At 33.6% G+C, this 72,089-nt stretch overlaps 4 protein-coding genes across 4 annotated transcripts; all 4 read left to right on the top strand.

The window, feature by feature from the left end:
* Positions 1 to 10,092: 10,092 nt before the first annotated feature.
* On the top strand, positions 10,093 to 12,911 carry LOC132607826 (transcription factor MYB13-like). The gene is made up of 3 exons (XM_060321905.1): positions 10,093 to 10,346; positions 10,476 to 10,605; positions 11,679 to 12,911. The coding sequence occupies exons 1-3, from the start codon at positions 10,214 to 10,216 to the stop codon at positions 12,265 to 12,267; spliced, it is 852 nt and encodes a 283-aa protein (XP_060177888.1). The 5' UTR covers positions 10,093 to 10,213; the 3' UTR covers positions 12,268 to 12,911.
* A 35,752-nt stretch (positions 12,912 to 48,663) lies between these two features.
* Positions 48,664 to 50,151, top strand: LOC132618052 (uncharacterized). The gene has a single exon (XM_060333111.1). The coding sequence runs from the start codon at positions 48,664 to 48,666 to the stop codon at positions 50,149 to 50,151; it is 1,488 nt and encodes a 495-aa protein (XP_060189094.1).
* A 1,368-nt stretch (positions 50,152 to 51,519) lies between these two features.
* Positions 51,520 to 52,044, top strand: LOC132618044 (uncharacterized). Its single transcript, XM_060333105.1, has one exon. The coding sequence runs from the start codon at positions 51,520 to 51,522 to the stop codon at positions 52,042 to 52,044; it is 525 nt and encodes a 174-aa protein (XP_060189088.1).
* Positions 52,045 to 61,837: 9,793 nt separating this feature from the next.
* LOC132607821 (transcription factor MYB13-like) lies at positions 61,838 to 63,581 on the top strand. The gene is made up of 3 exons (XM_060321900.1): positions 61,838 to 62,041; positions 62,171 to 62,300; positions 62,841 to 63,581. The coding sequence occupies exons 1-3, from the start codon at positions 61,909 to 61,911 to the stop codon at positions 63,424 to 63,426; spliced, it is 849 nt and encodes a 282-aa protein (XP_060177883.1). The 5' UTR covers positions 61,838 to 61,908; the 3' UTR covers positions 63,427 to 63,581.
* The last annotated feature ends 8,508 nt before the right edge of the window (positions 63,582 to 72,089 follow it).

Here is a 72,089-nt window from a genome sequence, read left to right as displayed (position 1 = left end):
ACAAAAGGCCTTCAAGTGTCATTATATCTTTTCTCTCACATTTGCAAGAGCACATATTGCATTATAGCAATTTATTGCAGTGGAATTGAAATTTGATTTAGTTAAAATAATTGTAATTTTTCAAAGAAGAATAAAAAAAGTTCTAACGTGAAATCCTAAAATTGGTGATGTTCTGCACCTTCTACGACTTCGGTGGTGAATGGAAATACTATATCTGGGACCCACGCGTTAAAGAGAATAACAAATAGATGCGTAGCGAGGTCAGGAAATGACTGCCAAATGGGACCACCACAAGTGCACTTCTTTTGGCGGCAATAAAAGGAATTAAGGGCAAATTAGTCAATTCAGCTGAATGGGAAACTTCTCCATTAAAGGTAGTTTTACCCCTCCTTTTGCAATCTATATAGTAAACATCAATTATAGGCATGAATGTTTAAGCTTTCACATTCGGAAGCCGTTATCTTATGTGTGGTAAAAGGTCTCATTCACACACGAAATTCGTGCGTGAAAGACAAAACTTTTATTTTTACAGTTTGATCCTTTCACGCACTAAATTAGTGCATGAAATTTACTTATATATTTTTTTATGTTAGTTTGATTCAACTTTTTTTTTTATGTTAGTTTGATTCAACTTTTTTTTTTGTCCAAAGTCGCGGATTCTAATTACTACCATTGATTTGTGATGTAGACGCGTCATCTGTAATACAGACAATACTATTTTCTGGCTCCACCTTTAGAGTTATCAACATTTGGAGTTTTGGACCACCTTTTATCAAGGTTGTCTCCAAAGTAGTAGTAATACTTTAAAATTAGGGAGGATTGTTACATAATTTGTGTTTAATTTATAATATCCGTATAGTGGAATTATCCCACATTGGAAGGCAAAATAAATTTGAAGGCAATATATAAAAAACTCCATGCTTTTAATTCCATTTAAAATTAAATTAAAATAAAATATGAATTAGTCCAAGTCAAATCACAATGATTTGAAGCACTTGTTTTGCATTACTTCAAGGGTTCAATTGCATGAATATATACTTATTATGTTTTAATTTTAAGTAAAATGACAATTTAAAATAGTATGTTATCAACTTTATAATTGCCGGCTATTCTGAAGAAAGATACAAAGCTTGGAACCGAAACAGAACTAAGCCTTTCATGCACATGAGTGCTTGTCGTCAGCCCGGTTTTCGAAAAGTCTTATTCATATTTTCTAAAATAATATACGGACGATATCACGTGAAGAATGGTAACTTTTTAACGGTTCAAAATTGTGCTTCAACTTTGTCTTTTTATATTTATTTTTCCAACAGCCATTACCATTGATTTACGATCTGTGCGAATTCTTATTTATCTACTCTCCGCGTATGGCCAGAATATTTTGCACATGTTGAATTTGCTTGTGGAAGGTACTTCTTCCAACTCAATTAGTATGTGGCATTTGTGTTTTAATTCTTTTGATAATATAACACTATTCATAATAATGTGAACTTCAAAATTTTAAAAGTATATTGAACAAACTTTTATGTAACACTTTATGTTTATTAAATTAACTTTTCAAAATGAGGCAGAGAAAACATATTAGTGGACATTGAAGTCAGAACGCGTTTAATTTTTGAATTTATAAGCTAACAAAATTAGTTTACGATCATAGATCTGCCTATTTACAAATTTGGTAGACATTCGAAGAGCGTATAAGATAAAACTAACTAAAAATCATAAGTTGGTCATCTCCAACTTGAGCTTATATAAGTAATTTTAGTTTGACAAAAATTTACTATTTATTCTTAATTTTTTTTTTTGAATTCTCAAAATAGTTTTTCCAAAACAAAAACAACAACAACATACCTAGTAGAATTCCACAATGTGAGTTCCGGGGAGAGTAGAGTGTACGCAGACTTTACTCCCACCTTGAAAGATAGGGAGGTTGTTTCCGAAAGACCCTCAGCTCAAGAGATACTTCTAACCTAAAACAAAACCTAAACCTAAGTTAACCTAAAACTTCCTCTTCATTCCACATCAGTCTTTCATTCTTTACCTTTTAAAGATACTTTTAAATTTATAACTTTAGTTTAAAAAAAAAAGGATATTTCACTCATAATTTAAAAAAAAAACGACTTACCACCTTTTTTCTTTATCAAACACATTAAGTACTTATTATCATTTCCAATAGTGTATCAAAATATGTAATTATTCATAAAATTAATTTCACCACTTGGAAGTACTTATCAACACGTAATACTTATCAACTAATTCAAACAAACTCCTAAAACAAAAACAAATAAACTCTTTGTATTACGTGTAAATCTGGCAAGAAGAAATTGATATTGGATTCTGATCAATTCATGCAATAATCCTTTGTCGCACCACCAAAGGATGTGTGGTGAAGCGGATGGGGGTCCTCCCTTAAGTAGAAGTCTCGGGTTCGAGCTCTGGATATGAAAAAAAAAATTGATAGGGATCGCTTTTCCCTAAATGGGACTCTACGCAGCGCGAAGTAAAAAAAAAAATCCCTTGTCGCATCTATGGTCCACTATGATCCATCATCTTAATTATCCTGTCCAAGTTCAACTTTCATTATCTACGTAGCATTTCAAAATTAAGCAAAACATTTATCACTAATAAAAGTTTTAAGTATTATAGTAATTCTAGAGTAACAAACGAATATACTTTGGAATCCCAAACATTTTGTCAGAAAAAGTTACAGCAGGGGCAATTATTGACTAGTACTCCCTCCGTCCCATATACGAACGTGTTATTGCTAGTTGTGGGGAAGGATTAACTACACTATAAAACAATACACCTTGAGTCTTAAATTATTTATCATTTTTTTATTTTATATGCTCTTTAAAAATATTAATTAAAAAGGATATTTAACTAACTTTAATCATATTTATGTCTAAATTATAATCTCTCTTCCTTAAATATTTACTCTATTTATGTGTCATCTCCATTGATGACAAAGTTCTATTAAGGATAAAATGAAAAAAAAAAATTGTACCATGGACATCTAAAATGATAAATAATCTGAGATAACTATTTTTTGTGATCACGATAAATAATTTGAGATGAATAGAGTAATAAATGTGTTCGACGGAGATAATTAATTTAAGTTAACAAAAAAAGGAAACTATTGGGCGTGGCGAACGGAAGATTTTTGGGTGCAAATAGAGAAGTGGGGTTCCTCTATTAAGGACCATTTATTGATCTTAATAACTAGTCACGGCTTCCCATTACCTACATCCTTATCATTTCTTCTACCCAGTTTTCGTACCACTCATTTAATATTGTAAGTTACTATATGGTCTATATTTATCGTGTTAAATTGATCTATAACAATTTTATTTTTAGTATAATATGTAATTTAGCAGTTCAATTAAACGCAATGCTTCTTATATAGGCTGTAAAAATATATGCCAAATATAGAGATAAGGTCAGCGTATATTCTACCATCTTTAGACCCCACTTGTGGGATTACACCGAGCATATTGTTATTGTTGTTGTACCATATAATTTTAAAATCATAAAACCTAAAATTAAACGCATTAAATTTATATTTTAAATCCATCTCGAAGTAATTTTACATATCGAGCCTCATATAAAATGGGTAACCTATTATATGCACCTCGGTACAATTCAATGGTCAATTAAGTAGGTTGAGAGTCGTGAGGTTTCAGATTCAAATTCCCACGAAGAAAAAAAATATCAAACTTTTTAGTCCCATTTATCTTAGTCTTGACGGATAATTTGGACGCTATAGTCAATAAAAATAACTTGTATACAAATTAATTTACTTATCAACTATTACACAAATTAAATTACTTTTGATGATGGGTGTATGAGTTAAAATTAGGACCACAAACGTGCCAAATTGCGACCCTTTCGGTAAACTTTTGATGTACATATTTCATCGACAGGGCCCATTAACGTAGGACCACAAACATGCCAAATCTTTGTACAGTATAAATCACGTGTTACATACACATTCTAATTTATGTGATCTAAAGAGAATCTTAAATATTTATGTGGATATAAATTATTTTATTAGGGATAAAAGAGAAATTTTATATTTAATTGTTTTTAATTATAGAAATATGACTTTTTGGTTTTTGGAAAAACTAAAAAGTAAAGTTAGACACAAGTACTGCTACTACTGTTTGCTACATATTTCTAGTCGAGGTGCCAGCAGGGACGGACCTAGTAAGAAGCCAGGGGGTTCATCTGAACCCCCTTCGGCGAAAAATTGCACTGTATATACAAGGTGAAATTATTTTTTATGTATATATAGTAGACGTTGAACCCCCTTAGCTTCTTCATTTATGGCTTCTTTATATTTTTGAACCCCCTTGACATAAATTCTGGCTCCGCCACTGGGTGCCAGTATATAAAACTTCAACCAACAAAAAGATTGGGGAATTCAATAATATTTAATATATATATATATATAAGTAATTTTAATTTATAGCGTTGGGGAGATTCGCCCCTAGTGGAACCCAACAGAGCAAAGCCCGAGCCCAATCTTAATCGAGCTATGGACAGAGCTGTGACTAGTATGCTCGTCAACCGGTTTAACCGGAACCGGCCGGTTTCCGGTTTACCGGTTTGAAACCCCAAACCGGAACCGGTCCGGTTCAAAGTGTCCAAAACCTTTTTTTTTTGTATTATATATATATTATAGTATTTATTAGTATATTTACATATGCAATACAGAATATACGTGTATACATATATATATATATATATTAAGTTATATGCTTAAGTTATAGTGTTATACTACATATACCTAAAATATAGTAAGAATATACGTATATATATCAATATACTTAGGTTATATAACTTATATAACTTATAAGTATAACTTAATATATATATATATACCTAAAAAATAGTAAGAATATACTTATATATATCAATATATGTATCAATATAACTTAATATATATAAATATGTTTAAGTTATATATAACTTATATATATGTATAACTTAATATATATATATATATATATATAACTAAAATAATTAAAATATATTAAGAATATACTTATAATGTATATTTTAGTTATTTTTCAAGTATATAACTTTCTAGTTTTTAATTTAAGTAGATGTATATTATAAGTATATTCTTAGTATATTATAGGTATATTCCTAACTTAATAAAAGTAAAAATATGAACACAAGTAAATAGAAGAAAGCTCAATGAGCCATATATTTTATTCATTCTTGGATAACATTTATTTACAAATTGTATTTTTTTTAACTTGCAAATAATACATGAGTTGTACAGAAATAGTAGAATAATAAAATCACCAATTCTGAATCATTTCGTTAATTTCCCCCATATTATATTCTTCCATGGAAATATCTTCAAAGTCTTCCATTTGGTCCGGTCCACTAGCTATCAAATCTTCAATTTCTTCCTCTTCGCCTTCCTCCGCTTCTAAGTTTTGGTTGCATCGCTCCGATCTAATCCAATCGCGAATGCACACTAGTACTTGCAAGCTAAAGCCGGATAATGAATGTCTATGGTCTCCAATTTGCTGTATTCCTTGGCTAAATGCGCTCTCCGCAGCCACGGTTGATATTTGAACCGTAAGGATATCTCGAGCCATTCTTGAAAGTACCGGATAACTTGCCTTGTACTTCTTCCATCATGCTAAGACGTCCAAGTCATCCAGTTCCTTGATATCTACATTTAGCTACATCAAATAAAAGTTATATTCATCAAGTTTGTACTACAAGAAGAAGTTGGCTGTGAATGTAAAACTTTTAAATGCGACAAACCCGACAAGCCCTTTTTGGTACTTTGAGAAGTAGTAGGGCGTGGAGCAACGGGTGTAGCACGTTCTTCCAAATTAGAATAATGAGTAAAACCTTTTCTAAACTCGTCATCAATAGCGAGTTTGGCCTCAGCTAAAGATGGTTGAACTCCCTCTTCAATTTCTAAAAATGTATAAATTTGACTAACCAATGCTTTAGTATAAGACACTTTTAAACAAGGATTTAAAAGAGAACCCAATATAAATAAAGTTGGGATGGGAAAAAAATACTTCTTAAATTTGATTATCATTTCAAAAATAGCCACTTGATAATCGGATTTATATTTATACTCTTGTAAAACTCTAGCTATTTCCGCTAAGTAGACTAAAATTCCGGTTACCGTGGGATAGAATTGTCTAGAAAAAGCAAGAGTTGCATTATAAAAATTTTCTAAGAGTTGAACACATTCTTTAACATATTTCCAATGCGTAAAATTTAACTAATCATCACTATTAATATTATATTTGTTGTGAACTTGTTGTATGGGAATCCTATACTCATATGCTTGTTGTAGCATAATGTAAGTGTAGTTCCACCTAGTCTCAATTTCTACTTGAATTTTCCTAGGTCTAAGGTTATTTTCCACACAAACATTCTTAAAATCTCTAATTCTTCCCCTATTAGCATTACAAAAAAGAAACGCAACCGCATCTCTAATTTTTTGAACAGAATCTTCAAAATGCACAAGACCATCTTTAACAATTAAGTTTAAAATGTGACAACTACATCTTACATGCAAAATATTTCTTAGCGGAGGGTTTAGTTCTCTTTTTATAAGACCAATCGCCTTTGTATTATTAGAAGCATTATCTAAAGCAATACAAAGTGTTTTTCTATAAATGTTAAAAAATCTCATAATAGTAGACATTGAATCGGTTAAAAAATTTCCATTGTGACGACCTTTTCCTTCATCATATAAAAAAGCTATAATTATTTTTTGCATAACCCAGTTGTCATCAACCCAATGACATGTAATAGCAAAAAAAATCTAACTTGTTAAGACTAAGACCCAAATCAGCGGTAAGACAAACATTACAATTTAAAGAATTAAATACATGGCGCAAATAAAATCTATATTTTTTAAACAAATCTATAACATCGGCTCTACAAGTACTTCTAGGAATACCCTCAAATAACGGATTATAACAACGTTGAATGTAAGTAACAAACCCCAAACCCGAGGGAAAGGAAAATGGTAAACAATCATAAGCTACCATTTTAGCTATTTCTACACGCTCTTTTTTCTTGTCATACTTAAAATTTCTACTGGTTCGTGGGTTTATCGTCATTTGAATACCCCCCCCCCCCACACACACACATTTGAACCCGTTTGCTCTCTCCAAACATCCATATGTTTGCTTCTCATATGACCATTTAGTATACCCGTTCCACCATCCTTACCAGTTCCTTGCTTAAAACTAAATACTTGTCCACATAGGGTACATATAGCTGATTGGTTTTCCCTATTCTTAGTCATAAATTTCCAAACTTTAGCTGTTGGCTTACGAGTTCTAGGCGATTTGTCTTGTGTATGTGATTGTGCAGGACATGTATCTCCTATGGGATTTTCGGGGGGTTGTGTTTCATCATCATCATCATCTTCATTAATTTCATTAAAATAACATTAATTTCATTCATCTTCCTATGGATTAATTCAATTATTTCGATGTCTACAATAACATTGATGCTCATGTGTCTCTGTTTCATTTGATAGAGAGCCAAAGATAGCATTGTTGGCCACACTTCGCTTCATTCTTCTTCGACAGACTAAAAAAGAAAGTGTAAAAGGAATGGTAGGAGTATTATATAAGATTTAATTATGAAAACATACTCAACTCTTACAGGTTGATCTACTTGGTTCAACTGTTAGTCAAGCAGGTCATGTTTGGCGAATCATTTTAATGGTTCGGGCCCTTCCTACTCTTCTCACTTAATATTGGAGAACGAAGATGCCCGAAACTGCAGCTATGGAAAAAGTTATGCATGTTGACATTGAAACATAGCATAATGAAGACCCTAAAATTGGTAATAAGGATTTTGGTTTATTCTCTAAACAATTTGTTCATAGACATGGGCTTTTAGTTAATTGGCATAACAAGCACATGGTTTCTTCTTGATATTGCATTTTATAGCCAAACTTCGTTCCCAAAGGACTTTTTTAGTGTAATTGGATGGATCCCTAAAGCTAACACTATGAATGCAATTCAAGAAGTTTACAAAATAGCTAGAGCAGAAACAGTAATTCATGTTTGCTTTGGCGATTCCGTACAACCTTTAGACTCAACCCGACAATCGTAGAGTCAATTCCTCGAATGGTCACTCAACTTATGCAAATCACCTAGTAAAGTCATTTATCTTTTTTTTTTCTTCCACATATGGTCATTGAAGTTTATGCATTTGTCTTACAAAGTAACAAGAGCTAAAAGTCATTTTAAAAGTAAAAGAAAAAGGATCAAAGTAGTCCCTTAAGTTTGGACTTTCAGTTAAAATATCTCTTATTTTTAACACTTAACTATAATAGACCTCCAACTATTTTTCACTTACTTACTTAGTAAATTAGATTGTATTCGTCTTATGGGTAAGTTCATATTATAGATTTTTTTTAAAAAAGGAAACAAATCATAGTATTTAAAAGTAAAAGAAATAAAGTGTGTTAACGTAGAGGGTAAAAAAATAAGTTTTAAAAAAAATTATTTATAAATATCATTTGGATGACCAACTAATTTAAAAAATTATTTATACTATAATATACTAGCACTATATATAGTATCGGAAAAATCCTCAATGACAAGACCTTTCAACCATTCAGCGATTTTTAGCATATGGGACAAACTTGAGATTATACTCTGTTCATTAGAGTTTAGCTCAAGATCACATACAGATTACTTTTTTAATAGAAAGATTTGACCAAAAGTTAAACTTGTTTATTAATTAGGATGACTTGAGACATCACGATAAAAAGAGTACGAAGTTAATAGCTATTCTCGATCTTGAGACATATCCGATCCATTAAGAAAAATAGCATTCCTAAATATGCATCTAATCGTTATATGAGGAAGAAATAAATATCATATTATAATTCTGATTTAGTGGGAATGGGTAAAGGATGTCTTTTCTCTAGGCCTATCACAACATTAATTCCAAAAAGGTTCACATTTATATATATTTCGATCTACTTCAACAAAAGTTTGACCCAATTATTGCCCTACGTACCTCAAAATATGTTTACGTACTTTTTCTTTAATTTGATTTTTCGTCGATTCCGAATACCGATTTAGACGCTTGTGTTATAGTAGTAAATGTTAAAAACGAGTAAGATGAACCTGATCAGCTTATCAATAATAGAACAGTTTTGTTATAAACTTAATAGTATATGTCAAGCCATAATATAATTAAGAGGGTGTTTGGAAAAGTTTATAAGCTGGACAAACTTAATTATCAACACTTTTTGGCTTATTGACACGTTTGATAAATGTCAAAAGTGTTTATGATTTGATCAAATTTTTTACTCGATTTATTTCTAATATCTTTTGTAATATCCATTCTTCCTAAAATATAGATTTAATTATTTCTCTTTTATATTATGTCATTCGTAATTTTTTTTTGCAGAAAATACTTAAAAGTTATATCTTTTGGAAATAGCTTTAAGGATATTTCAATCATTTTAATAGAAAAAGTGTTTATCAATCACTTTTTAACAAACACCATTAACTGCTTATTATCAGTTTCTAACAAATTTATCCTAACACATAATTACTTATTTATAACTAAAAGTGTTTTTCACACTTGATGCTTATCACCTACTTTCAATTCGATAATATGAACGGGCTCTACGTAATTGAAAGTCTGCTTTCTCAATATAACTTGTGCTTTTAGGTAAGATGATCACACAATTTAATATGATATTAAAGTAAGGAAGAGGTCATGGGTTCAATGTGGCACAGACCTTTCCGTTAATTTAAGCTAAGAAAAGGAAACTATTGGGCGTGGTGAACAGAAGATTTTTGGGTGCAACTGGGTATAGTCTAGTGATTTAGGGATAAAAGAGAAATTTTACAATTAATTATTTCTATGAGATCTATTTGTTCGTCCAATAATACTAAACAATGGAGTAATAATAGTATCATCATATAGATATTGCTATACATAAATTAATACAAAGGCGGTCGAATCCAATATTTTAGAATTATAATCTATTTTCGAGACATAAATTGTCACATCGTAAACGCACGAAAAAATCATGCGTTTTTTTCCTACAAAAATTGAAATGGGAATTGTACTTCTACTGTACAGCTCCCTCCCACTGAGACCTGAGTAGTATTAATATCAGCTTCAAGTCCCCATTTTTTGAAAAGATAAACACAATAAAGAGAGAAAATTATTGAACAGAGAAAATATGGGCAGATCTCCATGCTGTGAGAGAGCGGGATTGAAAAGAGGTCCATGGAGCAAAGAAGAAGATGATTTACTTATCAATTACATTAATAAAAATGGCCATCCAAATTGGCGTGCACTTCCTAAACTTGCAGGTACTAATTTTACTTGTGGTCAGCATTATTGGCTTTCGTAAAGCCAATAATGTTGAAGATGTTCTGTTACTCATTACGTTCAAATCCTGAAAATGTTTGATATGAACGCTACAATGTCATTATTTTCAGGTCTATTAAGATGTGGAAAGAGTTGTAGACTCCGATGGACTAATTACTTGAGACCTGATATTAAGAGAGGGAATTTTACTCCTGAAGAAGAAGACACCATTATCAAGTTGCATAAAGTTCTTGGAAATAGGTACGTTTTTTTTTTCCTTCCTTTTTGCCCTTGTTTTTTTCCTTTGCCTTCCAAATGGAAGTACACAACAAATTAAATAATAGAGGATGTGGGTCATGAAGAACGTAGGAGGTGATTTCTAGCTTAGAATAATATCAAGGGCAACTATGCAAATCTATCCTTAACTTTGCGATTTAGAGCAGATATGTCACTCGTTAAAAAAGCGATACATATATACTCGTGCTGTTATATTACTTCTGTTATACAAATGGTGCAAATATACCCTTTTCGCTGTCAGAATTTTTTGAAAAATCATTTAGCTTATATCTTTTAATGAAGAAAATGTCACGCGGCTATAAAAAAAAATAAGCCTCCCATTTTTTTAATAGACTTGTTGTTTTTAAAGCCACGAGGCAATTTATTTTTCTAGTGGGTTGTCTCGTTCGTTTAGAAGAAAATATCTCCCTGGCTTTAAAAAAAAAAAAAAAAAGCCTGCCCATTTTTAAAAATGAACCAGAGCCGATCCACCAGAAAAAAAAATTATCATACAGCTTTAAAAAAAATAAGTCTACCAAAAATAAATAGGTTCACTTTTTTTTTTTTAAGTCACATGATATTTTTTTAATTAAAGAACAAACTAAATGATTTTTTTTAAAAAAAAATTATGTCAGCGAAAAGGGTTGCACCATTTGTGTAGCAACAGGGGTATATATGCACCACTTTTTTAACGAAGGTATATCTTCTCTAAATCACAAAATTGAGGGGTATATTTGCACCTTTTCCCTAATCTCCATAATGCTCGATCATAATCAGAGGCAAAGTTAGAATTAAATTATGATGAGTTCAACATTTAAAGTTCTTAGCATATTGAACTCATTACATTTCTTAGAAATAAATTTAATATTTATCAAAGTTTAGTATTTTTTTTTTCCACACGTCTATGTAAAAATTACTGATTACAGTTGAACCCATCGCACACACTTGATTCGTCTCTGGACAGGCTTAAAACCATAATAGTCCCAAACACAGTTTATGGAACATATTATGATAGAGTCAATAAAAATGTTTGGTTTTGACATGACAATTTTTTGCAGGTGGTCTGCGATTGCAGCAAGACTTCCAGGAAGAACAGACAACGAAATAAAAAACGTTTGGCATACTCGTCTGAAGAAGAAAATGAATGAATCTCAATCTGGAGCAACACCGGAGATACAAGAAGAAACAATGGAAACATCAAAATTCGAAGAAAACTTGAACATACATTCGAAGCCCGAAAATTCTAATTTGGACATACATTTGGAGCCCAAAAATTCTAAGGATAATTCTGAAATATCAAGTCCTAAAATGAATCCCGAAATTCAGCAACAACCAAGTTCTTCCTTATGTTCATCATCATCGATATCATTGAGTGATGATTCATGTTCAAACACAACTGATACGAGTTCACTTGTAAACGAGTCAAGAGATCAAATAATGTTGGATAATTTGCTTGAAGTTGATGACGATTTCTGGTCCGAGGTACTATGGGCACCGGTCAATGACTTTAATAATAATGACAATAATCTTGATTTGTCATTAGTGGAGGAAAATTACCAGATTAATTCAAGCTTGAACGATAACTGGCTTTGGGATGATCTTTTTTCAAGATCCAATGAGTTGATGTTAGAATTGCCTGAAATATGAATCTTGGATCCGCCTTTGTAATGAAGGGCAACTCTTTTTTGGATGGCTTAGTGACAATTGAGAAGGACAAAAGTGTATGGCATAACATATATGCTTATGTGTCTCTGTTTCATTTGACAAAGAACTAAACACAGCATTGTTGTCCACAATTCGCTTCATTCTTCTCCTACAGACTAAAAAAGAGAGTACCAGCATAAAAGGGATGGAAGGAGTATCATAGAAGATTTAATTAGGAAAACATACTCAGCTCTTACAGGTTGATCCACTTGGTTCAACTGTTCGTCAAGCAGGTCATGTTTGGCGAATCATTTTAATGGTTTGGGCCCTTCCTACTCTTCTGACATAATATTGGAGAACGAAGATGCCCGAAATTGCAGATATGGAAAAAGTTATGCATGTAGACATTGAAACATTGCATAATGAAGACCTAAAATAGCTGCTAGTAATAAGGATTTTGGTTTATTCTCTAAACAATTTGTTCGTAGACATGGGCTTCAGTTAATTGGGATAACAAGCACATGGTTGCTTCTTGATATTACTTTTTATAGCCAAACTTCGTTCCAAATTAAAAGGACTTTTTTAGTGTAATTGGATGGATCCCTAAAGCTAACACTATGAATGCAATTCAAGAAGTTTACAAAATAGCCACAGCACAAACAGTAGTTCATGTTTGCTTTGGCACTTTTGTCACGACCCAACCCCGTAGGCCGTGACTAGTGTCCGATCTGGGCACTCAAACGCATTTTAGTATATGGTAGAAGCCGACAAGGCTTTATTTCAAATTTAGATAATTTCCAGAAAAATTTCGGCAGAGTTTCCTTTATTTTACGGACTATCCCATATACCCTGCACGCAGAAAATACCAACAAAGGTCACACAGGGCCAACAAAGCAACATTTAAATATATGCGGACCGGCCGCCGCGACGAATGGGATCGCCCAAACACAACATAAGCACACATCTGTACAGAAAGACCCCAACCCACAAACATGTCTACAGACCTCTAAACAGACCGACAGAATCATATGACGGGACAGGGCCCCGCCGTACCCATGAACGAGAGTATACATATATAGAAATGACAGATTGTACCAAAAGATGGGCTCTGAAGAAGAGAGCGCCCCAAAATAGCAGAAATAGGATCCTAAGCGGGCGGATCAGCGAACCTGTCGTCGGTACCTGCGCGGCATGAAAACGCAGCCCCCGAAGAAAGGGGGTCAGTACGAAATATGTACCGAATATGTAAAGCTGAGTCACAGAAGTAAAATCATAACTAGTACAGAAAATGAGTATAAAATCCAAAGTGTCAAATGCATATTTTCAAAACATACAGAATGTGTACAGAAGCATATGTCATATCGTATCCGGCCCCTACCAAGGGACTCGGCAGACAGAACGTGGCCACCCTCCCGACGCTGGTGCCACAACACAGAGAAATCAGAATAGGGACATAGCCCCGTATCATAATATATCACAGTGTTTTAAAAGGCGGGGGCGTAAGGCGAGGCGTTTTATGTCTGCCTCAGCGAGGCGTAAGCCCCGAGGCACGAGGCGTAAGCCTCATGGGACTTTAATTTTTAGTATTTTATAAAATGATATAATTATAATAAATACTTTTAAATTGGTTAAATAACGTAAAAAATTGAAGAAAACAATAAATAAGTGATATATATATATATATATATATATATATACACACACACATATACATACTCCACCCCCACAAAAAAACTAATTAGAACAATCTATTATACGTACTTACAAGTATAAGTAACTGCTCGTTACTTTTTTGAGATAGTAGAAAACAAGATAAATAATTGGAAAAGAATATATATTAGGCATTCTAGCAATAAAAAAAGGTCTTGACTTTTAAATTTAATGTTTCAGTTCCTTTTTAAAATATTTGAGTAATTACATGTTGACTTTTGAAAATTTGGGCATTATACTAAGGACTTATTTAACAAATTTCGTTTTAGTTTGAAGAAGTTTTCTGGACTTACGCCCCAACAAAAAAAAACTCGCCCCAAACGCCTAGGCTTGCGCCCCAACAAAAAAAAAACTCGTCCCAAACGCCTGGGCGTACGCCCCAAATTGTTGGGCGTACGCCTTTGGGGACTTGCGCCCCGACCCATCGCCCCGAGGCATTTTTGGTACGCCCCGCCCCGGGGCCCGCCCCGAGGCTCGCCTCAAAAACGCCTTTTAAAACACTGATATATCATATCAAATGGCCATATCAAATCATATCAGAATAAGCGGACATGACACATCATACTCCGCAAACCCATGTACGCGTAAACCTGCCCCCCCACATCGAGGCACGGCGAACAATGCAGAAGATCACGCTTAACAACATATCCTGGCCCGGGCTCAGTGTGGGAAACATTGGGGCATCCACGAATGGAGTAGTGAGAGACTAATGCAATTAAAATACCATAATTATTTTCATAGACTCAATGAGGCATATTGAAGGCAAACCAATCCAATGAAGTCGGACGGGACCATAATAAACGCGTTTCGGATATCATAATAAATTACAGAAATATAACCTTTCTGAAATCGTTCCGAGTGTCAAAATAATTTATCGGACATAATGGAATATTTAAAACAATATTTGTTAGGTAATTAAAATAGTAGTCAAAACGTTTCTTTCAAAAATCGCTCGAAAAGAAGACTTAAGTACATTAAGGGCAAAACCGGGAATAGCGGGACCGCCTCGGGACAAATAAGGCGGCGGGCTCAAATTATGCCCTCTAAGCTTATGGGGTCACCTAAAAAGGTTCTACGGACATTCTATAGCTTTCCATGTAATTTAGAGCAAATTTGCATAATCTCAGGAAAAGCATACCAAGATGGTTCAATTCTACTGAAGGAAAAGATGAAATTTTCACTTGCGGATTCCGATGGCCAGAAAATCTTCCGAGGCCCGAATCCGGCCCTAACACACTTAAGGCATGCCAAGAGAAGAATCGGGGTAGCTTTACATACCTTTTGAGCTTTTTAAGTCTATCCAAGCTCACTTCCCGTTTCGTCAAAAATCTGCAAATGGTCATATTTACCAATTATGAGTTATGGATGCCATAAATTCAATTTAATGCATATTTGCCTACCGAAATTTCGGCAGCACTTCCCCTATATATATAGCACCCCCGAGAATTCGACTCGGCTAAAAACCATCAACAACAACCCAAACAACAACATCAACATCAACAACAACCATTAGAAACACAATATCCTTCAACTAGCCATCTTTTTAACAAAATGATATAACCTTCACCCCAACCTAAATCTTCAAACTAATATCGATGATTTCACATTCATTATCAATCAAGATCATCACAATATAGTTTTAGAAATATCTCATATCGTTTCCTCAAGTTATACACACGATATACATAATATAACACTTCCCGCCACAGTCATAACTTGTTCAAAACATCAAATCTTTGGCATACATATTAATAACATGTTTCCGACTTCCAAATTCATCAATGATCATCACAACTAACAACCAAATACTTCATTTTCCTAATGTCGGAAAATCATACTAAAACGACATAAGTTTCTACATTTCGTTTCAATGCAAACTTATATTATTCCATCTTCATTTACATTGAAAGCATCACAATAACACAAAGATAAGGGATAAATTCTCACCTTCTCCACTAGTCTTCTTCACTTGAATGAATGATCACTTTGAAGAATCAAGACCTCCTTCCTCCAAACCAACTATACCAAGTTACAAAGGGACCTTGAATTAGTGGAAATCCAACAAGGGAAAAATTTTTAGAACAAGATTTTTGATAGCTAATTTCTCTATGGCCAACCCGAGAGCTCCTCTCTTCTTGCTCTTGTTCTTGATTTCTATTCTAAGTCATCTAATGGATAAAGATGACTATATATATAATAATATCCCTTATGATAATTTAACACATGGAAATTTAATACACTTTGTGGGCTTGGGCCACACCATGGCCGGCCACACCATGCATTGGGCCTAAAATGTTCCTTCCAAATTTTTTGTGGCCCAATGACTTGTAGTCCACGTTTTGTAATTCCCGAAATTAATTTCCGAAATTCCAAAATTGCCCTTAGCCTTGTCCCACACTTCCATGACTCTATTCTTTCATGCACAACTCTTATGTTCAATAAAAATCAAATTTGACCTTATTTCTCAAGAATCCAATATATTTCAAATTTTTCCAATCGTGCGAAAACACGGAATATAACAATATATATATATATATATAATATAACATTGTAGTTTGTGCTCCGTATCTAAAATTTTATTATATTAATGTTTGCTATGAACACAAAGTCGGCAAATTTATTAATATTTTTTAAAAGAGAAGACTTGTTTAAAAGGAAACTATTTTCTTCTTTTTGAGATAAAACAATAGCAATATTTAAGCATCAATTGATACTTTCAATTTTAATTCAATTAATTTAAAGGTGTAAAATACTTATTATTTTTTATCAAATTTTGATTTGGACAATTCTAATTCTAATTATTAAATTAATTTTACATGTTTAAAACAAAACAAAGTAGAAATTGATTTTTTATTTAAACGAAGAAATACTATTTTTTAATTTTTAGTAAGTATTCTCGATTTAGCTCATTTTTCTTGCCATGTTGTCTTTTGCATGATTTTTTAAGAAAACGTCGATTAGAATTATAATTTGTCTAATTTTTCCTTATTCATTATTTGATCTGCACTTGATATATTTTTTTTACGACATTAATTTCTCTTCACATTTATTAGAGTAAGAATAAAAATAAAAAAATAATTAAATTCTATCTTATTTTAAAATATAAATATTTTAAGTATATATTTATTTTAGTAAACATAACAAATAAATGACATGGCGGAATAGCAAATACAACAGTTTAATATCTAGATTAGATCTCAGGCTAACTTTTTTTTTTTTAACATTATTAATTTGCACTATTTTTATGCATATATATATATATATATATACTATGTTCAAAACACGATTAATATAACATTATAGTTTGTACTCCGTATCTAAAACTTTATTATATTAGTGTTTACTACGAATACAAAGTCAGCACTTTTTTTTTGACATTATTTAATATGGGGTTCACTTTTTTTTTTTGATATTACTTGATTTTGTTAATATGAGGTCCATTTTTTTTTACCGTGAATTTGGAGATGGTGGGATTCACTTTTTTTTTTTTTGGACATAATTAGTTTGTACTAATTTTATGCATATAATATATATACATATACTATGTTCAAAACACGATTACTATAACATTGTAGTTTGTGCTCCGTATCTAAAACTTTATTATATTAGTGTTTGCTACAAATATAAAGTCTGCACTTTTTTTTTAACATTATATATTTTTTTAATATGGGGCTCACTTTTTTTTTTTTTTGATATTGCTTGATTTTGATAATATGGGGTCCACTTTTTTTTTTCCCATGAGTTTGGAGATGGTGAGTCCATTTTTTTTCTTCCTTTTTTTTATTGCTCGGTGTTATTTAGCATGGGGCCCAGCCCCCCTTTTTTTTAATGGGCCTTTTGGACATTATTAGTTTGCACTATTTTTATGCATATAATATATATATATATATATATATATATATATATATATATATATGTTGAAAACACGATTAATATAACATTATAGTTCTTGCTCCGTATCTAAAACTTTATTATATTAGTGTTTGCTATGAATACAAAGTCTGCACTTTTTTTTTTGACATTGTTTATTTTTTTAATATGAAATTCACTTTTTTTTTATATATTGTTTGATTTTGTCAATATGGGATATTATGTTCAAAACACAATTAATATAACATTGTAGTTTGTGCTTTGTATCTAAAACTTTATTATATTAGTGTTTGCTACAAATACAAAGTCTGCACTCTTTTTTTTGACATTGTTTGTTTTTTGTAATATGGGATTCACTCTTTTTTATATTGCTTGATTTTGTTAATTTGGAGTCAACCTTTTTTTATTCCCGTGAGTTTGGAGATGGTGGGTTCCACTTTATTTACTTCTTCTTCTTTTTTTTATTTTTTAAATATTGGTTGGTGTTTTTTTTATTTTTTAATATTGGTTGGAAATATGGGAATCACGCTTTTTTTTAAAATGCTTAATTGGTTGGTGTTTTTTTGAATTAATATTGGTTGGTGTTTAATATGGGAACCACACTTTTTTTTAAGTATTTTAAGTATGTTGTTGTACAATAATTTCATTTGCTTCCACTAATGGGTTGATACGCATGTGGCAATAAATCCATCATTATTGATTTAATTGTTTTATTTTCTAAGCACTTTTGTATTTTAAGTATGTTGCTGTACAATAATTGCATTTGTTCCCTCTAATGGGTTAATACGCATGTGACAATGAATCAATCAGGCTATATGGGCCCGTAATTTTTTTTTTTCAAAAATTGGAAAACGGATATATATATATAAGTATTTAAGTATGTTGCTGCACAATAATTTCATTTGCTCCCACTAATGGGTTGATACGCATGTGGCAATAAATCCATCATTATTGATTTAATTGTTTGATTTTCTAAGCATTTTTGTATTTTAAGTATGTTGCTGTACAATAATTTCATTTGCTCCGTCTAATGGGTTGATACGCATGTGTCAATGAATCCATCATTATTGATTTAATTGTTTGATTTTCTAAGCACTTTTTTTTAACATTATTTGTTTTTTTAATACGGGATTCACTTTTTTTTTTTAATATTGCTTGATTTTGTTAATATGGGATCCACTTTTTTTTTTCCCTTGAGTTTGGATATGGTGGGTTCCTCTTCTTATTATTTTTATTTTTATTATTGATTGGTGTTTAATATGGAGCCCACAATTTAAAAAAAAATATTAATAGTTGTTTAAAATATGTGGGCTACAATTTAAAAAAAAATATTTGTAGTTATTTTTAAATATTAGTTGTTATTTAAAATATATGGGCCCACAATTTTTTGTAAAAATATTAGTAATTGTTTAAAATATATGGGCCCACATTTTAAAAAAAAATATTAATAGTTGTTTGACGATGAAACATTGCCCAACCCACCTTCTATATAGTAGTAAAATATAAATATTTCGATCTATTTCAACAAAGTTTGTCCCAATTATTGCCCTACGGACCTCAAAATATGTTTACGTACTTTTTCTACAATTTTATTTTTTCGTCGATTTCAAAAAATTTATAAGATATGTTGAGCCATAATATAATTAAGAGGGTGTTTGGAAAAATTTATAAGCTGGACAAACTTAATTATCAACCCCTTTTGGCTTATTGATATGTTTGATAAACATCAGAAGTGTTTCTGATTTGACCAAATTTTTTACTCGATTTATTCCTAATATCTTTTGTAATATTCATTCTTCCTAAAATATAGATTTAATTATTTATTGTTTATATTTCTGTTATTTGTAATTTTTTAATGCAGAAAATACTTTAAAAGTTATATCTTTTGGAAATAGCTTGATATTTTAATCATTTTAATAGAAAAAGCGTTTATCAATCACTTTTTACCAAATACATTAATTGCTTATTATCAGTTTCTAATAAACTTATCCTAACACGTAATTGTTTATTTATACCTATAAGTGCTTTTCACACCTAATGCCTATCACCTACTTTTAATCAGCCAATATGAACGGGCTCTAAGTAATTTAAAATTTGCTCTCTCTATAATATAAGTTATGCTTTTAGGTAATATAATCACACAATTTAACATGATATCAAAGCGAGTAAGAGGTCATGGGTTCAGTTCAAATTTCACTTCCACCGAAAAACAATAAAGGTTATTTCACGTGTAAATGGTCACACATTCAACAGTATAATATTATAATATTATTTCTAAGGTGTATAACAACGTTACGTTAGAGAGTACACTATTTTATAATTCTTTTGGTGATATGTCTCGCAATAATCTAAAAAAAGATGCCTTACACAGTATTTTAATTATAGTACGGAAATGATTTAAAAATGGGTGAAATGAACCTAATCTTATAAATAATACGATGGTACTGTTGCTAGTATAACAACATAATAGTTTTGAAAGGGGAAAAGGGCCTGATTTACCCCTCTACTTTAAAAAAAAGTTCATATTTACCCCTCGTTATACTATCAGGTCATTTATATCCCTACCGTTACAATAGTTGAAATATTTGCCCCTATTTTTAACGGAGGGGTAAATATGAACCTTTTCCAAAGTAGAGGGGTAAATCAGGCCCTAAAAAATAAAACACCCTAAAGTTTTCAAACAAAACTTACTTTGGGTACCTTTTCAACCCCTAAAATGACTATCCGAACGTCTACATATTCTTGATGTATTGAGCCTACATTATTGTACGCAGAAAAAATATCAGGTTCTATATAAAATATTGACGTTTCGGAGTCTTGACACACCACTAATCATTGGTCAAAGTATGAAAAAAAAAATTAAATTTTTTCAACCAAAACTTACTTCGGGTACCTTTTCAACCCCTAAAATGACGGTCCGAACGTCTACGAATCCTTGATGTATTGAGCCTACATTATTGTACGCAGAAAAAAATATGAGGTTCTATATAAAATATTGACGTTTCGGAGTCTTGACACACCACTAATCATTGGTCAAAGTATGAAAAAAAAAAACTAAATTTTTTCAACCAAAACTTACTTCGGGTACCTTTTCAACCCCTAAAATGACGATCCGAACGTCTACGAATCCTTGATGTATTGAGCCTACATTACTGTACGCAGAAAAAAATATCAGGTTCTATATAAAATATTGACGTTTCGGAGCCTTGACACACGACTAATTATTAGTCAAAGTATGAAAAATAACACTAAGTGTTGCAAAAAATAAAGTTGACCAATTTTTGTTTACTGTTTATATAACGCAGTAAAATACTGTGTTATAGGAGCACCAATTTTTTTTTTCTATAACGCAGTAAAATACTGCGTTATAGCACTTAACGGGTCCGTCTCCGTTAGTGCTATAGCGCAGTAAAATACTGCGCTATAGGTACTTTAGTAACTTTTTTTTTGTTGGGGTATTTTGGTTCAAACTGTTTTTTTTTTAGGCATTTTGGTTCCGGACTCTCACCAGTTTCGTTTGAAAAAACTTAGTGTTATTTTTCATACTTTGACCAATGATTAGTCGTGTGTCAAGATTCCGAAACGTCAATATTTTATATAGAACCTGATATTTTTTTCTGCGTACAATAATGTAGGCTCAATACATCAAGGATTCGTAGACGTTCGGATCGTCATTTTAGGGGTTGAAAAGGTGCCCGAAGTAAGTTTTGTTTGAAAAAATTTAATGTTTTATTCATACTTTGACCAATGATTAGTGGTGTGTCAAGACTCCGAAACGTCAATATTTTATATAGAACCTGATATTTTTTCTGCGTACAATAATGTAGGCTCAATACATCAAGGATATGTAGACGTTCGGATAGTCATTTTAGGGGTTGAAAAGGTACCCGAAGTAAGTTTTGTTTGGAAACTTTAGGGTGTTTTATTTTTTAGGGCCTGATTTACCCCTCTACTTTGGAAAAGGTTCATATTTACCCCTCCGTTAAAAATAGGGGCAAATATTTCAACTATTGTAACGGTAGGGATATAAATGACCTGATAGTATAACGAGGGGTAAATATGAACTTTTTTTGAAAGTAGAGGGGTAAATCAGGCCTTCTCCCTTTTGAAAGAGATGAATAGCAACGTATAAGACACTTAATGAATGTTAAAAACAAGAGGAATGAATCTAGTATGTTCAACAATGTTATAAGGCCTGTTTGGATGGGCTTATGTCTATAAGTTGTTTGTAGTTTATAAGCTAAAAAAATAAGTTGGGTAGTCTAACTTATTTTTTTGGCTTATAAGCTGCTTTAAATAAGCTATGTCAAATAAGTTCAATTATTTTTTAAGCTTATTTTAAGCACAAAATAACTTTAAACTGATCAATCAAACACTCAAAAAAATTCAAAACAGTTTATAATGACCTTATAAGTCAATCCAAAACGCGCTCATAATAGTGTTGGAAGATTGTCAAAGACAAAAACTGTGCACAGTTGAGTGCTAATAAAGTAAAAGGTGGCTTTATTTGCTGTAAAGGTATGAAAAAGAATAGAATATATATTTCTACCCTTTAGTAGAGCCTGGGCGCTTTTTCATCGTCCGTTTGTCGGTCCAAAAAATAATAATTGTGGGCTCACATATTTTAAACAATATTAATATTTTTTTAAAATTGTGGGTTCACATATTTTAAATAACTATTAATATTTAAAAATAATTACTAATATTTTAAAAAAATTGTGACCCACATATTTTAAACAACAATTAATATATTTTTTTTAAATTGTGGGCCCCATATTAACCACCAACCAGTAGTAAAAAAAAAAAGAGAAGAAAAAAAAAGTAGAACCCACCACATCCAATCTCACGGGAAAAAAAAAGTGCTTAGAAAATCAAATAATTAAATCAATAATGATGGATTCATTGCCACATGCGTAATTGCGTATCAACCCATTAGGGGAGAAAATGAAATTATTGTACAATAACATATTTAAAATACAAAAATGTTTAGAAAATCAAACAATTAAATCAATAATGATGAATTTATTGCCACATGCGTATCAACACATTAATGGAAGCAAATGAAATTATTGTACAGCAACATACTTAAAATACTTATATATATATATATCCGTTTTCCAATTTTTGAAAAAAACAATTGTGGGCCCATATAGCCTAATGGATTCATTGCCACATGCGTATCAACTCATTAGAGGGAGCAAATAGAATTATTGTACAACAACATACTTAAAATACAAAAGTACTTAAAAAATCAAACAATTAAATCAATAATGATGAATTTATTGCCACATGCGTATCAACCCATTAGTGGGAGCAAATGAAATTATTGTACAGCAACATACTTAAAATACTTAAAAAAAAGTATGGTCCCCATATTAAACACCAATCAATATTAAAATATTCAAAAAAATACCAGCCAATTAAGCATTTAAAAAAAAAGTGTGTTCCCCGGATTATACACCAGCCAATATTAAAAAAAAAAAAAAAACACCAACCAATATTTAAAAAAAAAAGTAAATAAAGTGGAACCCACCATCTCTAAACTCACGAAAAAAAAAGGCGGACTCCATATTAACAATATCAAGCAATATTAAAATAGAGTGAATCCCATATTAAAAAAATAAATAATGTAAAAAAAAAAGAGTGCAGACTTTGTATTCGTAATAAACACTAATATAATAAAGTTTCAGATACGGAGCACAAACTACAATGTTATATTAATCGTGTTTTGAACATAGTATTCCATATTGACAAAATCAAGCAATATAAAAAAAAAAAAAAAGTGAATCCCATATTAAAAAAACAAACAATGTAAAAAAAAAAGTACAGATTTTGTATTCATAGCAAACACTAATATAATAAAGTTTTAAATACGGAGCACGAACTATAATGTTATATTAATCATGTTTTGAACATAGTATATATATATATATATATATATATTAATATAATGCATAAAAATAGTGCAAACTAATAATGTCCTAAAGGGTGGGCCCCATACTAAACAACACCAAGCAATATAAAAAAAACTATATAAAGCATGGGTTTAGACCCATGCTTTGTCGTCCGTTGTCCTTTAAAAAAGGGGGGGGGGGGGTGGGGGTGGGCCCCGTACTAAATAACACCGAGCAATAAAAAAAGGAAGAAAAAAATGGAACTCACCATCTCCAAACTCATGGGAAAAAAAAAAGTGGACATCATATTATCAAAATCAAGCAATATCAAAAAAAAAAAAGTTGAACCTCATATTAAAAAAAATATAATGTTAAAAAAAAAGTGCAGACTTTATATTCGTAGCAAACACTAATATAATAAAGTTTTAGATACGAGGCACAAACTACAATGTTATAGTAATCGTGTTTTGAACATAGTATATGTATATATATTATATGCATAAAAATAGTACAAACTAATAATGTCAAAAAAAAAAGTGCACCCCATAAAGGGTGGACCCATACTAAACGACATCAAACAATATAAAAAAAAAGTGGATCACACGATCTCCAAACTCATGGTAAAAAAAAGTGGACCCCATATTAACAAAATCAAGTAATATAAAAAAAAAATGAACCCCATATTAAAAAAAAAATAATGTCAAAAAAAAGTGCAGGCTTTGTATTCTTAGTAAACACTAATATAATAAAATTTTAGATACGGAGTACAAACTACAATGTTGTATTAATCATGTTTTGAACATAGTATATATATATATATATATATATATATATATATATATATATATATATATATATATATATATATATATATATATATATATATATGCATAAAAATAGTGCAAATTAATAATGTCCAAAAAAGAAAGTGCACCCCCTATTAAAAAATCAAACAATATTCATGTAATTTCCAATGTATCTCATTAAGTCAATAATGATGAATTCATTGCCACGTGCGTGTCAATCCATGAAATTGCTTTTCTTCAAAAGGTTAAGCAGTCAAACAATACAATTTTTAATTTTTTTTTATATTAGCCTGAGATCTAATCTAGATATTAAACTGTTGTATTTGCTATTCCGTCATGTCATTTATTTGTTATGTTTACTAAAATAAATATACTTAAAATATTTAAATTTTAAAATAAGATAGAATTTAATTATTTTTTATTTTTATTCTTACTCTAATAAATGTGAAAATAAATTAATGTCATAAAAAAATATATCAAATGCAAATCAAATAATGAATAAGGTAAATTAGTCAAATTATAATTCTAATCGACGTTTTCTTAAAAACCAGGCAAAAGACAACATGACAAGTAAAATGAGCTAAACCGAGAATATTTACTAAAAAATAAAAAATAGTATTTCTTCGTTTAATAAAAAATCAATTTCTACTTTGTTTCGTTTTAAACATGTAAAATTAATTTAATAATTTGAATTAGAATTGTCCAAATCAAAATTTGATAAAAAATAATAAGTATTTTACACCTTTAAATTAATCGAATTAAAATTGAAAGTATCAACTGATGCTTAAATATTGCTATTATTTTATCTCAAAGAGAAGAAAATAGTTTCATTTTAAACAAGTCTTCTCTTTTAAAAAATATTAATAAATTTGCCGATTTTGTGTTCATAGCAAACATTAATATAATAAAATTTTAGATACGGAGCAGAAACTACAATGTTATATTAATCGTGTTTTGAACATAATATATATATATATATTATCACTATTCAAAAACAACTACATACACATAAATGCAATATAATCTAAAGTGTTGGGCTCGTGCGCAGCACGGCGTAGGCCGTCTAGTTTCGTACTAATAATTGAGTTGCTTCATTAGAAAACGGCTTTGTTAGTTTGTTTTTTCAGCCAAGTTCACGTGAGTAATTTTTTTATTTAAATAATGCGTTAAAATAGAAAACTAATTTTTCGAATTCTTATGAACTGCAGGAGAAATGTAATTGCTCTCAAAATGTAAAAGCAATACACGTGGTCCGACATGGATGGTTATTTATCTTTATGATAAGTTAAAGGAATAGTTAAACGTTTGAAACGAAGAGCTAACTTTTTCAATCATATGATTTTAATTATTTTACTCGATCTATAAAAAGTTTCTTTTTCGGTCATGAACTATAAAAAGTTTCTACATCATCCATCACTAATTAAAACTAGTTACACAAGTGAAATTTTTAAGGAAAGTGGGGTTCCTATAAAATAGGGTAAGTCACACGTTATAAAAAAAAAAATTACAATAACATCTATAGTTACCTATAAATGCTTTCGAAGCAATTCGATAAATGTATAAACTAAAATTTTAAACAGAGAATTTATTTAAATTAAATTATATATACGCCAGAAGTTTACTTTTAAAAGGTGTACTGGTGTATTGTGTTGCCCCAGCCCCTAGTGTACTACCAATTTTCTAGGAACCGACCTTACTTAATTACTTTACGCACCTTCAATAGGTTTAATTTTGAATCAATAGTAGGGAGAAAATTACATTACCAGTATATAATATTACTCCAGGTTAATTCAAATAGGACATGATTTATATTGGAAATAGTGATAGCGTTTGGCTAAGTCAATCCTAATGTGATATTATATGCTTTGGATTAAGTTCGTAAACATTTTTTGAAAGGGCCTTATACCGTTAAAATATGTCCTACATCTTGTGTATACAAAATAATTTCAACTATTGATGTGAAGTTGTGGTCACATCCAATAAATAGTATAAAAAATCTTATGCTATACATAAGAGTGTATTTTAACTTACATGTAGTCAGAAGCGAAAAGTCAAGATTTCAATTTTATAGATTTGAATGCAAGTGATATATAATCACTGGATTGTAAATCAATATAACATAATAATTTTTTAACATAAATATATTGTTCGGGAAAAAATTACTGAATTCGGTCAAATTCTCTGTTTGGACTTTTAGCTCCGCCTACTAATTAGAGCTTTGGAAGTGGCAGTGGCTATTGCAAGTACTGATTCTTCCGAATATCCCTCTATATAATTCCAGTTATTAGTACTATGCGTCTCTGCCCATCGTTGGTTTTAAGACTGTCAAATACAAGTAGGACCTATAAAATCTTGGTCCTTTTCCTCCTGTAGAAAACAAATTCAATCCATACTATTAGTATATTTTAATATGTTATAAAATGCTAGTTACCATTTTTATTTGGTTATCAATTAATACTCATTATTTCAATTAATCTATATTTATTTTATAATTAACATGATTGCGTAAAAATCTTTTTTTCTGGCAGAGCATAAAATCTAAACTTTTTGGGTCATTTGGTTGGAAATAAGTTATCCCGAAATTACTTATCATGAGATTAGTTATCTCGGGATTAATTATTCCACCCTCCTGTAAACGAGCCCTCAAAGTATTATGCATGCCAAAGTTCCACGTTATCATTTTGTTGGAAATTTTGAATCTACATTTCGTGCATGCTGTTTAGTGGTTAATGTCGATAAAAATCCTCCCGTTAAGATGTTTAATTTAGTATGGAAACTAGAAAAGCTATTGAAAATTATGTACATAAAATCATATTTCTTTGTTACTAGATAAGTCATTTTTCTATAGTTATTTACCAAAAACTATTCTTACGGATTTTGTGAATTTTCCAGCACACAACTCTCAATTTGTCATTTATCAAAATCCACGTGACCTTCAAGGATCTGTTTGGCGATAATAATTATTCGTTCTTTTGGAATGAATTTTTACTTTCTTTGCAAATCAGTGGTAGGCCATAAAAATTCAAAATTCAATTCGAAGTTGTATTTCAGATTTGGAAAACAACTTATAATTCATTTTTCACTTTTTGAAGTTGTATTTAAGTACATTTAAACATGAACATTACTAAAAGATATTCTTTGCAAAAAGTTTAACCAAACACAACTCCATCTTGAACTCCAACTCCAGAAATGTACACCAAAACGCCAACAAAAAAATTCCAAAACAAAAGATTGCTTTCTCACCCACTGGTCTGTTTAGACACGTAAATTACACCAAAATCCATGCATACTATTTCTAGGCTGCAGGTTGAATCAGGGGCGGAGCCAGCCCATCGGATGTGGTTCGGCCGAACTCAATAGTTTTTATTTGAATCATATATTTGTATTAAATTTTTTTTCAAATATGTATAAATTATTAATTAAGAATTCAGTAAATTTAAAAAATTAGAACCCCAAATCCACAAGCTTTGAATCCTGAATCCGCCTCTGGGTTGAATATGGCCACAGACTAGCTTGCTTGTTTTCTTTTACATAATGGACAATTTTGTATGTGAAAGGCCACCAGACCCGTGATTATTACATCCGCAAAACAACATGAAAATAAGACAATTGTTATAAATATCCCAATATTAGTGGATATCCATTATTTGGAAATATCTCAAAATATCCCATAAATATCCCAAAATATCCCATGTCCTGTTGCTCCTATAAATAGGATGCACAGATGCAATGTTGAAAGAGCAGAAGTAAGATAATCTGATATCTCTCTACATATTCTCTCTACATATTTCTTCTGTGTATTTACTTCATAGTTTTTATTTTATAACACGTTATCAGCACGAGACTCTGTCATCTCGAGCAAATACTTTACAAGCCTCGAAGGTATTGATTTCTTTGTTTTCCATTACTAATGGAAAATCTTTCTAGACGTGAATTTGTAGCCTTAGATATATCCGGCAATACCTATATGTCTTGGATTCTTGATGGCGAGATTCACCTTAATGCGATGGGTCTGGAAGACACCATCAAAGATAAAAATGAGGCATCAAACCAAAACCGTGCTAAGGCAATGATATTCCTCCGCCATCATCTTGATGAGAATTTAAAAATGGAATATCTCACGGTTAAAAATCCTCTTACGCTGTGGAATGATCTGAAAGATAGATATGATCACCTGAAGATGGTCATACTTCCACAAGCACGTTTTGATTGGCTCCATTTAAGGTTCCAAGATTTTAAATCTGTTAAGGCATACAATTCTACTATGTTTAAAATTATTTCTCAATTGAAATTATGTGGTGAAAATATTACTGATCTTGATATGCTGGAGAAAATATTCTCCACTTTTCCTGCCTCGAGTATGCTCCTGCAGCAGCAATACCGAGAGATGAAGTTCAAAAAATATTCTGATTTAATCTCACATCTTCTAGTGGCTGAACAACATAATGAATTACTGATGAAAATCATGAAAGCCGACCCACTGGTACTGCCCCATTCCCTGAAGTGAATGAGGCAAATTTTCGCCATTCTAGGCGTGGAAGAGGTCGTGGCCCCAGTCGTGGTCATGGTCGTGGTCGAGGAAGGGATTTTAATCATGATTCTCGTTTTGCACCATATAATACCCTTGACCACCAGCAGTGTAAAAGGAAGGATGAAAATCATGAAGTTGTGCAAAAGAAAAATTCAGAAAATAATTGCTTCCGATGTGGAGGAAATGGGCACTGGTCACGTACCTGTCGTACGCCAAAGCACCTTGTTGAGTTATATCAAGCCTCCCTCAAAAGGGCAGAAAAGGATGCCGAAGCAAATTTTATTTCTGAAGATAATGTTGAGCCTATGCATCTAGATGTGGCAGATTTCTTTGAATTCCCTGAAGGAAAAATAGATCATCTGATCGGTGATGGATCTGTATTAACTTAGATATTTCATACATGTCGTTTGTATTAGCTATTGTGGTTATGTTTCCATATATATGTAATAAAGTGTGTGTAATACTTTGTCTAATCAAAATATCTACTTCGGTGTTTACTTTGCCTATTCTTTCATTTTGAAGAATATATGGAAAATCCTCAAATATTATTTGGATCAATGACCAATCATGAATATATTTGTGTAATTGATAGTGGAACAATGCATGCTATATTCAAAGATGAGAAATACTTTTCTTACTTGCGTAGAAAAAGGGGAAATATTAATACAATTTTTTGTAATAGAAATTAATGATCAAAGGCTCCAGAAGAGCTAATTATTTATTTACATGTATCATGACACTAGCAGTGTCCAAATAATATATGATTATGGTGAACAAATTAATGTCTCTCGAAGAGCTTATATATGATAGTACCATTCATCTCAGATCATAATTATTTCGATCGGAAAATAAATTATAGTAAACCTGAAGTTTACTAGCTAGAAAAATGGTCATCATATTGAGACTACAGATGATTGGAAGATTGAATATCTCCAACTTATTACGGGTAGGGTCGCGTGTGTAAAAGCGTTACCCGAGCATGATGAGATCGCATGTCACAATAAACCAGAAGTTTTGACATAAAATTTCATGCAACAGTAAACCAGAAGTTTATTAAAAGAAATAACACTCGTCATAGTAAACTTGAAGTTTACGGGTACAGATAATTTTATCAGTTGACAAGACCATTTTGATCGTCCTGATTTAAATCTGATGTGCTAATTGAGTATTAAAAACATATTGAAGAACTAGAAGATTCTTCAAGAATTTGTTTGTGTTGCTTGTTCTCATGATAAGTTGATTACACCAGCTAATGTTGGGACTGAATCCCCAAAATTCTGAAAAATATAAAAGGTGAGTGTGGGCCCCTTCACCTGCAATGTGATGTCTTAAATAGATGCATCTATGAGACGGTCACATGTATGTTTATTGTCAACTGGCAGTTTGACATTTACAAAGTTGCTTGCTCAAAATAATTGAGTTGGAAGCACAATTTTCAGAATATGTAATCAAGACAATCATCTTGATAATGCTGGTTTATATCTAAGTTGGTTTGGCATTGGATGCCTCCTGACTCAACTATTTCATATTTCATCTGCAAAATATGCTCTTAATGTCCCTGAAGGACAAAGTCTACAACGTGCATGGAGCATGGTAGACCAATCGGTTCCAAATATAATAATCCTTGAAAAAGGGAGGAACAAATGATCATAATAAGGAGGCAATGTGCTCTTGAAGAGCTACGACATAACACTTCATAAACCTTATGGGAGGTTCAGGTACCTGAAAATAATGAAGTGATGAGATCTCAGTAAGTTATGTCGAATTGCGAACCGATACAACATGATATCTTCTCGACAATATACAATATAGCGCGCAATATTGTATAAGGTTGTGAGGATTTGATTTCTACGTCTCTTAAAGCATGTTGACGTAGAATAATTACCAAGTAAAATGATGCATCTTGGTAGACGTAATGTTTATTGGGCCAGCAGTCCAAACAACAGAAGATGTCACATTATTTATACTAATGGATGCTGTCACGGCCTATGTGGCTTACTTGATGAAATTTATATGAAAATTCCTGAAGGATATAAAATGCCTGAAGCATTTGGTTTAAAGTCTCGGGAAATGTATTCAATCAGATTACAAAGATCATTATATGGTTTAAAACAATCAGGGCATATGTGGTATAATCGCCTAAGTGAGTACTTGATAAATGAAGGATATATAAATGATGCCATTTGTCCATGTGTTTTTATTAAGAAAACAAAATCAGGGTTCATAATACTTGATGTTTATGTTGATGACATAAACCTCATTGGAACTCCAGAAGAGCTCCAAAAGGCGATTGAATATTTGAAGAAAGAATTTGAGATGAAAGATCTCGGAAAGACAAAACTCTGTCTTGGTCTGCAAATTGAACATTTCGCAAAAGGGATCTTTATCCATCAATCTGCCTATACTGAGAAAGTTTTAAATCGGTTTTACATGGACAATTCGCATCCTTTAAGTACTCCTATGGTTGTTCGCTCACTTGAAGTGAGCAAAGATCCGTTCCGACCTCAGGAAGAAAACGAAGAGCTACTTGGTCCTGAAGTACCATATCTTAGCGCAATAGGTGCACTTATGTATCTTGCTAATGCTACAAGACCTGACATAGCATTTTCTGTTAATTTGCTAGCAAGATATAGCTCTTCTCCTACACGGAGGCATTGGAACGGGATTAAGCATATATTGCGATATCTGAAGGGAACTAGCGATATGGGTCTGTTTTATACTAACAAAGGTAGTACAGATCTTGTTGGTTATGCAGATGCAGGTTATTTATCTGATCCACATAAAGCTCGATCTCAAACGGGCTATCTGTTTACATGCGGAGGTACTGTTATATCATGGCGATCGACCAAGCAGTCCATTGTTGCTACTTCTTCAAATCATGCTGAGATAATCGCTATTCATGAAGCAAGTAGAGAATGTGTGTGGTTGAGATCAGTGATACATTTCATCAGAGATAGATGTGGCTTGAAGTGTGATACAAAAATACCCACAGTATTATATGAAGATAATGCTGCATGCATAGCTCAATTAAAAGGAGGTTTCATAAAAGGAGATAGAACAAAGCACATTTCACCAAAGTTATTTTTCACACATGATCTCCAGAAGAATGGTGATATTGATGTGCAACAAATCCGTTCAAGTGACAATCCTGCAGATTTGTTCACTAAATCTTTGCCAACTTCAACTCTTGAGAAGATGATATTCAAGATTGGAATGCGAAGACTCCGACATCTGAATCTTGGTCTTCGTCAGGGGGAGTGAAATACGCGTTGTACTCTTTTTTCCTTAACCAAGTTTTGTCCCATTGGGTTTTCTTGGTAAGGTTTTTAATGAGGCAGCTCTCAAAACGTATTTCTAGATATGTGCACTCTTTTTCCTTCATTAAGATTTTTTCCCACAGGGGTTTTTTTTTAATAAGGTTTTAACGAGGTACATCATCTATTAATGGACATCCAAGGGGGAGTGTTATAAATATCCCAATATTAGTGGATATCCATTATTTGGAAATATCTCAAAATATCCCATAAATATCCCAAAATATCCCATGTCCTGTTGCTCCTATAAATAGGATGCACAGATACAATGTTGAAAGAGCAGAAGTAAGATAATCTGATATCTCTCTACATATTCTCTCTACATATTTCTTCTGTGTATTTACTTCATAGTTTTTATTTTATAACAACAATCACGTTTCTTTTGTCAGCTACAAATATTGCAACAAAAAAATGTTTTTTGGTTAATTGGTTACCAATATTAAAGGAAATAGTATGGACAACTCACGTCCATATCAATATCAAATTATACAATTAGGTTTGCGATAAAATCATACACAGAGCATGATTGTAGTGGTCGGGTGCATGTCAAGTTGTCAATCAAAATCAAAATATACTGTAACTTCATTGATGGTCACTCTTACTTTATTGCACTAAAATTATTAAATTATTTTTTTACAACAAGTAAATCACTCAATTTTCCTTAGGTATTACTAAAGTTATAGTAATTATTTTCGTCACCAGGAAGTCAACAACCTTGTGACTTTCACTCAACCTTAGGATAAGCCAGTATGAAGAAACAAAAGGGACGTCTTACAATATACTTAGGCAGAATTAAATGACTTTTAGGTTAAATTTTTTTTTTTTTGTGACTTTGTGATATAGCAAATTTTAGTGATATTTCCACTATTATAGAAGAGCGGGTTGGGCATTAGATCGTCGTCCACTCACTCTTCTATAATAGTTAATTAAAAAAAATGAAGGTGGGTCCACGTGAAGAATTAGGAGACAATTGCAAAAAATAAAGGGAAAAGAACCTGATTTACCCCTCTACTATTGGAAATAGTCCACATTTACCCCCGTTATACTTTCGGCACAAATTTGGCCCTACCGTTACCTAAGTAGCAATATTTGCCCCTATTTTTAACACTAGTCTACTGTGACAATTGTAATATTTTTTTTAAGGGAAAAGGGCCTGATTTACCCCTCTACTATTGGAAATAGTCCACATTTACCCCCCGTTATACTTTCGGCATAAATTTGCCCCTACCATTACCAATAATAATTACCAACTAATGTAAACTTATCACAAACACAAATTCACGAGAATTCAATAGTTTTTTTTTTATCAAACTTATATTTTTAATTTAAAAAAATCATTGAATAACTATGATTTAGATACCAAATTTTTTACTCATTTTATCCCAAAAATTTGGTATGGAGCAGAAGATGTTTAATTGGCAGGAGTAAATTTTTTTTGGGAATGATACCAAATTTTTGGGATAAAACGAGTAAAAAATTTGGTATCTAAATCATAGTTATTCAATGATTTTTTTTAATTAAAAATATAAGTTTGATAAAAAAAAAACTATTGAATTCTCGTGAATTTGTGTTTGTGATAAGTTTACATTAGTTGGTAATTATTATTGGTAACAGTAGGGGCAAATTTGTGCCGAAAGTATAACGGGGGGTAAATGTGGACTATTTCCAATAGTAGAGGGGTAAATCAGGCCCTTTTCCCTTAAAAAAAATATTACAATGGCCACAGTGGACTGGTGTTAAAAATAGGGGCAAATATTGCTACTTAGGTAACGGTAGGGGCAAATTTGTGCCGAAAGTATAACGGGGGGTAAATGTGGACTATTTCCAATAGTAAAGTGGTAAATCAGGCCCTTTCAATAATAAGGTGGATCCACGTGAAGAAGTACGAGACAATTGCAAAAAAAAAAAAATAATAATAAAAAAAAAAAAAATAATAAATAAAAAAAAAAAAAAAAAAATAATAATAATAATAATAATAATAATAATAATAAGGTGAGGTCCACGTGAAGAAGTAAGAGATAATTGCAAAAATAATAATAATAATAATAATAATAATAATAATAATAATAATAAGGTGAGGTCCACGTGAAGAAGTAAGAGATAATTGCAATAATAATAATAATAATAATAATAAGGTGAGGTCCACGTGAAGAAGTAGGAGACAATTGCAAAAAAAAAAGAAAAAAAAAAGGCATTTAAATAAGGGAAAGGGGTCAAATATACTCCTCTACTTTAGTTTATTGGCTAACTTTGCCCTCCGTTAGCCAAAGTAGTCAAATATACCCTTCCCATTACAAGTTGGAGCCAAATATACCCCTACCGTTAGCAAAGTTTCAAAATGTCACGCCCCAGAACCCACCCTAGACGTGACCGGCATCCGACGTCGTGAACAACATCAGAAGAACATAATAACACAATAACAATACTTGAACCCGCCAGGTTCAACATTCGCCTACAACAGTTTGTAAAATAAATGTAACAAATCATGAACATATAAATTAAATCAGCGGAAGTCTTTAGTCACCAAATACTTAGTCAAACGTAATGACGTGCCCGAGAGTTAATCAATAACTCAACAACTACCCACAAGAACGTATACTATGGAACTTCTAAGATAATGAGCAACGTCTAAATCATCGGGACGCAGCCCGAAACTAAAAGACTAAAAGTAAAGATAGAATGGTGTCCCACGGACAATCATGTGGGCTCACCGAATAGTCTCGAAAGCAGCAAGTTCTCTTAAGTCGTAGACGTATCACGAACATGCTCCTCAATGACACCTAACATACCATCAAAAACAACAATGATATGCCTGAGTACTGGGTACTCAGTGAGTGTCTAAGGGGCAATAGTTAACAAAACAAGATATAGTGAATAAAATCAATAAAATGATATCAATGGAAATAACAGTTCAAACCCAGGAGTAAAGTGAGTAAGCAACATTAAAGAGTCGTCAAAGAATCCAACAACGAAAGACATATTAACTTAACTCCTTACCATTTACCATGCCAAGCATTTCATTTACGAATTCAATATCACCATAAGCCACTCACAGGCAACAAGATACGAAACAAGCCACTTATAGGCAAACTATTAAATCAATCGATACTCCGGATTAGGAAATCACGGAGGCTAATCGTCCTCTGGACTAGCACAACACTAGATACTTCGGGCTAGGAAGCAACGGAGGCTAATAGTCCTCTGGACTAGCACAACAATAGGTACTCCGGGCTAGGAAGCAACAGAGGCTAATCGTCCTCTGGACTAGCACAGCAATAGATACTCCGGTCTAGGAAGATACGGAGGCTAATCGTCCTCTGGACTAGCACAGCAATAGATACTCCGGGCTAAGAAGCAATGGAGGCTAATCGTCCTCTGGACTAGCACATCAATAGATACTCCGGTCTAGGAAGATACGGAGGCTAATCGTCCTCTGGACTAGCACAACAATAGATGCTCTGCGCTAGGAAGCAACGGAGGTCAATCGTCCTCTGGACTGATACAGCAATACTCGTATCGATACGTTAGGATCCATAACAGCTAATCATCCTCTGAATTAGCACAGCTTGCCCATACAGGCCCAAACACCAACGAAATACAAATCATGGCATATTACCGAATCATCAATCATGGCTTAGAGCCGGATCTCACTTCTCAAGTCATCATCTCAAAATGGAGGCATTTCAAGTCATAACCGATTTAGAAACTTATTCAAATCTCTTATTCAATTTCAAGTTCAAGAAACCCATTCAACAACAAAACAAGTTTAAGGTCCAACCTTTAGAAGATTAAGTTCAATCATCTAATAATGGGAAAAGCGAGTTTCACAAAGTAGTATGATTGTATAAGGTTCGATGCGGGCTTGACCCTACACACGCATGACCTTGTCTAAAATAAATCATCTTTAATCCCAGAATAAATTCCAACAAACAAGAGTTATAACTTATACAAACAATCAAGCAAGGATTCTCAATTACAATTTATGCTTTCACAATATAAGCGTACTTCACAAGTAGACATAGTTGAAGAGATAATTTTTGGAATATAGACATACGTCAAGGAAGATTTTTGGGAAAATCTTAACATACATGAAAAGACGAATCTTGAAGTATAGACATACAAAAACACCTTCATAGTCAAAAGGATTTCCTTAAAAGGAGACATACAAATTACCTTTATATTCAAAGAGGATTTTATTTTTAAAGAGACATACATTAGGGTTTTGTATGAGAAATTCACCCTTTTTATTCAATAAAGAACTCTCGAGAAAAAGACGTATATCCACAATAAGGTTTTTAAAAGAAAGACATACAAATCATCCTTATAGCCAAATATGAATTTTTAATGAGACATACAAACCACAACCAAAAAGTTCGTAAAAACCGATAGAAAGAGTATGTTCAAAAGAGACATACATCCAAAATAAAGTTTAAAAAAAAAGGAGACATACCTTAATTTGTTAAACAAGGTTTAACAAATCACTTTTCTAATGAAGAACACCCAAACCTTATCTTGAATCACTTTGGGAAGAATTATGTTGCAAACCCTAGGTTTTGGTCATAAAATCATGTTAGAAAGGGATTAGAAATTTGAATTCAACCTAGAATCATGACACTTACCTTGTATGTTCCTTGAGGCTTGGACTTGTTCTTCCTGACTCTAGGGTAATTTTTCGTGAATGGGGTGTTGGGGAAATAAACCCCAAACCTTAGATATAACTTAAAACGCGTAAACCGACTTTTTGACCCGAAACCGACCCTGTTATGCGATGGTCGTGCGACGCACAGGCAGTGCACGACCATACTCAGATCATTGGTCAGAGAAGGGGTTCTTGTGCGATCGGCGTGCGGCGCAGGGCCATCGCACGCGCCCTCACAAACGGCAGTATCGGTTCTGCACAGTGTTCGGTAAAATAGGCATAACTCTTTGTACGAAGCTTTGTTTGCGCTGGGCGACCTACCGTTGGAAATATATTTCAAAGATTTACAACTTTCATCAAGGAAGTTTTTCCAAATTCGCAACACATTTTTATAAAAATCGCCCAGAAGACAGACCTGCCAAAACTTAGGCGAATTTAAGAGCCCTTAAGAACTTCATTAGTTGGTTTGACTTCAAAACGACCATCCTCCACCCGAATTTATCAAGACTGGATTCATATAGATAAAATATCACATTAACACTAGATTTTTATACATTCACACCTAGTTCAAGTTTACGAGGCGTTACACAAAAATACCCTTCATTTCTAATATATTCCCGCATAAGAAAGTCTAGTCATTAGAATTGGTGACATGGACGCCACATGGCATTTAAGCTATTCTATATGGTGCTTACGTGGCAATATTTTAAGAACCAATCTAGAAAATTGATTTTTTTAAAACAAATCTGAACAAAAATGGCTTTTATTAAAAATTTGAAACTTTTTTGTTTTAATAAAACTCGTTTTTTTAAAAATATATTCTCGAAAATTGGGTATTTTAGTTTAAAAAACCTGGAAAATGATTATTTTTTTTTAAATCTGGAAAACGGTAAAGTTTTTTTTTTTTTATGTAAAAAGTGTCCTATTTTTTTTAAATCTGGATTAATTTTAAAATATCTAAAAAGTTGATTTAAAAAAAATCAATTTTTTTATAAAAGCCATTTTTAACAGATTTGTTTTCAGAAAAATTAATTTTTCATATTGTTTTTAAAAAAATTGCCACGTAGGCACCACATAGAATAATTTAAACGTCATATGGAGTCTATATCACCCAATTCCAATGACTAGACTTGTTTATGTGAAAATATGTTAGAAATGAGAGGCATTTTTGAAACTTTTCTAACGGTAGAGGTGTATTTGGCCCCAACTTATAACGGGAGGGGTATATATGACTACTTTGGCTAACAGAGGACAAATTTAACCAATAAACTAAAGTAGAGGGGTAGATTTGACCTTTTTCCCTTTAAATAATGATAATAAGTCCATAAAATAGTAAAGGTACGCTTAGAGAAAATTTAAAGAGGAGAAATTTGGGAAAAAAGAAATAACAATTTAAATTGAGCACAAATACCGCTAAAGAAGTCATAAAACCAAAAGATTTAAAACTTATACCTCGAGGTAAGGATAAAAATGCACTAATTTCAGATACATATGTCTCACACAAATAATGAGGAATAACATCAAGAAGACGAAATATAAACGGTCAAGAAACGTATACACATATTTTCTTAAAATGATGAAGTTGGTCTATACTTAAAAACTTAAGACTACAACAGATGCTAATGCATGAAAGCGTTTTTTAGTGTTGTTGAGTAGAAAGAGATGATAACATGAAACTTAGTAGGAGAAGGTGTATTTCAAATCTTGCAATTGGGTAACCAAACCAGAAAAGTCATATATGGAAGAAGCGGACTAAATAAAATAATTTATTGATATTTTCAATTAATTGAATTATAATACTTTCTATAAAAATAAAAATAAAATAGGACATTTAAATAATGATAATAAGTTCAGAAAATGATAAAAGTACGCTTAGAGAAAATTTAAAGAAGAGAAATTCAGGAAAAACAAATAACGATTTAAATTAAACACAAAAACCGCTAAAGAAGTCATAAAACCAAAAGATTTAAAATTTATACCTTTGAGTAAGGATAAAAATGCATTAATTTTAGACACATACGTCTTACACAAATAATGGGGAATAACATCAAGAAGACGAAATATAAACGGTCAAGACACGTATACACATATTTTCTTAAAATGATGAAGTTGGTCTATACTTAAAAATTTAAGACTACAACAGATGCTAACGCATGAAAGCATTTTTCAGTGTTGTTAAGTAGAAAGAGATGATGACATGAAACTTGGTAGGAGAAAGTGCATTTCAAATCTTTCAATTGGAGAACCAAACCAGGAAAGTCATATATGGAAGAACCAGACTAAGTAAAATAATTTATTGATATTTTCAATTAATTGAATTATAATATTTTCTATAATAAAAATTCTATAATTATATTACTAAAAGTTACTCTCTCTGTCCTAATTTATGTGACGTAGTTTGACTAGGTAAGTTTAAAAAAGAAAGGAAAGATCTTTGAAACTTGTGGTCTAAAACAAGTCATAAATATTTGTGTAGATTTAAATCATTTCATTAAAGGTAAAATGGAAAGTTTCAAGTTAAATGATTTCTAAAGATAAAAATATATCATTCTTTTTTAGATAGACTAAAAAGAAAAATGTGATACTATTTTTTGTGTTGAGCCCGTGCACATCATCTAGTTCTTGTTACAAAAAATAGTCTGTTGACATTTTGTGATACCTAAAAGTTGAGTAAATTTTTTTTTTTAACAAAAAATAATTTTTTAACTTGGTGCAATGATATTTAACTCGCTAGGATGGCTTTTTCAAATGTAATATATATTTCTTACATTAATATGTGATTATTTGATGACTAAATATTTTTAATAAAACAATACGACGAACCGTGAAAATTGCAACATAAATATGGAGTATATTATAATGTGTGGTGTTATTATTTTCCTTCAGCAACTTGGAGTAATAATATTTTCTTGAGACATGTGGCAAGTATCAACAGGAGTGGATTAGTGTATTTTAAATTCGCGTTTGCGTTAGTGATATTCCATTATTGAGGAATACTGAATACCGCTATTACATCCTGATGATGGTCCTCCATGGAGACAATTATTTGGAAAAAGATTGCCCACGTTCTAGAAAGTTGATTATACTGTGCATCCTTGGTTTTACAGTTTTTTTCGATTTCTTTTTCTACAAAAAGTAACCTTGCGACATAATATTTGTGGGTGCAAATCATTTTCATCCCTCACGTTTGATTTAGAAATCAAACACATCTTTCAAGTTTGAACAATTGATATTTTCATTCCCATCTCAACTTTTGACCATTAATAGGTCATAAAAAGAGCTAAAATATAATTTACTAATATTATAAATCCCCTTAATTAATCATATACATTTTTTTTTCATAATTATCATTTCTTCAAATTGGATTTTTCCAAAAATGAATTATTTTATAACCAAAAACTGATTTGACAAAAAATTGGAAAATATATTCTGAAAAAAAATATTATTCAGGACCAAAGGCAATAACATTAGTCAACGTGAGCTCTTTTTTTTTTTTTTTTTTTAACATGAGTAGTCAACGTGAGCTCACAAATGATAATTATGAAAAGAATGTATATGATTAATTAAGGGCATTTATTAAATTCAAATATTAGTAAATTACATTTTAGCCCTTTAATGACCGGTCAACTATCGGTTAACTTATCCGTCAATGACCGGAAGTTGAAATGGAGATGAAAATGTCAATTGTTCAAGCTTGGGGGATGTGTTTGATTTTTAAGCTAAACTTAGAGGGTAAAAAATCATTTTCACCCAATGTTTGGGACAAGTTGAATGACTATACACATGAAATTTCGAAGGTGACTTAAAAAAGGAGTGTGAAACTGTGCAAACACGACAAAGCAATAATTGCCGCTCCAAATGTTATTCAATGTGGACACATTTTCATTCTCTGAAATACTATAAATTGGATTAAGCTATAGATTAATATATTTCATAATTTGTTGTTAAATACTTAACATAAATTTAAAAAATAAAACAATTTTCTGTTTCAAGACGTAAAGTACATAAAAGAGCGTTTTAAGTCTCTATTTTTATTAGTTCATCCAAAAGATATCGAGACACGAACATGGAAAACCATGCCTATCGCTATTAGTGATCAGCTACATGTTTGTGAGATAAATTTATATATATTAAACGTGTAAGAAACTTCTACTCAATTAGATCATTCAAAATTAAGATACTTATTTGTTGAAAATAACACAGAGGTTATCTATTAAAACATCTAAGGTAATTTGATAATACAAAAAAAAAATTACACTTTCAATATATATAAGTTAAATTTCATGATCAAATATCGAAAATTAAGAGTCTCTTGTCTCGTGTAAACGCGACAACACGAAATTAATATTTTTGGGTATATTCAGTATGATGATTCTAGAAAGTCAGCCAATTAATTGCACTTGTCCATTAGCTTCATTTATGTGGAGAGCGGGACACCAAATAAATCGATGCGCATGATTATCACGAGTTACCTACTTACCAGAAACAATATTTACATTTTTGACGTACTAATGTATTTTTTTCTCTGAAAAATAATTTTATCAAAACGTATTCTACTTTTGAGAGATTAGCTCGTTGTAAAAGAAAAGTTAGTGACCTGATAAATAGATATTTTTTTCCCCTAAAATGTGCAAATTTGATTGGAAAATTTCACTAGCGCGTAATTTTTTTGAGAATAAAAATTATACAAAATATACATGTGAAATGCAGTTTGCATGTGTTCTAAGTTAAGGGAGATAACAGGCGATTTTGGAAGATGCATTAGCTTAACAACATTTCTGAAACGCAACTTGTAAATAGCATTGAAGAAACACGACTTGAAAAGCGATATGTGTAAATAGCAATTCAGAAGGGACACTTGTGAATCACAATTCTGAAATGCGATTTACATATTGCTCTTTTGAACCGTGATGTACAAGTTGCATTTTAGAAATGTGATTATAATTTTAGAAAGCACATTTTGAAAATAAAAATCATTGTAGAAGGTTCAATGTGAGATAGAATTTGACAATAATTTTGAGTTTAAGAGAAGAATAAAGTATTATGAACAAAATGACTTTGCCATGCAGAAATCCAAGCGCTATTGTAGGGCCTGGAACTAGCTTACACTAAAAATCTATTTCCACTCATAGTGGAAGTCGATAATCAGGTATTAGTAGAACACTTATTATAGCCCACACAAATACTCTTAATGACTGAAGGTCCTCCTAAACACCAAGGAGAATGCAGCAGTTCAGCACATCTTTTGGGAAGCCAACAAGGTGGTGCATGAACTCGCAAAGTTTGGACTGAATGCTGACAACCAGATTTTGGGAGAACAAACCTTTTGGGATTACCCACCTACTATGTTTATTAGGCTATTATATAATGACTATTTAGGAAGGTCATCGTTAAGATCCTTTCCATGTAACGAGCGCAAAAAATGTTGTTACTTTCCTGCATATTCGTTTTCAGTCTATAAAAGTTTCTTCATTCAGCTAAAAAAAATAAAAAATTGTTATGTTCTCTGTTTTCGTGAAAATATCTTGTTTTTTTTTAAAAAAACTATCTTTCACATTGTGAGTTTTCTACTTACTTTTTCACCTTTGCCCATTCACTTTTTCTTACACTTCTTTAACTTTGTTTTTTTATCAAAAGATTTGCTTTTGAAAATAAGTTTAGTAAGAAAAATGGGGCATGATATGTGTAACGACCCGTTTGGTCGTTTTGAGCTATTGACTTCTTTTCCCCAATATATCCTTTCATAGCTTTAAAATGATATTTTTGACTTGCGGGAATAGGTGGCACAATTATTTAATTGGCGGGTGATTTTTTTGAATTTATTTAATGTATGTGAATATTTGATTGACAGGGATTTTACTTACGCGCATATAAGATATAAGTTGGTGAATAATGTAATTGACTAAGTGGGTCAAGACTACGTTTTATACTGGTTGAGTAAAAATAAAACTTATTTTGGATAATTAATTTAGTTGATGGCTAGTGGGCCAATTCCACCTTTCATTTAATACCCTATGTTATAAGGCCCGTGTGTATGAATGAATTAAAAAGAGAAGGTTGACATCTGGGAGTCATAGCAACAACATAAAAAAAAAATTACTAAGACTAGAGACAACGTCGCGGGGGCGGAACGAAAATGACTGAGAGAAGGGCGACGTGTACTGCTTCAGGTGAGAAGTTTCATTTAAGCTCTAATGTTTGATTTATATAATTAGTGCTATGAGAAATGCCTCTTGTTTTTAAGTATTAAAGTATTTTGTTTTGGTGGAAAAGAGTTCCTCTCCAACTTACATTTATCATAATAGGTTGGTGCTTAGTCCTTGTAATACTAGGGACAAGAATTAGTGGATTCCATCATTTAGTAATGATGACACCATGATTGCAGAGGGGTGCATTTAAACCAAAGCCATGACCATTGATTTTAGAGAATTAGGGAGAAATTCTTACGTGAGGTACCATTTGTTGTCCAGCTTTTAATTTTTTTTTTTTTTTGACACTATCATTTACCCATACATACTACGATTACCAATCGGGATTAAGATCATGGAAATAATGAGCTTATATAAGATATTAGTGAAACTCTCTCTTTGGGGTTATTACTCTTAAATTTGCAATATTGGAGATTTGTAGAGTGAGATTTAATCTTAAGTTACAATTTTGATTAATTGACGGGTTGACTAATTAATTGGTAGCAAGATTGAAATTTGTTTATAAATTTGGGTCTTGAATAGAAGTAAGGTTGTGAGTATTGATTCTTCTTGATTCTAATTTCCTAATCCGGATATGACTAGACTCTCATTATATCGAGGCACAAAGGAAGGGCAAGACTAAAGTTTGACTGTTGGAGATTTGCTGTTCGGCTTTCCAAGTAGGTTACGGTTTACCTTATGGTGAGACTTCGATTAGCGAAGCATATGTTTAGATGATATTGTCGGAGAATGCATGTAAGCCTTCGGGTACGAAGTTGGGATGGATATTGTCTTAGGTTGGGCCTTATTGTATGATTTGGGGGCTAGCCACCCCATTGTGTTGCTGACTCAACTTGATCTATTTACTTGTTGGCTCGTTGACACATTGAGACATTAGTAATTGTGACTAGTGATATATCATGGCCATGATATTGCGGAACTTACTTGATTGATACTGAGATAAGAATGGTGACTACATTGTGGCTTATTGTGTAGCCTTGCTACTAGTATCACTTGTATACCATGTGTGGTACTATTTAGGATTGATTTGGTTGTTGATATTACATTTCATCATATTCGTACGCGTTTCCATGATGCATTGATATATGCACGGTTATGGCACCAATGATGATATGCGAGAGAGTGTAGCCTCCGAGGTCTTTGTCGGAGAGCGTAAAAGAGAGATGAGTGTTTGTTGCCCGAGGTTTCTTGCCGGGAACGATGGAGTGTCTGATGCTCGAGGTCTTTGCCGGGATCGTGAGAGCGTGCTCGTGATCTGAGGTCATATTCCGGAGCGAGTAGTACATGGACTTCGCGGGTCCCCCATGGGTCATGATCGCCGAGACGTGGAGTTACTCCGTCCGGGACATGTTGTACAAGGCTGCATATGCATTGCATTCATTCTACATACATTATTGCATTGCATTGTATCTTGGTTCCTGTTGATTGTTATGATACTACTGTGATATACTGATTCAGATTCATTATACTGAGACTTGGCACAGTTGGGTTTAGATGCTATAACATAGGAGATGACTTGTTCTGTGGATATGGATTTGTGTTGACTTGTACTTGTTAGTTTACGTGTTTATCTTACTTTATTGTCTTTATATACGTTAGCTAGTCTTAGTCGGCCTATGATACCTACCAGTACTTGTTGTTTGTACTGACCTACACTTGTTGCATTCTTTTATGAATGCAGAGTACCAGATGAGATCGAATTCTACTCCTCGTGGATGATATTCAAGGGTTGCTGCCCGAAGACTCTTTCTATCATTATGTCTTTATTTCCATTATGAGACATGATCTTTGAGACTACTATGTATTATTATGATTCAGACTTGTAGCATTTAGTTAGATGCTCTTGTATGATCAGACCAGATACTGGGATGGATTTCATTTACTTATTTGTTTTCTCATTTATATTATATTTATGAGACTTACGCTATTTACTTCTTCCACTATTTTCTCTTATTTGTGAATGTTGAGTTAAGGGTTCGCCTATCGAGTTGGAAAGGTTGGTGCCCACACGACTTAGTGAAATTGGGTTGTGACAATATGTTAATAAGAAATTCAATGATTCCATATGAAAAATAAAGCAACTCCAGTTCGAAAAAAAACAAAACCTTAATTTTTTTCAATAACCAGAATTTATTAAGTAAACGAAATATGAAATTTATGAAATTATAAAGTGTTAGAAATTAAAAATAAATAAATATGTATAGCATGAAGCAAAGCAAAATGGACAGCGTCGTCGGCAGTAGGAAAAACAACTGTAGGTTCAATTCGTATCTCTGTCTCTCTCTAACATACACCAAATGTAATTAATTGCATATAAATAGACCGGTATGCACGTAGCTCTCCCGCTGCAATCTAATATTTTCGACAGAGAATATAAAAAAAAAAAAAAACCGCTGAATTTTTAATAAATATTAGAGCTGAATCCATAATTCAAGAAATACTCTAAGTTTGATGTGGAGAATTTTAAAAATTAAAACTCATTAAGTATAAAATCATAATCCGATTTTGCATTGATACTCCTCACATTTTGAATGTGTTTGCAGAGCTTGGCTTTTCACCTTAATTAATTTGTGTTTTTCTCATTGTGTTATCTCAGCCATGCGGAGTTTCGCTTTCCACCTTTTATTGACTTTGCACCTTAATTTTTTTTTTTTTAACCAAAAGATTTGCTTTCGAAAATTAAGTTTAGTAAGAAAAATAACGTGAAGTAAATTTAAATAAGTTAATAATAAATTCAACTATTCCTAATAAAATAAAATAAAACAAAGCAACCCCAATTCGACTAAAATAAACCTTTTTTGTTCTAAAACAGAATTTTTTAAGTGTCGTAGATTTTTTTAGTATGAAACTTTTGAGATCTAGAGTGTCGTAGAATTTTTTTATTTTATTTTAAAGTAAAAATATGTGTATAGCATGAACCTAAAAGCTTGCCTTGATTATGCGAAGTGGACGGCTTCATTGGCCGTTGGATAAACAATAACTTTAGGTTCAAATTTCTTTTTACGAAATTCTCTCTCTTTAGCAGACACCATATGTAATTGATATTTACACAGACAGGATGTAGCTCTTTTACTGTGAGTTTATCTTAATCCAATATTTCCACCGCTAAAGTATAAATGAGACATTAAAATTTCGACAAATATTAGAGCTGAACCCGAAATTTTATTTAAAAAATTGAGGCTAAAAATCTCAGAAGTCAAACCCATTAAGAATGAATCATAGATCCGACTATGCAACACACTACTCACATTTTGAATGCGTTTGTCAGAGTTTCGTTTTTCCACCTCTATTAATTTGTGTTTCTTTACATTATATTAGCTTCAGCCATGCATAAAAGAAGAGATAAATAAGTGCTTAGCGCCTAGCTAGCTGGTGTAATTTTGTCTATAAGTTATTGTCCATTGATTGTCCCTCGAATTGATAGGTCCTCCTATTATCTTTCGAAAATTAAATAATCATGCATGATTAAATATTGAAAATTAGTTATGAAGGAGTACTGTAATACCACTAGAAAATATGAATGCATGCCCACTGCCGGCGATCTAAATTTAATGGCACCATTAATGGGGAAGGATCAGAGACGGATTCAGGATTTGAACCCAATGGGGTCATTATTATCTTTAATGCGTCAAATTACTAGCGACAAGTTAGGCGCGACTCTTAAAAAACTTATTGATTAATATAGCAAAGTACAAACTTCAATATTATCAAATATAATTAATTTGATACTACTATAACAAAAGTACGTCATCAACTCATATTTGAACTCGACACGTTTTCATTTGAAAAATAAGAACAAACTTGACTTTTCAAGACCTTAATTTGATTGTACAAAATCCCAGATTTTAAGAATATGATAAGATTTTAAGGCTTAGTATAAGATAATCCAAATTTTAATCAAATTAAATCTATAAATTTATGTATTCCTCAATCCCTAGTAATTAAATACTATTAAATAGTGACATAATAAGTAATCTGTATTAATCACTAGAAAAGAAGGGAAAGCTTTATCGTAAGAGGATTGAATTTCATGCGCAGTTGTCACTATAGTGGAATGGCTCTACAAAAATTCTCTCTCTAGAAACGGGAGTTCTTCTCGGCAATAGCTGAAATGGCAAAGAAACCTAAAACTGGAGGGAGGGGGCAAACAATTCAAGAGAGTAACCAGACAGAAATGGTAGGGAAGAGAGCTATTCCACAATCAACTGATGCCAAAAAAACAAAGAGTTTGAATGCTTTGCAAGGTATTGCGCCCTTCAATATGAGCCAACACCAGAGCAAGGCAACAATAGTGGGGAACTCGACTGGACAAAATAGTGGGGCGAATCAGAAATTGGGATCACCGAAAGGATCCCCTAACACAAATTCGGGGAAAAAATCATGGGTAGATCTGATAGATGCAACACCTGGTGAGATCCAAAACCTAGAAATTAAATCTGGATCGTGGAGTAAAATTGTGGGAGCTGTGCCAATAGGAGAGGGATTTGACCTAGAGGGAGATGAAGCTAGTACCACAAACGTAAAAATAACACTGGAAGATGTTAAAGATGAAATAGATTACTGGAGCACAGCAGTTATATGCTATGTGTTAGGCTCGAATCCCCCTCAGTCTGTTATGGAAGGGTACTTTAGAAGAATTTGGAAACCATTAGGGGTCGATAAAATAGCACAAGTGAATCGAGGTGTGTTCTTGGTTAGGTTTCATAATGAGAAAGATAAAACCACAGCTGTTGAGGGTGGAGTTGTAATGTTTGACAGGAAACCCATTGTTGTGAAACCTTGGAGACCGGACATTGAAATAACTAAGGAGACGGTGGACAAAGTACCTATATGGATCAGATTAGTTCGGTTAGATATAAAGTACTGGGGAAAATAAGCTCTCACTAAAATAGCTGGAATGATAGGCAGACCCCTCAAAGCTGATAGAGCCACCACACATAAAGAGAGACTGACCTTTGCAAAGGTCTTGGTTGAGATGCCAATCAACAAAGAGTACTCGACAGAAGTCAGGTTTGAAAATGAGGTGGGAAGAATTGTGGAGCAGAGAGTAGAGTACGAATGGAAATCAACCATGTGTACACGATGCAAGAACTTTGGACATGGGGTTAATGAATGTCGAAGGCAACAAAGGGATAAAGAATGGCTGGAGAAACTGGAGAAGGGTAAAAAACAGGCAAAACAAGAGGAGTACGTGGTGGAGGGGAACCAAATGGTACAAGAAGTGAATAAGAAGAATGGGAAGGAGCAGAGAAGGACCCCAACAAATGCAGGTACAAAGGTGCAAAACCAAGAGAATATACATGCAAATTTATTTGAGGTGTTACAAAATAAGGAGGACGATGAAGTGTAGCAATGTCCAGAATCTGTCATACAACAGCCAAGTGCAAGCCCTGGGAACAGTAAGGGTGGGGGTACCCCCATCCCAAATGGATAAAATAGGATTCTGGAATACCAGAGGTCTAAACAGGTCTAACAAGCAAAGGGAAATGCAGTTGTTCATGAGAAAAGCAAAAGTTGGACTGTTTGGACTTCTGGAGACTAAGATTAAGAGAGCTAAAACACAACAAGCTTATCTTAATCTGTGTAATGGGTGGGAATTCACAACTAATCTATCTGCCCATCCTGGGGGTAGGATATGGTTATTCTGGCAGCCTCAAATATTTGAAATGGATATAGAAATGGTGACAAAACAGCTAATACATAGCAAGGTGACACACAAGGGGACTGGAAGGACAATGATCATCACCATGGTGTATGGGTTTAATGATCAAGCTATGAGGAGAAGTTTATGGGATGCCATACAGCAGATTAATGATCGTATAACAGGGCCCTGGGGGATTATGGGAGATTTTAACTGTATACTAAAACAGGAAGAGCGATTGGGAAGTCCGGTAACACTAGCAGAGATTAGAGAGTTCACTGAATGTGTAGACAGATGTGGGCTGCAAGATCTTAAATCCTCAGTATCCTACTATACATGGAGCAACAAACAAAAAGGAGATGACAGAGTGTATAGTAAAATAGACAGAGTCCTGGTAAATACTGACTGGATAACACTGCTGCCTACATCAAGGGTTCACTTCCTTAATGAAGGTCTGTTTGACCATTGTCCTGCCATCATCAGCTGGGAGGATGGGAATAAAGGTGTGGTGAGACAATTCAAATACTTCAACATGTGGAGTAGCGCACCAGATTTCAAAGAAAAAGTGGAACGAAGTTGGAATGAGCATAGCATGGGCAGGAAAATGTTCAGAGTAAGGGGGAAAATGCAGAGGTTGAAGAAAGTATTACTACAGTTAAACAAAGCGAGATTTAGTGATATAGAAGTACAAGCGGAGAAGGCAATGACTAGGTTGACTAAATGCCAACATCAGATACAGCTGAATCCACAAAATAAGCAACTAATTGATAAAGAAGTCCAATTGGCTAATGAATGCTTGAAGGTGCAGAGGGCTAGGGACCAGGTTTTGCAACAAAAATGTAAGGTGGCATGGCTGAAGGAGGGAGATCAGAATACTAAATTCTATCATAGCTTCTTAAAAGCCAGAAGAAACACAAATAGAATATTTACCATAAAAAATAAGGAGGGGGTATATATAACAGAAGTGGAGGATATTAGCAGGGCCTTCACAGAATACTATACTGAGCTATTGGGAACTGCAAATGAAAATAGACAACATGCTGATAGTGCCATGATAAGGACAGGGCCCATACTGAATGTCGACCAAAGAAGTATGCTAGCAGCCCCTTTTAATGACCAAGATGTGAAGGCTGCACTATGGGCTATAGGGAATGATAAAGCCCCCAGCCCAGATGGATATGGGAGCAAGTTCTTCAAAGACAGCTGGGATATTGTTGGAAGGGATGTAACGGCTGGAGTCATGGAATTCTTTGAACATGGCCAAATGATTTAGGGAATAAATGAAACAGTGATAAGATTAATACCAAAAGAAGTACATGCTGAGACGGTTGGATACTTCGGACCTATTTCATGCTGCAATACTATATACAAGATAATATCCAAGATGCTATGCTCAAGGACTGAAGCTGGTATTACCGGACATCATTGCTGACAAATAAAGTGCCTTTGTTGCAGGCAGATCCATTGTGCAAAATATATTGATTTGTCAGGACCTAGTCAGGCTATACAATAGGAAGCACACTACCAGCAGCTGCCTGATCAAGATTGACCTGGAGAAGGCATACGACTCAGTGGAGTGGGGGTTTGTCGAAGAAATGCTCTATGGCCTAAATTTTCCCTGTAAATACATCAAATGGATAATGGAATGCATCACCACCCCAGCGTATAAAATAGCATTGAATGGCGAATTAGTTTGGAACATTAAAGGGAAGAGAGGCCTAAGACAAGGGGACCCAATCTCTCCATTATTATTTGTAGTGTGTATGGAATACTTCACTAGAATAATGACATGGGTTGCAGATAAAGCACAGTTTAAATTCCATACTAAATGCAGAGGGCTGAAACTTAATCACCTCTGTTTTGCCGACGATATGCTCATTTTTAGTAAAGGTGAATTTCTACCTATCCTGCTCATGTTGAGAAGTTTGAAGACATTCTCAGAAACTTCAGGGCTCACAACAAATGCTACTAAATCCAACATATTTACAACCAACATTGAGACGCAGGTGGTAGAAGATATCTGTGATCTGACTGGATACATTAGATATTTGGGTGTACCAATAACATCAAAAAAGTTATCGGCAATGGATTGTGAAACATTGTTAGAAACGATGGTGGCACGAGTGAATGTTTGGGGGTCCAAGAACCTCTCATATGCGGGAAGGGTGCAACTTGTGAACTCAGTACTAATGCACATATATTCTTATTGGGCCTCCATATTTGTGCTACCAAAGAGCGTACTCAAGGACATTACGGCAGTGTGCAGGAACATTATTTGGAGTGGGAAAACACATACAAACAAGCCCCCATTAATAGCTTGGGATATGGTATGTAAGCCAAAGAAGGAAGATGGATTGGGGATCTCTGACTGTGTGAGGCAGCAGTGGCTAAGTATGTCTGGAACATAGCTAATAAATCTGATAATTTGTGGGTAAAATGGGTTCACCATGTATACCTGAAGGACAAAGACTGGTGGCAGTACTCTTCCCCCCCCCCCCCCCCCCCCCCCCCCCCCCAGGATAGCTGTTGGTATTGGAAAAAAATATGTGGCATAAAAGAGAAATACGCAACTGGATATGTGGGCAACTGGTGGCTGAAATTACATGGGAAGTATACCATAAGGAGTGGATATCAATGGAGGATGACTGAAGGCAATCACAGACATTGTTGGAGGGCAGTATGGGGTAATGCAAACACTGCAAAGCATAGCTTCATTAGCTGGCTAGTCATGCATGGAAAAATACTAACTAGAGATAGGTTATATAACATGGGGCTATGTAGAGAGAAGGATTGCACCCTCTGTGGCAACTGTGATGAAACTATCAAGCATTTGTTTTTCGAGTGCGTGTACTCCAAGTACTGCTTGGAGGAGATCATGAAATGGTTGCAAATACATGGAAGGAACTTGGAACTAGAGGTAATGTGGAGCAGACTAGCTAGAAAGGCCCAGGGCAAAATCAGCAGAAGCTTGCTATGGGTTGTATGGACTGCATTAATTTACCATATTTGGGAAGCCAGAAATGAAGCCCTATGGCAGCAGCGTGTACCAAGACCTCAGAGAGTAATTGTGACCGTACATATGGAAACAAAAGAGAGAATTTTTGATATATTGAATAGGAAGACAAGATGTAAAGATAAAGAGTGGATAGAAGAGCTTTATAAGTAGCCAATGTACATAAAGGGAAGGGGGATATTTACAGAGGTGGTCGAAGAATAGGGATAACATTAGGTTTGATTACATTTACATGTTGCTGTAAGGTGCTTTGTATTGAGAAAATAAAATGTGTTCGTTCGACAAAAAAAAAAGCTTTATCGTAAGAGAAGTCCGATCATTGGCTCGAATTCAAATATCGATAATAGATTCGACTATGGGTGAGGTCCTAACTTAGTGATTTGTGAGAAACTTGATAATGGAAAAAATGGAAGAAGGGTTTGAGAATGGAGAGAGCCAAAAGAGTTTTTTTTTTGCTTATTACGTTGGGAAATGATGAGTGCGAAGTCGGAAAATATCGTTTGAAATTTGGGGCTTTTGGGGGAGGGATTTAATGAAAAAGTAAAACGAGAGGGGGACTAAACAATAAAAAGATAATAAAATAAAATTGAAATTAAAAAACTGCATTATCTTAAAAGGTAATAATTGTGGGAGTCGAGATTCTAACTCGAGTCGCAACCAAGAGCATTAGCTTAAGAGCACTCCTACCAACTGAATTATTTTAGCAATTATATTTCAGGATCCTTTAAAAATATATAATAGTTTTTCAAGGTATATGAATATATGTATATAGAGTTTTTTTTTTTTCAACCCTTCAAGGTGGATCCGCCCCTGGGAAGGATCCATGTCCGCTACTTTTAATGGTCCAGTATGCATGGCAGTAAAACTCAATGGTATCTTGGATAATAAAACCCACCTGATTGCTTAGAGTTTTAATAGTTTAATTTGTATGTATTCAATTTTTTTTGTGTTTTTGAGATCAAATTTTTGTAAAAAAAAATCGATAACATAACTATTAGGAAAATTAAAATTACACTCCACTTCTTTTCCTTTTCTGATTTTTTGTGAAAGACCCAACGGGTATGTTAGCTTTGATTAATTTTGTGAAAAAATCAAATGCATCCAGGACCATTAAAACTCCAAGCAGACAAGTGGCTTTTATCCAATATACCATTCAAATTTATCGGACCATTAAGCAGGGCGGAGCTGGGACTGGCTTTTGATAAGGAGATTTTAAAAGGTAAAGAGAAGGTCTCTAGCTAGACTCACCCGCAACAATGGGTTAAATATTGTGCCCTTTAACCACTAAGCTAAAATTTATATTGTGTTAAGGGGATACAAAATTTTATATTTATGCATAACTAAACAAATTAATCTTATATATACAGTGTAATGAAAGTGGTCAGTTGCACCCCCTCTATTGAATCACATTTTATACATTTTTTGATTTGATATAAACACCTATTATATGTAACTTTTACCGTTTATATATGTTGTTGTGAACGTAATAAATATAATGTGTCGTGCTATGACCATTGATTTGCGATTTGGACACGTCATATGTAGTATTTACGGAAAATAGACATAAATATCTTTAGCTCCACCGCTAGAAATATAGGTTTGGACCCGTTTATCAAGGTTGTGTTCAAAGTAGTACCTGTAATACTCTACAAATTAGGGAGGATTATTACATAATTAGTGTTTAATTTGTAATCTATGTATAGTGAGATTATAAGGCAAAAACAAATTTGATTGCAACCTATAAAAAAAATACAACAACACACCCAATGTAGCATATAAGAAAATACATAAAATGAAAATTTCATTTTAACTCTACAAATGCAGGTCCCTTAAGGAATGGCTATATCAATTTACAGTATATAATATTTTCACTGTATCTTAAAAAGACTTATTTAAATAACGGTAAACTTTTCACGGTTCAAAATCGTGCTTCTACTCTGTCTTTTTATACTCCTATTTATTATTCCAACAACCATTGCCATTTGATATGCGATCTGTATGAATTCGCATTTATGGCCACAATATTTTGCACATGTTGGATATGCTTTGTGAACGGTACTTCTTCCAAGTTCCAATCCAATTATTGTTTTAATTTTTTTAGTAGTACAAACACTATTCATATAACAGTACTCCTGTAACCAAAGTCTTAGGGGGCATTTTTCCATAAGAATTATTCATTTTATTTCGATTTTTTTTTCACTTTTCAGCGTTTGGCCATAAGAATATCAAATACAACTTGAAGTTGTATTTTGGACTGTCAAAAACTTATTTTTCAAAAAAAATCAGTTTTTTTCACTTTTTTTATAATTACATTTCACTAAAAACTATAATTTCAAAAATTATGACCAAACACAACTCCAACTCCAAAATTTCAAAAAAAATGATCTTTTTTTTTTGTTTGTATGGACAAACGGGGCCTTAATATACCAACTATCAAATAAATTGATGTAACTTTTTTTTTAATAAAATCAACTTTTCAACGTGAAGTTAAGTGCTTATTATAGCCTGTTTGGCCAAGCTTATTTTTCCCTCAAAAGTACTTATTTTTTCAATAAGTGCTTATTTTTAAAAAAGTGAAGTGTTTGGTCAAGCTTTTGGGAGAAAATAAATGCTTTTGAGAAGTAGCAGAAGCAATTTTTTAGAAGCTAAAAAAATAACTTTTGCACAAAAGTACTTTTTTGAAAAGTATTTTTGAGAAAAATACATATAAAAGCACTTTTAAAAGTTTGGCTAAACACTAATTACTGCTCAAAAGTATTTTTTAAATTAATTGGTCAAACACAAACTAGTTTTAGTCAAAAATACTTTTTTGAAAAATACTTTTTAAAATAAGTTATTTTTAGAAGCTTGGCCAAACAGGCTATTAGTCATCTTGTAAGTATCCTTTAACTTATTTACACGTTTGATAAACGATCAAAGTGGTTATAAGTCAAAATTAATCAATAGTCCTAAGTTCATCACCACAACTTATGATTTTTTATCTTACAATAACTTTAAATTTGATTTTTTTATTCATAATATTTTTTTTAATTCTCAAAATATCTTTCAAATTAAACAAAATTTAAAACTTATTCTCTATTTATATCTGTCTTTCATCCTTTTCCTTACAAAAATATGTCTAAATTTGAATTATTTTGTTGAATATTAAGGGTATTTTAACCATTTTATCACAAGAATGGCTTATTCACACTTTTTTTTGTAGCAACCAAATCAAGTATTTATTATCAATTTCAACACTTCTATCAAACACTTAACTGCTTATTTATAAAATTATTTTAGCATACAAAAATACTTATCAATATGCAATGCTTATCAAGTATTTATAATTAACTAATCCAAACGGTATCTCCCTCTTTCACACCCACAAAAACAGAAACAAATAGTAGTAACTCTTTTTTTGTTACGTGTACACATGCGGCAGCAAGAAATTGATATTAGATTCCCATCAATTCCAGTACGGATAATCCCTTGTCGCATTCACTTGGCCAACTATTACCCAGCATTTTATAATTGGAATCTTATTCAACTTTCAGTATCTGCCGAAAATTTCAGGATTAACCAAAAAACTATTACGGGTAAAAGTTTAGTTTCAGGATTAACCAAAAAATTATTACGGGTAAAAGTTTTACTTTATGGTAATTCTAAAGGAACAAACGAATATACTTTGAAATGCCAAACACTTTGGTCAGAGAAAAGGTAGAGCAGGGCAATTGATTGAGTAGAGTACTGCTCCTATAAGAATATGCCATTTGTGTGGAGGAAAGAAAACCAATAATAATTGTACCCGATAAAGATAATAGTCAAGGTAAAATGAGTTTTTTTTGTAAAAAAACTTTGGGGCGTGGCAAACGGAGGATTTTTGCAGCAAACAGAGAAGTGGGGCCCATGTTGGACCATATATTATTGATCCTAACTAGTCGCGGCTTCACATTATCTTTTACGTCATTTCTTCTACCAAATTTCGTACCATTCATTTTTTAATATAACATAAAAGTCATGTGGGGTACATTTGTCCGGTTAAATTGGCCTATAGTAGTATTTTTTCTGTTTCATAATAAGTATTGTTTTTAGCTTATTCACACTTCTTAAGAAATTATTCATTCTTCGAAAATTATGAGTATTTTTGCTAATTTATCCCTAATTAAATTTTATCTCTTTCAAAGTTAAATCTTTCCTAGAAAAGCTATTTAATAATTCTTAATTACAGTGACGGATCCAAAATTTTAAAATCATTGGTGCTGATATTATTTTACTGTAAAGTTGCTATCGTCTACCAACCATACAATACAAGTGCAAAATTATTTGAACACAATAATTAAAAAAATTACAAAAAACCATTAAGAAAAGTTAAAAACAAAACGTAAGAAATTATTGGAACACAATAATAAAAATTAAAAAAGTTGATGAAAACCAATTTAAAAAAATTTAATAAAAAGTGAACAAAGAAAGTAAAAAAATAAAAGAATATATAAAAAAATAAAAGAATATATACTTTGGAGAAATGATGGAAAAGTCAGTGGGAACAACAAAATAAACATAAGAAATTTTATGTTAAAACCAAGTGCTAGAAAAATAGGGGGAAACTCATAAAAAATTGTGTTAATAGGATTCGAACCCTTTCGCTTCACCGAGTCAGCCCCTTCAACTCAGGCCTCAACCAAAGCACGGGTCTGGAACCAAAATGCCCCCAAAAAATCACTTTGAACCAAATATCCCAACAAAAAAAAAGTTATAAAACTACCTTTAGCGCAGTAATTTACTGCGCCAAAGCAGTTCACAGAGACGGAGCCATTAACTGGTTTAGCGCAGTATTTTACTGCGTTATCGAAGCACTTAAAAAAAAAATCTATAACGCAGTAAAATACTGCGTTATAGAAACAGTACCAAAAAAAAATTTGGCCAACTTTATTTTTTGCAACACTTAGTGTTTTTTTATACTTTGACCAATGATTAGTCGTGTGTCAAGACTCCGAAAAGTCAATATTTTATATAGAACCTGATATTTTTTTCTGGGTACAATAATGTAGGCCCAATACATCAAGGATACGTAGACGTTCGGATCGTCATTTTAGGGGCTGAAAAGGTACCCGAAGTAAGTTTTGTTTGGAAACTTTTGGATGTTATATTTTTTAAGATTTTGATTTAAGCGTGTTATTTTTTAATCAAAACATAACTTTATTTTGAATATAAATATAATTCTAAAAAATATAGAGAGAAAAATTAGTTGTAAAGTTGTCAAACTTTAGATGGTCATAACTTTGTGCTCGGACGTCCGTTTTACGCGTTTTTTTTTAACTTGCGTAGTTTTTCGAGATCTATGTGGACAAATTGCCACAAGGCTGTTTGGCCGAGCCAATTTAAAAAAAAACACCTTTTATCCCATTCAATTTCAATTTTCCCCCAAATTGGCGTGAAATTTTCAGTTTTATTTACTTATAAGATGATGATACGCAATAGATTTCAACATAAAAATCTCGGGGTAATGTAGCTGTGAATGTCAATTTCACTTCTGCGATTTCAATTTTTGAAAATAAAGCTGACTAATTTTCTCGACATATAAAGTTGATTAAAATAACCTTACAGTCAAACACTAAGTTTTTTCAAACAAAACTTACTTCGGGCACCTTTTCAACCCCTAAAATGACGATTCGAATGTATACGTATCCTTGATGTATTGACCCTACATTATTGTACGCAGAAAAAAATATCAGGTTCTATATAAAATATTGACGTTTCGGAGTCTTGACACACGACTAATCATTGGTCAAAGTATGGAAAAAAACACTAACTGTTGCAAAAAATAAAGTTGGACATTTTTTTTGTACTGTTTCTATAACGCAGTAAAAAAAAAATTGGGTACTGTTTCTATAACGCAGTATTTTACTGCGTTATAGAATTTTTTTTAAGTGCTTCTATAACGTAGTAAAAAACTGCGCTAAAGAAGTTAACTGCTCCGTCTCTGTGAGCTGCTTTAGCGCAGTAAATTACTGCGCTAAAGGTAATTTTGTAACTTTTTTTTTTGTTAGGGTATTTTGATTCAAAGTGATTTTTTTTGGGGCATTTTGGTTCCGGACTCACCAAAGCACTCACCCCAACTTTTGTACAGTGGGTGCTATTCTGCCAATATATCACAATTTTAAGGAATTTCTATATAAAAATATATAGAAATTCAAGCACTCGGACCACTACATGTGGGTCCGCCCTTGCTTGATTATGTAAATAAGGGTAATTTTGAAATAATAAGATCAATTTCTTTATGAAATCTTAAAGCACCATTTATTATGAAACAAAATGAAAAACCTAAAACATCATTTATTTATAAACGGATGGAATAATATTTATTTTTAATGTATACTCTCTCGATCCATTTTTACTTATACTCTATAGTAAAAATAGTGTCCATTTTTATTTGTCTAGTTTGAAAAACCAATAGATAATTTATCATTCTATACATGTTCTACCCTTACTAATAATTATTAGGTTGGAAACTTCAATGAATTGTTATTGACTGCATAACTTTTAAAGTATGTTTGATTGATTTCGATCATTAGATGACTTATTAATAATTAGGGGTGATACAACAAAATTATCATTACTTATGGCTACTTAAGAATGTGCTAAATCAATACGGAACAAGTAAAAATGGATGGAGGGAGTAACATGCAATTTACGGGTTTCACTAAACCGAATGTATTTCTGCATCAAGTGCAAACGTATGTGAAGTCATTAAAAAATTTAAAATAAATGTTAAAATTTGATCAACATATAATTTCATAATACTGTACAATAGGTTCTAGTAAGAAACCTAACAGTTAAACTCATTAGATTTAAATTTTACATCCACCACTAAGTAATTCTACATATCACATCAGCCTAATAAAATACGGAATAACTTATTATAAGAAGTCAAAATGTATAATCTAATCGTCAATAAAGTAGGTTAAGATTTATGATGTTTCAGATTAAATTCCAGCGGCCACAAAAAATACTGAATATGTTTTATGTTTTATGTTTTATCTTTTAATCATATTTACATTGCATCACGACTTTTCAGTAAACTTTTCATTAGTAAATAAAAATGCATTCATTTTTCATCGACAGTGACCGTAACATGGGACCACAAAGCATGGCAAGTCGTTGTATTACAGATATATCACGTGTTAAATAACCCCAACACACCCTCTCATAAGTCATACTAAGTGGTCTCTTAGGCGGTGCTTTTGGCTTTTTCATATTTAATTTGATTAATTTTTAAAATTAAATTAGATTAGTTCATCGTAATATTTTAATTATAATTTTGATATTTAAAAGTTAAACCAAAAATACTATAAATCGTATTTTGTTCATTTTCCATGTAAATATGATTAAAAAAAATACTATGTTCTTCAAAATTTAAATGGTTTGAATCTTGAAAAATAAAAAATATTACATAAATTGAGACAAAGGGAAAAATATGTTTGCTAAATATTTCTTGTCAAGGTGCCAGCTTCTTCTTTGTTCATATTTTGTTCAAAAGAGAAAATAAGATCTCTTGACCTCTTATAATTTAAGTAGAAGAAAATGTCTTTTTCATATCTCTTATGTGTAAAAAATGAAATTTCTTGTAAAAAGGTCATAAGACTAAAAAAAATTATAAAGAGGCCAAAATTCCATTTCTCCCTGTTCAAAATGATAGGGAATTCTAATGATTTCATAGTACGATATAATTATTTTTGGACTAGTAGTTGCAAATTGGACTGGTAGTTGCAAATATTACCTCTATAGTCAAGCTATTGAATTCTCATTGTTATGTTCTCCCATTCCGATAGCAAAAAACAGAACCAGGGTGTATTTTAAATGGAAGCCTCCAACAGCAAACCATTCCAAACTCAACACTGATGGCTCATGCTTTGGTAACCCTTATAGGGGGAATTATGGGTGGGGGAGGGGGGGGGGGGGGTGTAATAAGAGACTGCCATGGGCAATTGGTGATAGGATATATGAAAGGTCTACCCCATACTACAAATAATTTTGCTGAACTAACCAATCTTATGTAGGGATTGAAAATTGCAGTGGAGCATTATTTAAAATCAATTGAGATCACCAGTGATTCGACAAAGGTAATAACGATGATAAAAACATCTCCTTATAACCACATTATCTTTGAATGCACGTACTTGCTAATGGCGCTAGACCATTCGGTACTAAAGCATGAATACCGAGAGCAAAACAAGGTGGCAGACCTGATGGCAAAAGAAGGAGGAAGGCAACAACTTTTTGAGGAACCTAGACTCTGCCCAAGTGTCCCCCCCCCCCCCCCCCCCCTTCCCTTTCGTTTATACTCTCTCTGTCCCAACAAAACTGTCATCTTTCTATATTTAGAAATAATTTAACTTTGTGAGATGATTTACAGCCACACAAATATGTAAGGCTTGTTTTGGACCACACATTTGTGTCAAGTCAAAAGAGGATAACTTTTTTGGGACGGAGCGAGTAATATGTATTTTGATGTAATGGGTACTGTTTACAACAGACTTATTCCTTTTTGTAATGACTCGTCAATCGGTGCAAACTCAAAACAAGTAACGGGCATGGATGCCCCAACTATCTTGTAATTTAATATATATATATATTAAAAGTATCCGTTTAACCAAAAAAAAATAATTACTACAACGATATGTGTTCATAAATACTTAAGTTAAATTAAATACTGTAACTCGATTGTAGCAGATGGATAAGAGTACTTTATTCTTAGTTGGATTTTTCAAGTCTTGTAAGTGAAAAAGTTTATGATAAAAAAACATTTTTACATTTAATGGATCTTGTACCTCGCGTATTTGAGTTAATTTGGCCCTCAAAACAAATACCAGATATGAGCGAGAAACCAAAAAAGAAGGTTAAATGTTGTAATACAGCTAATTCTTTACGTTAAGCAATGGTTCCTATTCTCTCAACTTTCACAAAGATTTTTTTCAAATGAATTTTATATCTCAAATACACTTTTTTTCTTTCTTTTCAGTTTCAAGTCAAATATTACACAGATAAATACAAGATACTGGTCTGAAAACACAGTTCTAGTGAATGTTGGTTGTTGCTCAGAAATATATAACTTCCATAGGAAAAAGAAGCAACATTTCATCAAGTATTGTCCTAAGGTACATACAAGATACTAGTCTGAAAACTCATTTCTAGTGAATGTAGATTATTGCTCAGACATATATAACTTTCATATGAAAAATAAGCAACATTACATCAAGTATTGTCCTACGTTATTTTCAAACTCAATTCAAAATATCCAGTTTTTTTTGTTTTTCAAGTTAAATTTAAATATTTAGAAACTAAAGAATTGTGTAATTACTATAAGTCACAAAATTTTATAATTTAAAGTATCTAAAAAATTTACAAAAATTGTACTAACAAATTTATATATATAACTCTTCAGGCGATGGCGTTAAAGTTCAGTCGAATGACACCGAGTGAGTAGTCAGGATATTCACTAAGAAAATTTAAAATATAAATACATAAATAATGAAAAAATTAAGGGGATCGATAGCAACTATTTATATAATAATAATAATTTTAATCTTATATATAGTGTAATATTTTGACGAAAGGAAACTCAGCTTGATGACACCCAACTGAGCAAATCTCCAGTCCAATTTAAATCGAACTATGGCCAGAACTGAGTCCCAATAGGATTTTCTTGTCGCCCAGTATTAATTATATAATGGAGTAATAATAGTATCATCACATTTAAAAATAATATAAAGATGGTCGAATCCAATATTTTTTGTAATTAACCAACTTTCGAGACATAAATTGTCACGTCGTCATCGTACGAAAGAATCATGTGGGGGTTTTTTTTTTTTTTTTTAAAAATGGAATATTACTATTAGACTGCTCAATTTCACTGACCCTTCCACTGGGTAATATTTATATTTATTTATATATATATATCAGCTTCAAGTTCCCAAATGAAAGATAAAACACACACAAAAACATAGCAAATAGAGAGAGAAAATTATTGAACAGAGAAAAATGGGCAGATCTCCATGCTGTGAGAAGCTTGGATTAAAAAGAGGTCCATGGAGCAAGGAAGAAGATGATTTACTCATCAACTACATTAATAAAAATGGCCATCCAAATTGGCGTGCACTTCCTAAACTTGCAGGTACTAATTTTACTTGTGGTCAGCATTATTGGCTTTCGTAAAGCCAATAATGTTGAAGATGTTCTGTTACTCATTACGTTCAAATCCTGAAAATGTTTGATATGAACGCTACAATGTCATTATTTTCAGGTCTATTAAGATGTGGAAAGAGTTGTAGACTCCGATGGACTAATTACTTGAGACCTGATATTAAGAGAGGGAATTTTACTCCTGAAGAAGAAGACACCATTATCAAGTTGCATAAAGTTCTTGGAAATAGGTACGTTTTTTTTCTTTTCCTTCCTTTTTGCCCTTGTTTTTTTTCCTTTGCCTTCCAAATGGAAGTACACAACAAATTAAATAATAGAGGATGTGGGTCATGCAGGATGTAGGAGTTGATTTTTAGCTTTGGGGTCGTTTGGTGCATGGTATAAACGAGAATATTTTAATACTAATTTTTTGTATCATATTTAATAGAATATTTTATACCAAATAAAGCATAAAATGCATAATCTCAAGATATTTGATAAATTAGTTCCGAAATTATAATCTCGAGATAATTTATCTACCTACCAAACGACCACTTAGAGTATCAATAATGATCGGTCATAATCAAAGGTGAATTTAGAATCCAAATTTAGTAAATTCAATGTTTAAACTTTTTAGCATAGTAAACTCATTACCCTTTTTTTAGAAATAAATTTAGAATTTAAACATTTGTTGATAGTTTAGTGATTTTTTCACACGTTTATGTAAAATTACTGAGTTAAGTTGGCTCGATAAAGCGTTTGATTTTGACATGATGATTTTTTTTTTGCAGGTGGTCTGCTATTGCCTCAAGATTACCAGGAAGAACAGATAACGAAATAAAAAACATTTGGCATACTCGGGTGAAGAAGAAAATGAATAAATCTGAATCTGAAGAAACAGCGGGAATACAAGAAGAAACCATGGAAACATCAAAATCGGAAGAAAATTTGGACATACATTCGGAGCCCGAAAATTCTAATTCGGACATGCATTTGGAGCCCGAAAATTCTAAAATATCGAGTCCTAAAATAAATCCGGAGATTCAACAAACAAGTTCTTCTGTACGTTCATCGTCGTCAATATCATCGAGTGAAGATTCATGTTTAAACACAACTGCTACAAGTTCTCTTGCTGATGACTCCAGAGATCAAATAATGTTGGATAATTTGCTTGAAATTGATGACGATTTTTGGTCCGAGGTACTGTGGGCACCGGTTGATGACACTAATGATAATACTAATAATAATGACAATAATCTTGATTTGTCATTATTGGAGGAAGATTACCAGCTTAATTCCAGCTTAGATGATAACTGGTTTTGGGATGATCTTTTTTCAAGATCCAATGAGTTGATGTTAGAATTGTCTGAATTATAAGCCTAGAAAGAAAGAAAAAGAGGAAAATGCTGAGTTTGTTTTCCTTTTTTTTTTTTTTTTTTGGCCTGTTTTGGTGTACAATAATCGAGAGCGTGGAAGCTAATGGCCGACAGTTTTGTGATAATAAATCATGATAAGTTGGATGATTGTTGAAAGTTCAATAATATTATTCTCGTACGAAATCTAAAATAGACAACGATTATTCTCGTAATTCTTATCTTAAGAAATAACATAATTCATTTTGAACTTTAAATCATTCACCATACATAAAATATTCAGCCAGAATAGCTCCTAATAATTAGTACGGCACAGGAATTAGGAGTGGAATTAGCTTGTCAATATGATTTTTTAAAATTATAAATCAAAGAAAAACATCATATTCAAAAAAGAAATAGAAGAAGGTTAATAATCTAGAGAGTAAAATTAATTTATTTTTATCAAAAAAATTAATTACACTTGATGTTTACGTCAAATTACATTAGTTTATCATAATTAATGAAAAAATTGATATGATTGAATATTTATTACTGTAATTTACTATAATTTAGTTATAACAGTTTATAAAATGGTACATAATGTACTTATTGAGTTAGTGTAAACACCCGCGTGAACGGATCTTTTTGCATTTTTCTGCATTTAGAGAACAGAATGTTGGAACATTATGCAAAACTATATGATCCTTTTGTTCACATACTCTAAACAATCTCCATGTAGTTAATAATTACAACATTATTATGCAAAAAAGATGAGTATTCTAGATCGACCCTCCAATTTTTTTAAAGCACGTGTAGTACTTCCCTTCTAGAGTTTTCTGAAATAATTTTTTAACTTTAATTTTTACTTTTTGATTTTATTGAACTATTTCTGACTTCGATTCCCACGTCCTATGTGACCCCTATGGGGTTGTTTGGTACGGTATAAGGCAAAATATATAGGTATTAACTTTTTAGATTAAATTTATATCATATTTGGTTTGAGTTATTAATTAATTCAGGTATAAAATTATATCATAATCTTGGATAATATTATCCCATTTCCAAGGTAGTATAACTAATACTAAGAACATGCTTTGGACTATAAATGATATATCCCACCTTAATCCAATGAACTAAATTGTATATGGTAAAAATCGGATATATGTTAGGCCGGTAGAACCGGTGACCGAGGGAAGAAAGAAATCAAAACTGGTATAGAGACTTACTTTGAGGATCGGAGCGCTCGAACCGAGGAAAGAGAAGAACATCGTTGGTCCGATTTTCCCATAGTCGAGCTGATCGTGGCCGTTAGTCCGTTTAATCGTGGTTGTTGGTCCGGGATATCCGTTACGCGATTGCCACGCGTCGATAACGTCCTGCCATGATTAACTACCAATCGTACGGATGTCAGATCGTACGATCAACCTAGCCCAACCTAATCCGTGTCAGAGTTTTTCTTTATTTTTTAATGATTCATGTTGTATGAAGCCCATGGGGCAACACTATAAATAGGGCTCATCCCTCTCCTTTTAAGGGGTTGGCTTCCTCACATCAAGAACCCTTGTAATAGCAAAAATTATATAACATCTCTCTCTCAAATATCTGATTTCGGTCCATATTTGTTGTGTTCATCCCCTTAATTTATTCAATCAAGTGACACTCATATATTAGCGAACATATAGACCTATTGCAAACCTCCGATTATCAGCTGCTCCTTCATAGCATATTCGTATATTTCTTTTCTCTATCAAATAGATTTAAGGCACAACAACATATCCTATACCTCACCCACAAATTTAATTCATTATCCAAATTCGGGGTAAACAGTTTGGCGCCCACCGTGGGGCTAGGATAATAGTGGTTTTTGATCTTGATCTCTGTCTTACCTATCAAAATCAAAATATCTTCTGTTCGTCTGTGAAAAAACGGACCAGATGGCTGAAGTGGACAATCTGCTCACATCAACAACAATGAGATTGTGGCCGAAAATGAGGGCAGCGGGCCACGAGGATTACCGAACCCCGCTGACCCGAACCATGTTAATTCGAGGGAGGGCCTCAACCGGCAGAACACCGTGGACCAAGAGAATGCCGCCCAACCGACCACTGATCCTTTAAATACTAACAATTCTATTACTTTGTCCCGGACACAGGGCCGGAAAGAGCCGGATACACTGAATGACAATATTGACTTGCGTTTAATTTTTGAAATGTTGCAGGAACAGAGAGCAGCGATTGGCGAACAAGGAATTACAATTGCCCAGTTGCAAACCAGAAGGGATACAACGACCCTGGAGAAGACGAGCGGTATTGCTGAACCCAGAAGGGATGAGGCACTGGTTGTTGAGAGCAATGGGTTCGGAGCAGGTTCCTCCACCGAGGTTGTAAAAATGCTCGAAACTTTGGCAAAACGGGTAGACTCGACCAAAAAGAGGGTCGAAATATACAAATCTCGGGTGGACCAAATCCCGGGGGCTCCGCCTTTACTGAAAGGGCCGGATTCGAAGAGATACATCCAAAGGCCTTTTCCCCCGAGTGCAGCTCCGAAGCTAATCCCGAAGAGGTTCAAAATGCCGGATATCCAGAAATATGATGGCACAACGGACCTTTACGAACACGTGACTTCATACACCTGCGCTATAAAAGGCAATGATGTGGAAGAGGACGAAATTGAGTCCGTGTTGCTAAAAAAGTTCAGGGAAACTCTATCAAAAGGAGCGTTGACTTGGTACGACCATCTGCCCGAGCATTCGATCACTTCTTTCGAAATGCTCGCTGATGCTTTCATAAAAGCTCACGCCGGTGCCAAAAGGGTGCAGGCCTGTAAGGCAGATATTTTCCGTATAGCCCAAAGAGACGACGAGTTGCTGCGTGAATTTGTCAACCGATTCCAAAGGGAACGAATGGAGCTCCCTCCGATTCCGGAGGAATGGGCTGCATAGGCTTTCACAAAGGGGCTCAATCCTCGGAGCTCGACGACTTCGTTCAAATTAAAGGAAAATTTGCTGGAATACGAGGCTGTGACCTGGGCGGCTGTCCATAACCGGTACGAGTCAAAGATTCGGGGGGAGGATGACCAACTCGAGCTTCCCCCGGGGCCCATAAATATGAACAAAAGTTTGGAGAGACCAAGGAAGAATTACGAACCGGAGGCCAGATCATCGAGGGAAAGGTATCAGCCATATTCTCATTCGGAGAAACCAAGCTTCAGGTCGGACTAAGGTATGGACTCCTCGTGTTTTTCTATTGACCTCTTTCTTTTTTGCAGAAAGTCAAGTACCGGATAAAGTTAGAATCTAGGTTTGAAAACACGTGTTGCACTCTTTTCCTTAGTACGGTTTTGTCCGAAAATGGGTTTTCCGACAAGGTTTTTAATGAGGCAACAAGTACAATGTGTTACTCGACAAAGACAAGGACAAACGCCCGGAAATTCGGGGTCACAGCCTACGAGCGGGGATTTAATAGGGCTTACCCGATCTTGCAGCTCGGATAAGCGCTAGGGGACCATTATACCCCCATCGAAGTTTACCCCGGTTAATGAAAATCGGAGGAGTTCAACGAATCAAAATTGGACCTTCGGCGTTAGGTTTCGATGTAAGGACCAATCGATCAGAATGAATCGTGTCCCCTCAGTATTTGCTACGGCAAAACCAAGACCGGACCTTCTGCATTAGGACCAAACAATCAGAATGAATCGTGTCCACTTAGTATTTGCTATGGCAAAAGCAGAAGGAAACAAAATTCTCATATCATGTATATACAAATACTTGCAATACGAAAATTATCGAAAGTTCGGATTACAGTATTTCGGATGTCTTCTTGCTGAAACACCTTACCCCGATGATTATAGCCGTATTTCAGCATTGCTTCATTCATATACTCTATTCCGGGCACTACGGTCGAAATTTGACAAAGGTAACAAGGTCACAATGAAACGAGCCAAAATCGTTAACCCCACAAACGGGGGCATTTACATCAAAATCCAGCTAAGGCTGAGACTCAGGTGTCCGAAATATACCGGCCCTAAAAGTAGCCGAAAATATCGGCCCTAACTACGCCCGTCGTGATTCGGAGACGTCCAAATTCACAAAAGCGTAAGATAAGTCCCATGGGCAAAAACTCCATAAAATCCCCGGATGACATATGCCGGAGGAGGAGAAAAGCCGATATGAAGGCACAGTCAGAAATAATGACTCCTTAAAAACGAACGGACAATTCGGGCAGAAATCATAACAAACATTCATTCGAAGAAAAGAATCAAGGAAAATACATGGTCAATTTACACAATGAATTATACATCGAAGACCACTACAAAGGCAAAAAATAAAAAGGCTAAATACAGGCCCTAGTCTATCCAGAATGGCTGGAGCCGGAGTGTTCGGACACTGTCCGCTCAGAGTCGGCGGAATCATCCCCGAGGGAGCCCTTAGCCTCCTCCTCGATTCTTTTAGCCTCATGTATCAGGGCCGGAAGATCCGCAAAACCATGCTCGTCTTGCTCAAGGGTGACCCTTCGAGACATCCACCTTTCATACTCAACAGCAGTGGTAGTCCAAGCCTCGGCAGCCTCCACGCTCTTTAGAGCTTCTTCCAAATCGGCCTCAGCCTAAGCTAGCCTTGTAGCCAAAACATCCCGAGCCTCTTCGAGGACATGTTGCGTTTGAGTGGCCGACTCGAGCTCGGCCTTGAGAGCGTCATTAGCATCGACCATCTCCTTAAGCTCGGTTTTCAGATCATCACACATCTTGGCCCTTTTTTCCGCCTTCTCCTCGAACACCCTTATACGCTCTTTGTACCGGGCACTCTCAGATTCGAGCAGCCAGTGCCTCTCGGCCAAGCTCGTTGAATCAGCCTTGACAGAGTCTAGCTCTTCCCGGAGTTGTGTGACGGTGGTTTCAAGCTCACCGAGCCTCGAGGATAGGTGCGTGTTGTCTCGGCTAAAGCCGATCTTGTCCACTTCGAGACTCTGGTTGTATTCGAGCATCTCGGCCAGCTCTCCCTTCAATTGACGGTTTTCAGCCTTTGTTGCATCGAGCTCGGGTTGGAGGCTGGAAAGAGCAACTGCTCGGCTCAGTTCATCCTCCTTCACCCGCAGAAGGTGCTGAAATTTCTCCGTCTCTCGACTTTGGGCATCCAGTTGGCCCTTAAGATCGTCCACCTCTTGCTGAGCACGGACGAAAGCCTCGTTGACTACCACCACACTCTGCAAATGAAACAAGTTAAAAACTTGAACAAACAAGGCTAAAAATCTCATTGGAATTATGCAAAGATGGCTGATAAGCTTACCCGGTTACACGCGTGCATACCCTCATTAATGAGGCACTGCCAAGGGACCCTGTTCATCTTCCGCTTGTCCGAGTCCGAGACAAGGGGCCTCAGATAGCTTGCCATACCCACCGGGCGAGAGAGAAAGCTGCAATCCTCGGGAATGGTGATCGTAGCCGATCTTGTCCTTCTCGGTTCCACACTAAGGGTCGGAAAGGTGCGCACCAAGCTGTCCCTGGCACCCGACTCAGTGGCTCGACCAGCCGCCCTCGAGGACCGAGGAATCGGGAGATGACCGAATCCATCAGCTTCGCCAGTTGCGGGAGGAGTATCCGAGAACATGTCTTCGAATTCATCCGATCTCGAGGGCTGAATTGGGGAACTCGGAAAGACATCAGCAGCTTCGACAAAGGCAGGGACCTCCGAAGTTGCCGCAGTCTCATGATCGGGCATCGGATGAACGTCAATGGGGGCTTCGGTCTCCGGGACCGGCTCAGTCCTTTGGCCGGCTTCAGCGGCGGGTGCCTCCCCGGATCTTCTTGCCTTCTGCAGAGGGATCTCTTCGGAAGAACCATCGCCTGAAATATCGACGAATTCAATCGACCTTAGAGGGGCTGGGTAATGAATTTCTTCCTCACCTGTGTATAATACGGGAGTCGAAGGTCCTTCCCTGGCTGAAGGAAGGGGCGAAACAGTGACATCCTCCTCTGGAATGGGGGTCACGAAAGGGGCATCACTGATCCTCCGAAAGAGGAGCTCGGGCTCTGTTTCGTCCCTTAAAGTCCTGATGACTGATAACGTCCAAATCCACCCTATTGATTGGAATGGGCACGGTCGTATGCAAATATAATTTACCCAACTATGAGTCGGGGTCGAATCCCACAGAGAACAATATGTAGGCGATTAGGAAAAGTAGGAATTTTCACCAACTACGCTAAAGCCAAACGATAGATAATGGTTTGGTTTTGTTTGAGAGAATTATAACTAATGCAAAAATGTAAACTAACCTAGAAAGCAAGTAAAATGATCAATGGCCACAAGCATGGATACAAGGGAAACTACGCTCAAGTAACGATCCAATGTACTTCATGATTTACAAATAATGGTGAGTTTATATTACTTAGCCTCGGATAATGACTCTAAATTAGCTTCTTCCGAAGACTAACTAGACTACCTAATTGAATATCCCTAAAGCAATTAGGAGCATTAAGAACACCCGAATATGGCTACAAGTGGTGTCGCCTATTCCTAGGTCGATTTCCATTAGATGAGGGTTAACGCCCCAAATTCTTGTTAATTAATCTTTCCCAATCCCGAGTTTGCCTCTTCCAAGTTTAAACCGAAATAAATGGGCAAGTCTTAGGGTTAGCTACTCCCTTAAGAATCATTCAAAATGAGATTAATTAAAGAAACAATAACTCACTTCATTAGGAATAAAATCATTCAACACATAAGCAAAACAAAAGATTCAATCCAAACTTTAATCAAGAATATTTCCATAAACGAAATTCAAGTATTGAAATGAAATACTACACACATAAATATTCAATACATAGCAAGAGTAGAAGAAATGGGTAAAGAATTTCTCATTGGTGTCTCCAAATCTTCTCTTCCAAGGTGTTGGTGATGAACCCTAGCCTCCAAGAACTTGTGTGTTGTGCCAAAGATCATCTGATATTTTGCCCTAGTTTTCTATTTATATGAACTGGGATGGAAGGCATCGTCAAAATCCGAGTTCTGGTCGAAAACGCTGAAAAATCCTTCAATGCGATCGCGCCACGTCACTGCGCGATCGCGTGTAATTGCTTCGTTTACGAATCGCGAACGCGCGAAGAGGAACCGCGATCGCGCAGGGTCAGGGACGCGCGTGACCGCGACCGCGTGAACTAACTGCGCGTTAGCGCAGTGTCACGGACGCGCGTCACCGCGAGCGCGTGATCTTGCCGCGCGATCGCGAAGAGCAATATTTCGCGAAAATTTCTAGAACTTCCAGTTATCCCCAGTTTTGCAACTTTATTGCTTGTTTTCCACACTTAGGCTCTAGGGACCTCGTATAACCTGAAACATGACAAAAACCACGTAAAATAATACAAACTTGCTTAAAAACAAGTAAAACTTATAGTTAAAAAGCATCGATTATGGTGTAAATTCACGCCACATCAACACCCCCAACTTAAAGTATTTGCTTATCCTCAAGCAAGCCATACAAACCACGACTCAATCTAATACCTAGATATCATAGAATAACAATGTCTATATTGGTTTTGACTCTGAACTACCGGCATGCATGTTTTTCTTCCAAGGACCACCCTAATTTCTGTTTTAAAGCAACATACACAACTCAAGAACACTACGACTAACCATGAAGCTTCAATGAATGACATCATATTATCGAACATATTATGGTGCACACAAACGCTACTTTAGGCGGTCACTTTATTTTGTTCAATTTTCATCCTTATGCCCTCACATAGACCAAAGAATGTCCCAACACACATATATACGACAAGAATGGGACGAAGACGAAAGAGAAGAGAAAAACACTCACACTCACAAAGAAAATTCATATTTACACATGCAAATACCATAGGCTTGCCCTTATTTTCTATGTTCTCATCCTAGGATTGTTCGGTTGTGATCTCATTAGGACTTGTTTCGGCTTGTAATGTAGGTTTAGGGACGGGTCGGATACTTTTTGGATATTAGTGACTCACCCTCCTTGAACACTACAACATCTTTTCACCTTAGTTCGCCTCTTTTCTTTCCACCCCTTTATTTTCTTTCAGTTTTCAACCTCGATGTGGTTTTACTTCTAACCAACCTAGAATTCTTTTTGCGTTACAGTTTTCTGATTTTTTTTTATTTTTTTTTTATATATATGCAGCTACCACATCGAATCTTCACTAGCAAACTCCACCACCCCCAACTTATGTTTTGAACATGTACTCCACATTTAATTCACCTCCAACTTAGACATTTTGCCTCATCTAAATTAATAGCATCAAGGAGGGAACGGGTGTGAAGATGAATTAATTTCACAAAGGGTAAGGTTTCATAATTGGCTAGCCAAGAAAAAGGCCAAAAAGGCTCAAAAGGGGAAACTAGGGGTATTTTCAGCTTTTTGGAGAGGCTTATTTAGGCACAGTGACTTATTTACCCAAAGAAAGCCTAAGATCATTTCACAACCAAACTAACTTTCGTATTTCAAACAAGACCAACCGGGCAAGTTCTAGATTATACATGCATAAACAGAATCAAACTAACACTTCACACACACATCGGCATAAGGACAATAATTTTTACACTTGTGACCTCCTAAGTAGTAATTCATCACACACAACACCCCAATAATCACAATGTCATATAAAGAATCAATCATGTCAGACAATAACTGTTCTAAGTATGCATTTTTCAATTTTTCGAGG

The sequence above is a fragment of the Lycium barbarum genome, chromosome 1 (genome assembly GCF_019175385.1).
Source record: "Lycium barbarum isolate Lr01 chromosome 1, ASM1917538v2, whole genome shotgun sequence".
NCBI classification, from domain to species: domain Eukaryota; kingdom Viridiplantae; phylum Streptophyta; class Magnoliopsida; order Solanales; family Solanaceae; genus Lycium; species Lycium barbarum.
This window is presented reverse-complemented; position numbering and strand designations above follow the sequence as displayed.

Coding starts and splice junctions, on each gene's coding strand:
- LOC132607826 (XM_060321905.1), top strand. CDS start 10,214: ATGGGCAGATCTCCATGCTGTGAGAGAGCGGGATTGAAAAGAGGTCCA. Junction 10,347..10,475: donor TGCACTTCCTAAACTTGCAG/GTACTAATTTTA, acceptor CATTATTTTCAG/GTCTATTAAGATGTGGAAAG. Junction 10,606..11,678: donor CATAAAGTTCTTGGAAATAG/GTACGTTTTTTT, acceptor AATTTTTTGCAG/GTGGTCTGCGATTGCAGCAA.
- LOC132618052 (XM_060333111.1), top strand. CDS start 48,664: ATGGATAAAATAGGATTCTGGAATACCAGAGGTCTAAACAGGTCTAAC.
- LOC132618044 (XM_060333105.1), top strand. CDS start 51,520: ATGACTGAAGGCAATCACAGACATTGTTGGAGGGCAGTATGGGGTAAT.
- LOC132607821 (XM_060321900.1), top strand. CDS start 61,909: ATGGGCAGATCTCCATGCTGTGAGAAGCTTGGATTAAAAAGAGGTCCA. Junction 62,042..62,170: donor TGCACTTCCTAAACTTGCAG/GTACTAATTTTA, acceptor CATTATTTTCAG/GTCTATTAAGATGTGGAAAG. Junction 62,301..62,840: donor CATAAAGTTCTTGGAAATAG/GTACGTTTTTTT, acceptor TTTTTTTTGCAG/GTGGTCTGCTATTGCCTCAA.